This window comes from Delphinus delphis, chromosome 1, assembly GCF_949987515.2.
Source record: "Delphinus delphis chromosome 1, mDelDel1.2, whole genome shotgun sequence".
Lineage (NCBI taxonomy): Eukaryota > Metazoa > Chordata > Mammalia > Artiodactyla > Delphinidae > Delphinus > Delphinus delphis.
In genome coordinates this window covers 31851677-31922133 of record NC_082683.1, presented here as the reverse complement: position 1 = coordinate 31922133, position 70457 = coordinate 31851677, and the positions used below count along the sequence as shown (strand labels likewise).

Sequence of the window (70457 nt, the reverse complement as noted above, 5' to 3'; positions counted from 1 at the left end):
ATGCACAGCCTGGAACGCCTGCCTGACTGTCTGGGATGGGCGTCCCAGAGGGAGGCCTTCATCTCACCGCATTCCCAGCCAGGGGCTCTGCTGGGCTGCTGGATCTCCTGTTACTGCCATCCCCCGCCCCCCTCAAGGGTCTTCACAGGGCAGGTGGCTTCACGGCTCTAGGGCCTGGCATTCCTCCCAGCCAGGAGGTCCGTCTCAACAGCCATGGCTGCTCAGACCGGACAGACGTGAGTCTGTGGTAAAGAACCAATGGCCCTGCAGAGGAATTTGGACATGCCACCAGGCATCTGGGAGAGTAAGTCTGGACTAGGGGCCCAGGAGAGTGAAAAGTGGAAAAGACTCTGGACCCCCGAGGGCAGTGGTATGGTTCGTGTTAGACATATCTTTTTTTTTTTTTTTTGCGGTACGCGGGCCTCTCACTGTTGTGGCCTCTCCCGTTGCGGAGCACAGGCTCCAGACACGCAGACTCAGCGGCCATGGCTCACGGGCCCAGCCGCTCCGCGGCATGTGGGATCTTCCCGGACCGGCGCACGAACCCGTGTCCCCTGCATCGGCAGGCAGACTCTCAACCACTGCGCCACCAGGGAAGCCCCTGTGTTAGACATATCTTGAGCAATGCACTAGAAGCTCCTCAAAGGGGAGGTGCAGCCTCCGGAGGGGGTGGCCAGCCTGTTCCTTCTCCTTCCTTCCTTCCTTCTTGTGAGCAAAACTTCGGGAGCACAAATCTGGGCAAGAGACCACCACACTGCAGCTCTTTCATTCAAACAGGGCCCAGCCCAGAGCCCCAGGCCCAGCTCCCAGCCCTGGCCGACATCAAGGCATACCCCACGACCGTGCTCTAGTGACCCCTGACATCAGGGCCACTGCCAGCCTGTGTGGTGCTTAATGATGATTCAGAAAAGGAAATTCTTTACTCCAGGTGGACACAGCCTTCCTCCAGGGCCCCCAGCTGTGCTAAGCGGAGCAGGGCATGGAGCTGGCCTTCAACCCCCGTTTGCTTCTCATTTATGTGAGCGTGCGCAAATCCAAGCTGTGTTGTCTTATGCAGGGGCAACAATGCCTGGGAGGATAATCCCCGAACCATGACCCTGGGCCCCTGATTCCCAGGCCAAACCCTGTTCCCCTGACCTGGATATTCCCTGGGCTGGACAAAAGGAGGCCATTTCAGAGGTGGTCCCTCTTCACTGGCCCAAACCAACTCCAGACAGCAGGGCAAGGACTCAGGAGGGGTCTCTTAGAAAAAGCTCCCAACACCGTTGGGAGGAGACTTCTTCCCAGGCAGCACTCCCTGGCCCCGGAGTAGCCCCTGAGTGAGGAGCTCCCAGCTCTGTTGGTAGCCTCGAGGCTCTTCTGGGGGCAGAACGCTACCCAGGAGATGCTCGGACCTGCAATGTGTCAGTCTGTGTGGAAGATCAGGCATGGGTGGCATGGAGCCCGCCCACTCAGGCTTGGCTTTCTGGCCCCTGGGCTCACTGCTCAGTGCCCAGACCAGGGAACCCGTAGGCTCGGGGCCTGCAAGCGTGTTTCTGCTCATTTCAGTCCCCATCATTCACCACAGGGCCCAGGGCATGGCACCCTGTACCCACGACAGGGCCAGCTCGGGGTGAGTCCTGCACAAATGAATGAGTGAAAGAATCATCCAGAGGAACAGGCCCCTCCTGGGGCAGGTGTAGCTGCCCGGGCCCGGGGTGCCAGGACCCCGCCCCTTGCTGCCGCGGGACTCCCTGAGCCTCACCTCCTTTTCTGCAGAACGGGCCTAAATGATGCCCGTCTCCCTTGGCTGCTGGAGAACTTCCTATTAATAATAAAAACAGCAACAGCAACAATAATATAGCCACCACTTCTCGAGAACTTCCTCTGTGTTAGTGCTTTGCATGAATCCTCACACCAGCGCTGTGAGCGAGGCGCTCTCCCCGTTTTACAAAGAGCTGGGTAATGACTTAGTGAGGATGAGCCTTGTTCAGGAGATGCAGCTGGATCCCTTCTGTGTGTAGGGCAGTGTGGGTTGTGCATGGGGCCACGGGTGTCTGTGGAGTTCACAGCTAGGGGAGGAGCCCTGATCACAGACCAGAATCCATGCCCACACCGTCTCCCCTCCAGGGGCTGAGTGTCACCTGAGTCTAGGGACAAGGTCATAGCTGCTGGGAGGCTGGAGTCCTGGGCTCTGGTCCCACTTCTGCTTCTGATCGGCTGTGCCACCTGGGTCGGTCACTATACCTCCCTGGCCTTGGTTTATCCTATTGTAGAGTGAGAAACAGAGGTCAGATCCCTGATCACCAAGATCTCTCACCACAAAGAAAGGCCAAGAGGAAGTTCAGGCAAACTTGGAGCCCGAGTCTGAATGCCTGGCTTCTCTCTGCTCCCTGGTGGACATCAGCAGCCTAGCACCCGGGGGAAGTGGCCGCCGGAAAACAGTAACTCCCAAGGACTTGGGCACTAGCTATGTGTCCTCCACCAAGGATCCTATCCCTTGGAGCCCCAGTCCCCATCTGTTAAATGGGGATAATAACAGTACCAACATCATCAGGATGTTGTGAGGATTAAGTATAACAGTGAATATAAAACACTTGCTACTGGGTCACACACAGGATGTGCCCAATACCTGCCCATCATTATCATTACCCCTTCTTCTCCTCCACCTCCACGTCCTACTAGTCACCAAGGCCTGCTGGTTCTGGTTCCTCTTGTATCCCCTGTACATCTTAGACCAGGCCTCATGATCTGGATTTCTCCAAAAGCCTCAACCCTGCTCCATCTGCCAATGCCCCATCTTGGACGGCTGTCCAAGTTGCTCAGCCAAGCCCTCTGGGACCCCGCCTGCCTCTGCAGCCTCAGTCACCCTGCACCTTTCTGCTCCTCGTATTCTGACCACACCCAGCTCCCAGCATCCCTTCACTTAGGTGAGTTCATTGAAAGGTTACTTCAACTGTCTTTGCTTCCCCCTTCCCCACCTCTGCTGTAGCCCCGAACCCTCACTAGGTCTCAGTTTCCTTATCTGCCAAACTGAACTGTTGTGAGGATGCAAAAAGGTAGTATACAGAAGTACGTAGCCCACAGTGGCCACCAGACAGAAGCCAGGTGCCTACAGTTGGGAAGGAGGGTTCCAACATCAGTGCAGTGGGGAGTCACATTTGTGGGCAGGGAGGGAACAGAGGCATGCAATGCGGTGAGAGCTCCAAGACCCCACCACGGCCCTCAACCCCAGCAGGGGCACCATCTGAGCAGGTGAGCACAGACTTGGCTTCTAGGTAAAGCACAGAGCTTGGTTGGCCCCTCAGTGTGATCCTGCTGGCCCCATCCCACTGGAGGACCAAATGGAGAACTGTCCCTCTGGCTCAGTGGCCCCAGGCAGCAGCACTGGGACTGAAGCGCTGACAACCTTGAGCCTGACTTAAGAGGAGGGAGGCACCTGACGCGAGGCAGATCCCTTCCGACCCTCTATCAGGCCTGGGGCCAGAGCAGTAGACCAGAGTCCTAGAGCCTGTACGCAAAGTAGGGGCACCAGTGATGGGAAGGCCCTCAGTGGTCCTCCAGGCCACGTGGGGAAACTGAGATTTCGATTAGGGAAAAGAAGTTCCTTAGGGTCATATGGAACATTCATTAATTCAACACATTTTTATTCTATTTAATATTTTGGTTAAGTAATATAGTCACAACATCCAAGAAACCCCATATAGAACGATATACTTCACAAGGGCTTTCTGCTACCTCTATCTGCGTTCATTCACTTACCTCAGCCATGCCCTAAAAGTAATCCACTTTATTAGTTTCTTATGCATCCTTTTCAGGTGAATAAATACAATCAAATAGGAATATGCATTCTTATTCATTCACACCCTTGTTTTACTCAAAGGAGGGCATACCATGCTCTGTATCTTACCTTTTTCACTTGAAAAGGTGCTTTGTAGTTTAATTAGTCCATAGAGAGCTTTCTTCTATGAGCTTTCTAGTACATGATGGGATGTAGCAGAGTTGATTAGCTAGCTCCTTCCTTAATTACACTTGGGTTGTTTCCAGACTTTTGCTATCACAAACAATACTGCAGTGAATAAACTTGCCTACCCAGGGCTGATAATTAAGCAAGAGTATCATGGGAAGGCTGTACCAGTTGTTAAAATATTGAAATACTCTTGTAGTGTTTGGTAAATAGTACAATTGTAGCTGTAACAATCAATAACTTAATACAATTCTTCTATAACTCTTTAGTTCAAGCTATGGTTGTAGGATGTCAGGACTTGCCCAATGGGCCTTCTGGACGATGAGAAATGTCAGGACTGGGATTTCCCTGGTGGCACAGTGGTTAAGAATCTGCCTGTCAATCCCTGGTCCGGGAAGATCCCACATGCCGTGGAGCACCTAAGCCTGTGTGCCGCAACTCCTGAGCCTGTGCTCTAGAGCCCGTGAGCCACAACTACTGAGTCGACATGCCACAACTACTGAAACCTGCACGCCTAGAGCCTGTGCTCTGCAACAAGAGAAGCCACCTCAATGAGAAGCACACGCACAGCAACATAGAGTAGCCCCTGCTCACCACAACTAGAGAAAGCCCGCGCACAGCAATGAAGACCTAACGCAGCCAAAAATAAATTAATTAATAAAAATTAAAAAAAAAAAAAGAAATGCCAGGACCAGTTAGGACTATAGCCCATGCTGCAGGGTGACTGTGTTGATGTATTGAGAAGTCTTTACAGAACACTCTGTATTTTAGAACCATCACCGGTTTATCATTCTCTTCTAATTATCTAGCTGCTACTGCTTGTAAATATTTTAGTTTTCACTGAGCTTCTACTGGTTCATTTTCATTCTTGTTCAGTAGGATGAATGCACTGCTTTGATATTTGTAAATTTAAGATTTATAGTAAAATTTTAAAAGCAAACACCAAAATGAAGAGACAAGAAATGTTGGATGTTTCTTAACATTTCTTTTAAATATTTTATTTTTTTAATTAATTAATTTATTTTTTGATTGCATTGGGTCTTCATTGCTGCGTACAGGCTTTCTCTAGTTGTGTCAAGCAGGGGCTAGTCTTAGTCACGGTGCACGGGCTTCTCACTGTGGTGGCTTCTCTTGTTGTGGAGCATGGGCTCTAGATGCACGGGCTTCAGTACTTGTGGCATGCGGGCTTCAGTAGTTGCAGCACGCAGGCTCAGTAGTTGTGGCACACGGGCTTATTACTCCACAGCATGTAGGATCTTCCCGGACCAGGAACTTGTGTCTCCTGCATTGGCAGGTGGATTCTTAACCACTGCGTCACCAGGAAAGTCCCTCTTTTAAATATTTTAAATGTGAATCTTCCTTTCCGGGGAGAAAGAAGAAAGAAGAAATAGCAATAATAATCCATCACAGCCTGGGATATCGTTTATTGCTGTGTCCAAATCTGAAGAGTCTAGAATATTTATTAACATGCAAGAATCAGTACAAAACAAGACTAATAATTTGCATTTCTAGAATAAAAAGCAAATTGATAGTCTTGTGCTTCAGGTTATTATGGACGGGGTAATTCTGATCAATCCTCTTTTTGAGGAATAGAAAAGTTGGACAAAAGTTGGACAAAGTAGAATCATTTAAAAATCATTCTACTTAACAAGTGAATGGGTTTAAAATGTGTCCAATTATTGATGACATGCCTCTTTTCAAGAAGTAGAGCCCTATTCCCCCTCCTTTGAGTGTGGATTGGACTTTGTGGCTTGTTTCTAATGAATAAAATAGAGTGTAAGTGACCGTGAACAGCTGGGCCATTAAAGAGATTGCAGTCTCCTCCTGCTCTCACTCTGGGAGAAGTCAACTGCCATGTTATGAGGACACTCAAGCATCCCTAGGGAGAGGTGTACGAGGTGAAGAAACTGAGGCTTCCTGTCAACAACCAGCACCATCTCACCAGGTGTGAGTACACCATTTGGAAGTGGGTCCTCCAGTCCCAGTCAAGCTTTCAGATGACTGCAGCCCTGGCTACCAGCTTTACCGCAACCTCATGAGAAACCCTGAGCCAGAACCGCTCAGCTAAGCCAATCCTGGATCCTGACTCTCAGAACCTGTGTAAGATAATAAATGTTTATTATTTTAAGCTGCTAAGTTTAGCAATTATTTGTTATTTGGCAATCAATAACTAGCACAAAGGCAGTGGAGTGGTAATAAGTTAGTGAAGAGTTACCAAGACTGGGCCAAGACTCTCGGGAGTGTAGAGGCTCAGGGAGGTGAGCTTACATTTGGGGCTGCTTTTCCCCTGAGGGGGAGGCTTAGAAGCTGAGTAGTACTTCCACAAATTTGCAGGGTAAGAGGGACAGGATTTGGAGTCAAGGACCATCAAGGAGGGCTCCTTGGTGAACACCCCTCCCTTTGAGTTAGGACACTAAAAGGCTAACCTCTGGGAGTATGTAAGGACAAATGGGAAGTAGATAGATCTTAATAAAGAATGCACCTCAGGAACTTCCCGGGCGGTCCAGTGGGTAAGACTCCATGTTCCCAATGCAGGGGGCCCGGGTTCGATTCCTGGTCAGAGAACTAAGATCCCGCATGTCACAGGGCGCAGCCAAAAAAAAAAAAAAAAAAAAAAAATTCACCTCCACTCCGTACCATCACAATCCCTGAAATTGTACTCAGGCGACCCCGGATTGCAAATTTCTCCAGGTGCTGGGCAAAAACAAAAAAGTAAGTCCTCTCTGGATTTACTCTCTGGAGGAAGCTAACACTACCCTCAGCCTGAAATCCCTACAAGGAATTTTCCAAATACAGTGACTGTCCAGCACATGCATGAGTGCACACACAAACACACAACAAACACATGAGGAGTTAACTTTCTACATTCAAAGATATAAAAGGCAAGCTTGAATTTCAGCAGAGAACCGGAAACTAGAAAGAATGATAAGGAAAGTGTTATGGGTTGCATTGTGTCCCCCCCAAAAGATGTGTTGAAGTCCTAACCCCCAATACCTCAGAATGTGACCTGATTTGGAAATAGGGTCAGTGTAGATGTAATTAGAAGTTTAGATGAGGTCGTACTGGAGTAGGGCGGGTCCCTAATCCAAGATGACTGGTGTCCTTACAAAAAGATGATGTGAAAACACACAGGGAGAGAATCCATGTGATGATGGAGGCAGAGATTGGAGCGATGCAGCCACAAGCCAAGGAACACCAAGGAGAGCCGGCAATGACCCGAATGGAGGTGTGGACCAGATTCTCCCCCAGAGCCTCCAGAAGGAACCAACCCTGCTGACACCTTGATTTCAGACTTTTAGCCTCTAGAACTATGAGCAAATTCGTTGCTGTTGTTTTAAGCCACCCAGTTTGTGGACCTCTGTTCCTGCAGCCCTAAGAAATGAATACAGAGAATCAAGTTGAAAGATACAATGACTCAAAGTAAAAACTCAGTGGATGACAGTTAATGAGCTAGAAGACTGGTCAGAAAAAAGTACCCAGAATCAGGCACAGAGAGACAAAGGGATGGGAAATACAAAACAGAGAGTAAAAGACCGTCAGGGAAGAACTCTAACCTCATAGTGGACGGCAGGTAACAACGCTGCCACAACTCCACAGAGGCTGATCAAGGCGAGCTATTACTCATAGCACAGCAATGGCAGGACTATCAGTATAATGGTGCCCGTTCCCTTGCCTCCAAGTCCCACACGGGTGATGTGATGCGCCCGGATAGAGGCTGCACACAAAATATGGGTTGTGCCACAGCTACACCGGAGGAAACCAGAGCCAAGGGGCCCAGCCTTTTTTTTTTTTTTTTTCTTTGCGCTACGCGGGCCTCTCACTGTTGTGGCCTCTCCCGTTGCAGAGCACAGGCTCCAGAAACACAGGCTCAGCGGCCATGGCTCATGGGCCCAGCCGCTCCGCGGCATGTGGGATCTTCCCGGACCGGAGCACGAACCCGTGTGCCCTGCATCTGCAGGTGGACACTCAACCACTGCGCCACTAGGGAAGCCTCCTTTTTTTTTTTAAAGATTTTTTTGATGTGGACCATTTCTAAAGTCTTTATTGAATTTGTTACAATATTGCTTCTGTTTTATGTTTTGTTGTTTTGGCCACAAGGCATGTGGGATCCTAGCTCCCTGACCAGGGGTTGAACCAGCAGCCCCTGCACTGGAAGGTGAAGTCTTAACCACCGGACTGCCAGGGAAGTCACTCGAGTCTTTTTTTTTTTTTTAATTGAAGTGAAGTTGCTGTACAATATTATATAAGTTACAGGTGTACAATATAGTGATTCTCAATTTTTAAAGTTATGCTCCATTTATAGTTATTATAAAACATTGGCTATATTCCCCATTTTGTACAATATATCCTTGTAGCTTATTTTATACCTAATAGTTATATACTTTAATTCCCAATCCCTATCTTGCCCCTCTCCTCACCCCTCTCCTGACTGGTAATCACTAGTTTGTTCTCTGTATCTGTGAGTCTGCATCTTTTTTGTTATATTCACTAGTTTGTTGTATTTTTTAGATTCCACATATAAGTGATAACATACAGTATTTGTCTCTCTCTCTTTTTTTTTTTTTGGCCACGCTGTGTAGATCTTACTTTTCTGACCAGGCATCGAACCCATGCCCCCTGCAATGGAAGCACGGAGCCCTAACCACTGGACTGCCAGGGAAGTCCCCCAGTATTTGTCTTCCTCTGTCTGACTTATTTCACTTAGCATAATGTCCTCCAAGTCCATCCATGTTGCTATAAATGGCAAAATTTTGTTCTTTTTAATGGCTGAGTAGTATTCCATTGTATATACGTACCACATCTTCTTTATCCATTGCTCTGTTGATGGACACTTAGGTTGTTTCCATATCTAGGCAATTGTAAATAATACTGCTATAACATTGGGGTGCATGTATCTTTTCGAATTCGTGTTTTTGTTTATCTTCAGATTTATACCCAGGATTGAATTGCTGGGTCATATGGTAGTTCTATTTTTAGTTTTCTGAGAAGCCTCCATACTGTTTTCCACAGTGCCTGCAAGGGCCCAGAACATTTTGAAGCGAGAAACAAACCAGTCTCATCCTCCAGAGAGTGAATGGGTGCAACCACACAAGAGAGCTTAGACTGATCTGTTGACCTGGGACTTGTGTCATCTCTGTGGCTTGGTGGCTAAAGTAAAAGGTGGGTCTTTGATTTTTTTTTTTTTTTTGGCCACGCCATGCGGCTTGTGGGATCCTAGCCCCCCTGCAGTGGAAGTGTGGAGTCCTAACCACTGGACTGCCAGGGAATTCCCGGTGGGTCTTTGATTATGGTCTTTGGAGCATGGTCTCTGTGGACAAGGTACAAAACTCATACTGCTTATATAGAACCAGGAGTCAGTGTATGCTCCCGGTTCCTAGAACTATCCTCTTTATCGGGGACCCAACAAAAGGAATGTGGCCCAAGGGGAGGGCAATTGTCAATAACTACAGAGGATGATAGGGAAGCCAGAAAGCAAACCCATCCTTAATGGAAAGACTTTAATGGCTCGCTCTCCCCCACGTACAAACATACGCCTCCAAGACCTTTGTGGTGATACAGTGGGGCCAGTTTGGAACCTATACAGGCAGTGGGTTGCACCATAGCTGAGGAACTCAGGGCCAAGGGCTCAGCACGTTTCGTTGTAGCAAGCCAAAGTGGTTATTTGAACAAAAGTAAAATATACAATGAACTTTAAATTCTCCTAACTTCTTACTGAATCCTGAAACTTGGTCAAAGATGCTTGCAAAGTTATGTGAGTTGAAGGTAAAAAAAAAGATCAACAACCTTAAGCCAACTATTTAAATATGACATTCAAATTAATGACCTTCATGATTTGATTGGTAATAGAGATATTGTATGATACACACAAATCTCACATATCTGAACTGGAGAATATCAGTAGTAAAACTTCTAAAGTGATGCTCAATTTCATTCACTGTATATATATTTTTCTATACAATTTCAATGATTTGATATACAAATGTAAGACTTTTCATGTTACCGACTCCAGTAAACAACCCTGAAATATTTTTTAAAAATCTCACTCAGTATTATAATTGTTAGAAGGACTTTGAATATAATCGCTGTTACTTCAGAAGACCTAAGAGCAATTATAACAGAAGAAAAGTTTCAGCCCTATGAATAATATGACTGCTTTTAAGAATAAATTCTCTATTGATTGAGAGGACACGTCACCTACAGATGATCAATTTAGCGGAGAAAGCGTTAGAAGAGTTTAATGTCAAATCATGGCTCAGACAAGAATATCACTTAGCTAGTGACAGCTGCATTATACGAACAATATGCCCGCAACTTCTAAAAACCAATTTATGATTTGGAAATCATTAGAAGAATTTGATGAATAGGTTGGCACCTACAATTTGTATCACTTGTTAGACAGTCATATAAGATATAGTTTAGATAAATTAGACAATAAGAGGGACTATTTTTAAATTATTGTTATACATATATATAGACACATATATGTATACATTTTAATGATCATATCCACTTATTAAATATATTGAATATCACCTTTTTACATGTCATTTCTCAGTGCAGAGATATGTCTATAAAATAAATTCTCAGAAGAGGGATTGCTGGGTCTAAGTGTAAATGTGTTTGAAATTTTGAAGGATACTGTCAAATTGCCCTCTGTAGAGATCGTACTATTTTTGTACTCCCATCAGGAATTTACGAGTACCTATTTCCTCACAGCCTCATCATGTCTGTGTTGATAAACTTTTTGATTTTTTTGTTCTTTTGATAGGTGAGAAATTTTAGCTCAATGTAACTTAAATTTGTACTTTTCTTATTATGCGTGAAGTTGGCATATTTCAATATATTTAAAAGTTGCTTGCATCTCTTTTCTTGTGAACTATGTATCGATGACAGCCATGTCAAGCATTTTTTTAAAATCCTGAGAGCAATAGGAAGGTGCTGTAGGGTTACCTGTTGGGAATGAACATACCCAGATTTGCATTTTATAAAGTATTTTTTTAATTAATTAATTTATTTTTGGCTGTGTTGGGTCGTCATTTCCGTGCGAGGGCTTTCTCTAGTTGCGGCAAGCGGGAGCCACTCTTCATCGCGGTGCACGGGCCTCTCACTATCGCAGCCTCTCTTTTTGCGGAGCACAGGCTCCAGACGTGAAGGCTCAGTAGTTGTGGCTCACGGGCCCAGTTGCTCCATGGCATGTGGGATCTTCCCAGATCAGGGTTCGAGCCCATGTCCCCTGCATTGGCAGGCAGATTCTCAACCGCTGAGCCACCAGGGAAGCCCCAGATTTGCATTTTAAAACAAGCACCTCTGCAGCTCTCTCCTAATTCTTCTCCCTTCACACTATATCACTTCCCTCCAAAGAACAGTGCAAAGTTCCCAGGAATCTGGAGGGATGGAATTCTGTGCACAAAAGGAGTCCTTGGATAGGAGGGAAGGAAGGGAGGAGAAGGCAGCTGTGTGATAGCTTCTATTTTCTCTGTCAAGTAGAACATTAGGTCATCTGCTGAGCATGAGCAGGGTAGAAGGGAAGACAGAAGTCTGAGAACAGTGTATCTAAACAGCAAAACATAATAGAAGTGTTTAGCAGCCTTGAGGCTGGTGACTATGAATTTAGAGTGTCACTTATATGGCCGGTTGTTTGTGTTCTTCAGCAGTGCTGAGCAGCCTGGATGCAGGCACAAAGGAGATGGGCAGTTAGGTTCATCTAGAGTTTGGAGTTTTGTTAGGTAAGTGCTGAGGGCAATTGTGCTCAGGATGTTTGCAGGAAGTGATTAAAACAATAGAACGTGATTCCAAAAAAAACAATGGAACATGAAACTTAAGTTGGGTAAAGAGCAAAATAAAAGGCAGATAAGAGTTGATGGATAGGGAGAAATTGGAAGGTTCAGTGGACTGGATATCTTTTTTTTTTTTAATTTTTTTGGGGTTGCTTTTTTGTTTAAAGTTTGTTTATTTATTTTTGGCTGCGTTGGGTCTTCGTTGCTGCACACAGGCTTTCTCTAGTTGCGGCGAGCGGGAGCTACTCTTCGTTGCGGTGCGCAGGCTTCTCATCACTGTGGCTTCTCTTGTTGCGAAGCACGGGCCCTAGGTGCACAGGCTTCAGTAGTTGTGGTGCATGGGCTTCAGTAGTTGTGGCACACGGCCTCAGTAGTTGTGGCTTGTGGGCTCTAGAGCACAGGCTCAGTAGTTGTGGTGCACGGGCTTAGTTGTTCTGTGGCATATGGGATCTTCCTGGACCAGGGCTCAAACCTGTATCCCCTGCATTGGCAGATGGATTCCCAACCACTGCGCCACCAAGGAAGTCCCAAAAGATACCATTTAAACCATTTTTAGGTATACGGTTCAGTGGCATTAAGTGTATTCATAACGTTTTCCAACCATCACTGCCAACCATCTCCAGAACTTTTTCAGCATCCCACAGTGAAACTCCATACCCATTAAAAAAAATAACTCCTGGGACTTCCCTGGTGGCACAGTGGTTAAGAATCCGCCTGCCAATGCAGGGGACACGGGTTCGAGCCCTGGCCCAGGAAGATCCCACATGCCGCGGAGAAACTAAACCCATGTATCACAACGACTGAGCCTGTGCTCTAGAGCCCACAAGCCACAACTACTGAGCCTGCGAGCCACAACTACTGAAGCCCACGCACCTAGAGCCCGTGCTCAGCAACAAGAGAAGCCACCGTGATGAGAAGCCCACACACTGCAACAAAGAGTAGCCCCTGCTCGCTGCAACTAGAGAAAGCCTGTGTGCAGCAAGAAAGACCCAACGCAGCCAAAAATAAATTAATTAATTAACTTAAAAAAAACAGAAGAACTCCCCTCTCCCCCACCTCCTGGAAACCACTATTTTACTTTCTGTCTCTGTGAGTTTGACTACTCTAGATATCTCGTATAAGTGGAATCATAATATCTGTCCTTTTGTGTCTAGCTTTAATTAAGCATAAGGTCTTCAAGGTTTGTCCGTGTTGTAGCATGTGTCAGAATTTCCTTCCCACACAAAAGGGAAGAGATATGGGAACATATGCATATGTATAACTGATTCACTTTGTTATAAAGCAGAAACTAACACACCATTGTAAAGCAATTATAATCCAATAAAGATGTAAAAAAAATAATGTAAACATTACTATTAAAAATAATAATGTTTACATTATCGTTATTATAATGTAATATAATATATTACACTATAATAATACTGTCTCTGTCTCAACAGAGACACCCTGACAAGATTCAAAGTTTTCAAACATCATACAACTTAAACATGTGTATCTCATTGCCAGACCACACCATCTATAGTATACTGTCAGTTAATGTATTTATCTTACTATGTTTTCACCTTTTCCTTTTATAATTTTGAGACTAAACTATAGAAATGCTATAAACTGACCATTAAATTATTTTTGTTATACTTAAAAAAAAAAAGAATTTCCTTCCCTTTAAAGGCTGAATAATAGTCTATTGTATGTATACTCCACAGTTTGTCTATTCATCTGTTGATGGGCATTTGAATTGTTTCCACATTTTGGTTACTGTGAATAACGTGAACATTGGTGTACAAATATTTATTCAACTCACGACTTTCGATTTTTGGGATATATATCCAGTAGTGAAACTGCTGGATCATATGGTATTTCTATGTTTAGTTTTTTGAGAAACTTCCTTACTGTCTTCTGCATTGGCTGCACCATTTAACATTCTTGCTGGCGATACACAAGGGTTCCAATTTCTCCACATCCTCACCAACAGTTGTTATTTTCTGTTTTTTTGATAATAGCCATTCTAATGGATGTAAGGTGGTATCTCATTGTGGTTTTGATTTTCATTTCCCTAATGATTAGTAATGTTGAACATCTTCTCATGTGCTTATTGGCCATCTATACATCTTCTTTGGAAAAATGTCTATTTAAGTCCCTTGCCCATTTCTAAATTGGTTTTTTGTTTTATTGTTGCTGAGTTTTAGGAGTTCTTTATTATTCTGGATATTAATTCCTTGTCAGATACATGATTTGCAAATATTTTTTTACATTCTGTGGGTTGCCTTTTATCCCTTTACTCTATTGATAGTGTCCTTTGATGCACAAAAGTTTTAAATTTTGTTAATGTCCAAAAGTCCAATTAATCTATTTTTTCTTTTGTTGTCTGTGGGTTTGTTGTTATCTTGATAACTTGCTGCACAGCTTGCAGGATCTTAGTTCCCCAAGCAGGGATGGAACCCGGGCCACTGCAGTGAAAGCTCCGAGTCCTATCCACTGGACCGCCAGGGAATTCCCATCGTCTTGATAACTTTTAACTGCATTTCTAACCATTCTAACCTCCAATATGGAGGTCCTTCTCTATATAGGGTTCAATCAATATTCCCCTTCAGTTGGGCTATTCATAAAAAAGAGATCCCCTGAATTGGGAAGGTTTGTATGCTTTTCTCAGGCAGCCCAAGTTGATGGAGGTCCTGCTGTTTTCAGGCCAGTTTATGGACACTTTGCTGGCCGTGGTCAACTGGTTGTACAAGGTGGAGCCGAAGCTGGCTTGAGGACCAGCCTGTGCACGGGGATCTCAACCTCATCATGAACCTCACAGATGCCCATAAGGTGAGGGATGAGATCTGGGCTGCGTGGAGGGCAAAGCTGTTGGGTCCTCCCCCTGTATGTGCCTTCGGCTCAGGGTACCCTCCTAGGGGAGAAAGGAAGTCTCAAAGTGTCTGTATCTCTGCTTGTCAGAGAGGCAGTCCTTGCTCTGTGTGTTTAAACAAACTGTTGCCAGGATTCTGCATCAGCCACAAAGAATTTACCAAAGTTGGTTTGATTCAGATTTGGCAATATGTAAACGTCACTTCGAGAGGTTTCCCCCACCTCCACCCCCATCCCCAATCCAATCATCCATTGGTGTCATTTGGGTCACAAAATGGATTTAATTTCAGGTGGAAAGACACCCATTTCCACTGACTCCCAAAATAAACGTGAGGACTTTTTAACCACTTTGGAACCATACTCATCAATATTTAGTGTAGCCTGAGCCTGTCATGTTCAGGTGCATAATACCCTCCTGTTTCAGTAGGATGGATTCTGATGAAGTGACACTTTTATCATTATCTCTGCTAACATTCTTTATCTTGAAGTCTAGTGTCTACTTGATATTAATACAGTCCCTCTAGCCTTCTTACTTTTTTATTTGCATGATATATTTCTTCCATCCACTTACTTCCAACCTGTGTTTTGTATTTACAGAGCATCTTTCATAGACAGCTTATCATTTGTTCTTGCTTTTTTTTCTCCCTTAACTCATCTGACAATCTCTGACTTTTAATTGGAGCATTTAGTCCATTAACGGGAGGTGACCTTACCCACTGGCTGGAGATTCCCCATGAAGACAAGACTGTCTCCTTATGTCTATATGTTTATTCTTGCCATGTAATCACACCTTCGGAGCATGATGAACTGGATTTTCCCAGCATCCTGGATGCAGTCAGGAAGGTGAGTGACGCACCTCTGAAGCCTATCATTGGTCATTTAATGAGGCATTATAGTGCGCCTACACCAAGGCAGCCAGTGGGTCTGACATGATCATGAGATAGGAGCTCAGGACAGGACCCTGTGATCGTATTCTTATCTGTGATAGGTCCTCAGATCACAAAATGCAAAGATTACATGTATTGGTGATAACATCGGATAATCTCCACTCCTGTAGTATCTCTCATGGGAAACTTGTCCCTGCTCTTTTATTATTTATTTATTTAGGTTGCCTGGCACAGCTTGCAGGATCTCAGTTCTCTGACCAGGGATTGAACCTAGGCCATGGCAGTGAAAGCCAGGAATCCTAATCACTAGGCCACCAAGCTACTCCCTCTGCTTTTTTTTTTTTTTAAATTTAATTAATTAATTTATTTTTGGCTCCGTCGGGTCTTCGTTGCTGTGTGCCGGCTTTCTCTAGTTGCGGCGAGCAGGGGCTACTCTTCATTGGGCTGCGTGGGCTTCTCATCGCGGTGGTTTCTCTTGTTGCGAGTACGGGCTCTAGGTGCGCAGGCTTCTGTAGTTGTGACATGTGGGCTCAGTAGTTGTGGCTCACGGGCTCTAGAGCATAGGCTCAGTAGTTGTGGCTCCCGGGCTTAGTTGCTCCGTGGCATGTGGGATCTTCTTGGGCCAGGGCTCGAACCCGTGTCCCCTGCATTGGCAGGCGATTCTTAACCACTGCGCCACCAGGGAAGCCCCTCCCCCTGCTCTTTTAAATTGCTGTCTCTTTTTCATATTCTATATAGAGTAGGTCTTGGCGATCATGAATTTAACCTTGTGGTTTCAGTAATGAAAGTTCATTGATTTGCATTTGTGGTTGGCGTGCAAGAAAGCCAGGCACACAGCAAGAGAGGAAGGCTTCCTGGACACTGACACCCACATTCCAACACAGCTTTGTTCTGTTCATTGCTCCCATGCGATAGTGAGCAAGTCTTAGTGGAAGGATTCATGAAGGTTGGAGGCTACTCTTTTGTCAGAGACTAGTAAGTTCACAGATATTTATTGAAATCTTAAATATGAGCCTGGGACTTCCCTGGTGGCGCAGTGGTTAAGAATCCGCCTGCCAGTGCAGGAGACACTGGTTCGAGCCCTGGTCCCGGAGGATCCCACATGCCGCGGAGCAACTAATCCCGTGCGCCACAACTACTGAACCTGCGCTCTAGAGCCCAACAAGCCACAACTACTGAGCCCACGTGCCACAACCACTGAAGCCCGCACACCCAGAGCCCGTGCTCTGCAACAAGAGAAGCCACTGCAATGAGAAGCCCGTGCACTGCAACGAACGGTAGACCCCGCTCACCACAACTAGAGAAAGCCCCCGTGCTGCAACGAAGACCCAATGCAGCTAAAAATAAAATAAATAAATAAGTTTTTTTTTTTAAAAAAAGAAGAAGTATGTAGGACGGAGTAGTCGGGAGAAAGGGGAGAGGCAGGAGAGTGGGGGTCCTGGAAGCCGAGGGAGGAGAGTGTTTCAAGAAGAAAACAGTCAGTAATTCCCCTACGTGCAAATGATAGCGGTAGAGATGTGTTTTTACCTGTCAAATTGGCAGAGACTTACTTATTTACATATTTAACAATAACACCTAGTGTTGGCAAGGGTGAAAGAAAATGGGCACCCTCATACTATTTGGGCAGCAGATAATACGTAGCAAAAACCTTAAAAACTGTGTATGCTCTTTGACCCAAATATTCCGTTTCTAGAAATTTATCCTAAAGAAATCACCATGGGTGAGCACAGATTATTCGACAAGATTGTAACAGCAATGTGCATAATATTAAAAAAACATATTATATTATTCAATCATGTATACTTGGTTAAATGTTATGATAGCCATATGATGAAAAAATACCATGAAGCCAAAAAAAAAAAACATATGAGAAATAATCAACGGCATGGTGAAATATTGCAATATATTGTAAGTCAATAGAGCAAGTGTGATCCTGTTTGTTTTTTTTTTTGCATTAAAAATGTACAGATGGGACTTCCCTGGTGGCGCAGTGGTTGAGAGTCCGCCTGCCGATGCAGGAGACACGGGTTCGTGCCCCAGTCCGGGAAGATCCCACATGCCGCGGAGCGGCTGGGCCCATGAGCCACAGTCGCTGAGCCTGCGCGTCCGGAGCCTGTGCTCCGCAATGGGAGAGGCCACAACGGTGAGAGGCCTCGTGCCACAAAACAAACAAACAAACAAAAAAATGTACAGATGTGTTTAAGAAAAATACACCAAATATTACCAGTGATTATCTCTTGAACATGGGTTTGGTGATTTTTGTTATTTTTTTAATCTTTCTGTATTTTCAAAAGTTTCTGCAATAAGCAACCTGTTTTCGCAATCAGGAAAAAAAGTTTTTTTAGTGCTTTGAATAGTGTAATAATAATACGTTAATAATAGTGACAATAACAATAGCTAACATGTATTGAGTGCTTCCCGTGTGCCAGTCACTGTGCTAAGTGCTCTGTGTACATTCTCATGTAATTCCCATCACAGTCCTACAATCGTGAGCCTCACTGGTAGGTGAGAGACAACCTGAGAGAGGTTCAGTAACTTGCCCAAGGTCACAGAGTTGCCAGGTGGCTGGGGAAGCCCTTGTTTGACACTACTTTCTCCAAGAAACCTTCCTCATTTCAGTTCTCCTCCAGTTCAGGAGTTCCAGGATCACCTGTCCCCACTTCCTCTGTCTTTCCAGGCACTTTGCCGGCCCCTCTGTCAGAGCACATTCTGCTTTTGGAAAAGATTGTATGTTCACCTGATGGCCACCCCTGTTAGAGTGGGGGCCTCTTGGGGGCGGGGAGCTGATCCGCTTCATCTCTGGCTTGGAGCACAGCACAGAGCGCCCCCTGTGGTTGTTGCTAAACTGAATTGTGGGGTGATGCCCTTTGGACTGGCTATAACCTGCTGTTTAGGTTTATGGGAATGTGAGCCTATTGTTTAAAGATCACAGTTATTTCCACTCATCTGAAATTGAGATAAATGATCTCAGCTATTACAAGAATACTGGTACTGGGCTGCTTGCAGTCTTGCTGGGAGGCCAGCATTGTACAGTACACAACCAGAGAATTACAGGCTCGATCTGAGACCCCCCAGTGATGTGGTGTGGACTCAAAGGGGAATGCAGAGGGATGCCCAGGGACATAGACAGGGACAGTGAAAGGGGCAGGAGATTCAGAGACCCTGACAAAGTGTGACAAGGGGACACCCCTTTGACTCGGTCCCCTGCCTCTGCATGCAGTCACCAAGCCCTGTGGATTCAGCCTCCTAAACAGCCTTCTCCTCTGCCTTCCACCCATTGCTACTGTCTTCCTTCCTGCCCTCCTATTACTGTACCTGCCCTGGGTCCTGACTCCAGTCTCCCTCCTTCCTACCTGGAGTCCCTTCTGCATCCAGGCTCTGGTCTTGGGCACTTTCAATGGCTTATCTCCATTATCCTTATGATAAAGTTCAGCATTCTTATCTCGCCTTACACGTGGTGTGTGTGGAAATCTATCTGTTGGGTAAGACAGACTAGGCGTTGTTGCTAAGGCAACAGCAGATGATTATTTAAGGATTTATTTGATACTTAAATTTATAAGTGATCTTGGAAAAACGTGAATTTTATTGGACATAATTTTAAAGTTTAATCTTGAATTTACATTAGAGCACCATTATGGTCAGGGGCCAAGAGCCCGCTTCTAGCCTTCCAAGGCCCTTTGTAGTCTGTCCCTTTTCAGTGCCTCCAGCCTCACCCTCACCTGGCCATTTGCCCCCCAGGCTCTCCAGCCTCCACTGAACAGCTCACCTGCATGTGCCCACCTGCTGCAGCCCAGCTCCAGTGTTGTGTGACCTGAGGAAAGTCCCTTAACCCTTGTGTGCCTCAGGCTCCTCATCTGTTAAATGAGGTGGGGGAGGGGCGGCTAGGTATTTACCCTATGACAACGTGTGAGCATGAAGAAATGGTACAGAACACGGATGGCACATGGACAGTGCTCACTGTCACCTGCCACTGTTACGCTCCTTGGAGTCTCGGCCTTCGCACAAGCTATTTCCTCTGCCTGGAGCATTCTCCTCCCACTGACCTTTCCTTCAACCCAACCAATTCCTTCCGGCCTTCAGAGCTCAGTCTAAGTGTCTCTTCCAATCAGCGCGGCGCCTTAACCATCAACGAATAAATGCGGTGAGAAGGTGCCTAGGGAAGAGCAGGGTGTGCAGAACGGGACTAGTCAATGGAGGAGTTTCCGTGAGGAGCCTTCTCTCGCAAGCCGCTGAGGGCCGTGACAATTCAGATGCGCAAAGGCTCAGGAAGGGCACCAGAGCTCCTTGACCGGCGGGAGGCGGGAAGCGGGTGCGCGTATCCCGCGCGCGGCTGGACCGGCACCGGGGTCCGAAGGGCGCCCAGCCAGACCTAGTGGTGGCAGTACGGCTGCTGGAGCTACCGGGGCGGCCCGCCGGAGGCGCCAGCCGGGAGCGCGCGGAAGCCAGGCGGGTGGGCGCGCCGGGAGCAGTGACGGAGCCGGCGTCAGGTGTCCGGGAAAGAGCTCCCAAAGGCGCACGCAAGGGGACTGCGGAGAAGGCACCAAGAGGCCGGCGAGGAGCTGCGGTGGCCGGGAACCCGGGCCCGGCTGCTGGCAGAGGGATGCGCCCCACTCTCGGGCCTGGCTGTCACCCACCTGAGGCGTTTCGGGTCCTCGGGCGGCACTCCGCGCACCAGGTGAGGCTGCAAGGTCACTCTGCGGGCCGGACGGAGAGTTGGGATCCAGCTCTGGAAGGGCGATCAAGGACACGCCCCGCTGGAGCGCAGGGTCTGGTCTCCCCGAACCGCACCGCTACCCTGGATCCCCCGGCTGAGTCCCCGCGGCCGCCCGACAGCGTGGCCAGCGGCGGGAAGGGAGCCCAGGACGACCGCGAGGCCCCCGACGGCGGGACTGCGGACTCCTCGCCAGTCCCGCCCGCCACCCACAAGTGGGTAGTATCTCGGGGGCATGAGCGCCCGCCCCCCAGCGCCCCTTCCTGGGGCTTATGTTCCCCGGCCTTGGCCCCGCCCCTGTACCCCATTGGTCGGGTCCGGAGGGGGCGGGACCCGACGGCTGCAAGTTGGACTGAGAGAGGCCACCTCGGCCCGAGGCTCGCAGCACAGACTAAGGGTCCGCGCCTCCCGGAACCCGGCGGGAGCTCGCCCTCCGCCTCCGAGCTGAGCTGCCTCGGCAGCAGCCGGACTGTCTGGCGCGGCGGCACAGACAGACTAGCCGACGGTCCCCGGTCCCTGGAGGAGCCCTTGCCCGAGGAGGTGCTGCCGCATCCGACTACTCGGAGCCGCGACAGGCATCACGGGCCGGGCGCTCTAGGGACCGCGTTGCGTTCGCGGGCGACGCCCGCCCCGTCCCGCCGGCCCCAAGCCCGGCCCGCCGCTCGCCGTCGGGGCGGCCCCAGCCCCGAGCCCGGCCGGGAGCGGATGCGCGCGCGGTGAGGCCGCCCGGGTCCCGCCATGGCCGCGCGCCCCGGGCCGCTCTGGCTGCTAGGCCTGGCGCTGTGCGCGCTGAGCGGCGGCGGCGCCTCTGGCCCGCGCCCCTCGCCCGGCTGCCCGCAACGGCGCCTGGGCCCGCGTGAGCGCCGCTACCTGCAGCGCGAGATCCTGGCGGTGCTCGGGCTGCCCGGGCGGCCCCGGCCCCGCGCGCCACCCGCCGCCGCCCGGCTGCCCGCGTCCGCGCCGCTCTTCATGCTGGACATGTATCGCGCCATGGCCAGCGACGACGACGAGGACGGCGGGACCCCCGAGCGGCGCCTGGGCCGCACCGACCTGGTCATGAGCTTCGTCAACATGGGTGAGAGCGGGCCCGGGGTGGGTGGCGGCGACCCCGCGAGAAGGCGCGTGGGGGACGGCGGGCCGAGGGGCCCCTCGGGGGCTGAGCGCGGGCTGCAGGGGCGTGTGCGCCACCTCGGGCAGGGCGAGCGCCCTGCTGGGAACGGGGAATCCCCTTGTCGTGGACAAGGAAAGGCGGGAGGGAAAACCGCCCGAGTCAGGGCAGCGAAGTCTCAGGGGGTTGGGGGTCGGTGAGCTGCCGATCCGTCAGGGACAGATGAGGGATGTGAGTCCCAGAGGCGTACATTCACCCGCAGCCAAACACATCTGATGGTAAGATTCATGTAGTGTCGAATGGACGCGGGCAGTGCCAGGAAGACAGTCTGGTCCTGGGAAGGGAGGCAGATGAGTAAACAGAGGCTGTGATGCTGTCACGTTGATAAGGGCGGTACTGAAGAGAGGGACAAAGTTCAGCGTGGAAAACCCTGGTCACATCATCAAAGCACCAGAGTAGAGATGAGGACCCAGCTGTTCTGAGTCCACAGCAGCCTCTTCCCTGGGCCACGTGGGGGTGGGGTGCTGCTGCGGGGTGGGACGGTGGAGAAGGAGTAGACTCTGAGCTCAGCGGGGCAGGGACTGTGGTCTTGTCACCCTGGGCTCACACCCGGGACTTGGCTTGTCATGGAATGAGTGTCCAGGCCATTGAATGACCTGATGGGCAGCTTGGACCCTCTTTGTTCTCCCACGTAAAGCCCAGCTTTTCCTCTCTGCAGAAATTATACTCCAAATCGTGGAGCCATTTACCCTTAAAGTTCTCAAAGATAAGTTTTCCATTACTAAACTCTCTTTAATCTACATTCATGAACATATGTCCCCCACCTGCTTTGCCTCCTGTCTGTGGCCAGTGAGGGGCAGGAGTCTGAGCTGAGGCAGACACTAGGCTGGACCTGGGGACCCAAGGACTACAGCTCAGCCCCAGGTGGGGAGAGCTGTGGGACCCAGAGCAGGGAGAGGATCCTTGCCATGGTCACCAGCCTCCCTTCACCTACAGCACCGCTCTTAACCCTCCCAACAACCCTGTTAGCGACATGATATTCATCCCCATCTCCCAGATGAGGACAGTGAGGTTCAGAGAGGCAGTGTCTTGCTCAGGACAATGTGGCCTCTATGTGGCCAAGCCAGGACAGGCCCAGGTTGTTTGGCCCTCCATCCAGTGCTCAAGGAGGTGACCTTTCTGTGTCAGGAGGGCAGGCTTTCAAGGTGGAGAGAGCTTTCAGAGGGATTTCGGCAGAGGAACCCAGGGGTCAGAGTGACAGTAAGTTTTGTGGGTCTTCAGCCATTTGCCTCAAGGAGGCCCGTCCCCCCCAAACCAGAGCTCGTGGTGGGCTCAGGTGGGGGAGCGAGCAGCAGGAGGCAGCCGTTAACCTCTGCGGAGAGCCCAGTGCCAGGCACAGGACTTGGGCTGGCGGGTTCTAGATGCCACCTTCCTGGTTAGAGGGCAGGGGTGGGGACTTGGGACAGAGGCGACCACATGTGGAACTGAGGCTGGAGCTCCGTGCTGGGGGCAAGCTGACCCCGGGCTCAGGACCAAGAAGAGCTGTGGATGCAGTCACCCTGAGAATGCCTCCAGGGGAGCCGTCCATCTGAGTGAGTCACCGCCTAGCCCATGTCCCTCTTCCCCCAGCATCCCCTGGGGCAAGGGGTGCACAGCCCTGGTGGGAGCTGCTGCTGTGAGTCGAGCAGCACCCTGAGCTCAGGAGGAGCTGGTTGCCCTCCAGCTTCTGCTCTGTGATCTTAGGGAAGTCCCTTGCCCTCTCTGAGCCTCAGATCTCTGCTTGTAAAATGGGGCTCCTCAGAGTTGTTGTGTGATAGGTTGATAGAGGGGGAGGGGCAGAAAGTCAGCCCCCTTTTTAGGGTGAACCTGGCCCTGGTCAGTGCTGATACCAGACCCTCCCAGCTGCCGCTCAGCCTTGGTGTGGATGTGATGGAAATGTCCCCACATGTCTTATAGACATGTGAAACCCAGAAACAGATTTTTAAAGTCAGCCAAAGGTGTTTCTATCTGTTTTTGAATAAAAACTAGCATTTGAAGTTCCATAGTCCTATAAATACTCATTTCACCCATGCAGCAACTTGGGAAGCTGTTTTACCAGCCTCATTTCATGGGCTCAGAGAGGTTAAATAACCAACCCAGGGTCACACAGCACATCCATGGCATCATCCAGGCTGTGGATTCCAAATCCCAGTTTCTTCCCACACCACCTCTGTGTGTTTCATGAAGATCTAAAGCCTCTGACACTGTGGATTAACAAGCAGATCTTTGTTCAGTGGAAGCCTGGCCTGTGGGCAGTCCAGCCAGCTGTCTGAGGGCCTTCTTTATTCTCGTGTACTAATCGCACTAGTAAAACTCCTTCAGTTCGAGTAGTTTTAACTGGTAATTACCTAGGCTGATGTGGGGGATTAGAACCTACCAGGATTGTTTCCTCCTTTGGAGGCCCCGGCTCCAGGCCCCTGAAGGTCAGCGGCCCCTGAACCACCGTGGAGTCTAACAGCAGTCGCTGTGGCATCAGCGCCCACGCCGAGGCTCCCACACCTGTTGGCTCCAGCTCCACCTCTGCTATTGGCCTCATCAGCTCCTGAGAAGCCAGCTGGGCCTGGTGCTTGCCGGGCCCCTGACCGTCAGTGGCACCTGTAGGACCCAGAGGCCTGGGCCTGCCGTCCAGGGGTCAGGCCTCTGCTTTTGAGCAGATGCTTTAGGAGCCGTGTCGTGACTGACAGGGCCTGTGTTGGGGGCCAGGGCTGCGGTCAGAGCTGGGCCCTGCCTGGCCTGCCTGTCGATCTCTGCCTGTGGACTCTTGGCTCCCCTTGGCCAGGACACAGTGACGGGGCCAGTGCCCTCGAGGAGCAGACGGAGCCTGTCCCTGGTGCCGCCTGAGCTCAGGGGAGGAGGCCCTGATCTGGGAGGCAGCGCCCAGGTTCTTGTCCCTCCTGGGCCTGCCGTGGACTCCTGCACGTCCCGAGCCACATCCCTTCCCTTCTCTGGGCCTCTGCTTTCCTGTCCAGTCCACAGCGATGGTGTCAGAAAAACGAGGTGCCTCCCAGCCCCGGCCCTGTGGCTCCTCGGAGGCAGCTTCTCACACCACCACCCATCCCGCCGCCCAGCTCGGTGTGACTGGCTGGACCCCCGAGGGCCTCAGCCGGCCCAGCCAGCCCTGAGGGAGGAATGAGGCAGCAGAGACCACCTCTGCATGTTCTTGCTGAGCCCTTCTCCGCCTCCTCTCCTTGGAGCACCAGGTGCCCATGCTCTAGAGTGAGAAACTGAGGCACAAAGAGCACTGCAGGCAGAAGTGTAGCCAGAACTGGATGGGCCGTCTTCACTTTGGTCCTGACCCTTCCCTGGACTGGACTGATTCACTCCCGTGATCCTGGGTGGCTGAGGACAGGGGTGGGGATGAGCTGAGGCTGTTGGATTCGGGAGACGCAGGGCTCAGTGCGAGCGAGGGACCTGGCCCGGGTCCTGCTCAGCCCCCTGACCTTCCCCTCCGTGAGCCCCAGGGTCACTTTCTTTGGTCCTTTAATAGGCAATTCTTGCATATTTTCCTGAATTCACTCCACAAATTGTCATGTAGTACCTGCTCTGTGCCAGGCTCCCTTCTAGTTCCTGGAATATAACAGGGAATGAAACTAAGTCTCCCCTTGTGGAGCTGACCTTCCAGTGAGAGAGAGAGACAGATAACTGTACATCAGCCACAAGGTGATTTTCACGTGGTCTTGACAGTGACGCCTCTCTCTGGAAACCGGGAGCGGATGGACAGTGGAAGGGCAGGCAGGACTGGGCTGGGGGTTCTGGGCTGGGGGTTCTGGCCTGGGACTCAACAGAATTTGCATCTTGACTCCACCCACTACTCTCAGTGTGATCTGGATTTTCAGTCCACCTCTAGGAACCTCAGTCTTCTCCTCTGTAAAATGGAGATACTCATGGTACCCACCCTAGGGGCTGTTCAGGGATTGTGTGAGATGACACCCAGTGATGACCACATGCCCAGAACCTCCATGTCTGTCCTTTCATTTCATCTCACATTTACTGTCACATCTTTCTTTAAAAAGAGGACAGTGAGGGGGCTTCCCTGGTGGCACAGTGATTGAGAGTCCGCCTGCCAATGCAGGAGACGCGGGTTCATGGCCCGGTCCGGGAAGATCCCACATGCCGCAGAGCTGCTGGGTCCGTGAGCCATGGCCGCTGGGCCTGCGCGTCCGGAGCCTGTGCTCTGCAACGGGAGAGGCCACAGCAGTGAGAGGCCCGCATACCGCAAAAAAAAATAAAAATAAAAAGAGGACAGTGAGGTTCAGGGTAGTTTGGTGGTTTTCCCAAGGTACACAGCAGGTTGTCTCCCTGCCTGCACACCCTTTGCTCTTGTCCTACACAGAAGCTGCTTTTCCCCCTGGCCCAGGGCCCATCATTAGGTGCAGTACGTGCTGCTAAATTGGACTGTATTAAATGTGAGCATGTGTTGTAAACTAGGAACGTGATTATCTTTGTTTTGGGATTTATAGAACTGATGCATATTCATTGTAGAAAATTCATACCATATAGATTCATTATAGAATTTCATGATAGAAAATTCAGACCATATGTCTAGAAACATATAATATGGAAGCTCCTAGTAATCCTCTGTCTACCTCAGGGAGAACCAATGTTTAGTCCTTTAGCTTAGCCCTTCCCCAGCAACCAGCCCTGATATTTTATCAATTTGTGTTATTCTTTTTTACAAAGTGGAATCTAAATGCCCACTGTTTTGCCATTTTGTCTTTCACTTAACAATAAATCCTTTATCCGTCTTGAAAGTGACTATTAAGTGACCACATTATTTTTCTTTTTATCTGTCTACCTTTTATTCATTTATTTTTATTTCAACTTTATTGAAGTATAATTGACATATAAAATTGTAAGTTATTTAAAGTGTACATCAGGATGATTTACTATACATATACATGTAACATTCCCCCCATCTAGTTAATTAACACATTCATCACTTCACATATGTATTCTTTTTTGTGTGTGAGAACATTTAATTTCTACTCTTTTAGCAAATTTCAAAATTATATAATAATGTTATCAACTATAGTTGCCACGTTTGACATTAGCTCCTCAGACCTTATTCAACTTACGGCTGAAAGTTTGTACCCTGTTACCAACCTCTCCCTATTTCCCCCACCCCCAGCTCCTGGCAACCACTTTTCTACTCTTCTGACTTTTTAACTTTTTAAAATCCACATATAAGTGATATCATGAAGTATTTGTCTTTCTCTGGCTTACTTCACTTAGCGTAATACCTGCAAGTTTCATCCACGTTGTCGTAAATGGAAGGATTTCCTTCTTTCTCATAGTTGAATAGCATTCCCTTGTGTGTGTGTGTGTGTGTGTGTGCGCACGCGCGCGCACGTGCCTTATCTTCTTTATCTATTCATCTGTAGATGGACACTGAGGTTATTTCCACGTCTCAGCTGTTGTGAATAATGCTGCAGTGAACATGGTGCAGATATCTTTTTTTAAATTAACATATAATTGACATATAATATTATATCAGTTTCAGGTGTGCAACGTAATGATTCAATACTTGTACATATTGCAAAGTGACCACTACCATACCTACACTTTTTTCTCTTTGATATCCTGTTTTTATTTCCTTTGGATATATATCCAGAAGTGGGATTGCCGGATCCTATGGTGGTTCTATTTTTAGTTTTTTGAGGAACCTCCATATTATTTTCCATAGTGGCTGCACCAATTTACATTTCCACTAACAGTGCACAAGAGTTCCCGTTTTCCCACATTCTCACAAATACTTGTTATCACTTGTCTTTTTTTTTTTTTTTTTTTGCAGTACGCGGGCCTCTCACTGTTGTGGCCTCTCCCGTTGCGGAGCACAGGCTCCGGATGCGCAGGCCCAGCGGCCATGGCTCACAGGCCCAGCCGCTCCGCGGCATGTGGGATCTTCCCGGACCGGGGCACGAACCCGCGTCCCCCACATCGGCAGGCGGACTCTCAACCACTGCGCCACCAGGGAAGCCCCGCTTGTCTTTTTGATAATAGCCATTCTAACAAGTGTGAGGTGATAGCTCATTGTGGTTTTGGTTTGCATTTCCCTGATGATTAGTGATGTTGAGCACCTTTTCACGTACCTGTTGGACATTTGTATGTCTTCTTCGGAAAAATGTCTATTCAGTTCCTCTGCTCATTTAAAAAATTGGATTGTTTGTTTTTTTGCTATTGAGTTGTGTGTGTTCTTTATATATTTTGGATATTAACCCCTTATCAGAAATGTGGTTTGCAAATATTTTCTCCCATTCAGTAGGTTGCCTTTTCATTTTGTTGATGGTTTCCAAAGGTACTTCTCTGTCCAAGAGTTGAAGGTGGGTCTCTTTTCTCCAAAACTCTGTTTGGCCACCAGAATGGTGTGCCCTATGAACCCCTGATGCCTGGCTACTCCTCCCCGCCCCCATCTTCTCAGTCTTTTCTCACCCTTCTGAGATAAATGACTACTATTGCCCCTAGGTGACAAGGGAGAAGTCTAGTCTCAAAGAGTATAAGTGACTGGCCCAAGGTCCTGGGTGCCCAGATCCAAAGGAGCAGATATGAAAACTGGGTCACAGCAGTGAGGAAGGTTGGCCTTGGAGGTGGGAGAGCGCAGTGGGGAAGACCAGGTTTTAATTCAGGGTCTGCTACTTGAGATCTGTGAGATTTTGAACAGGTTACTTGAAGTCTCAGCATCTCAGTTTCCTCATCTTTAAAATCAGGATAATAATACCTGTACCATAGTGCAATGGTTATACAGGTTAAGGCATTGAAAAACTTAGCAAGTGCCTGGCACCGCTCAGTAAACAGTAGCCAGAATTATGCGGAAGAGCCTGCTGTGTTTGTCTACCCTCCCGCCCCCATCATTTACTTGGGGACCTGGAGCCGAGTGGTAAGAACACGGTTCCAGGATCAGATCCCCATTCTACCACTTGTTTTTAGTGGATGCTGCGGTGCTCCCCAGATATTCTCTTTGGGACTGCGTCACTTGTTGCACCAGCTGCTTGGAGGGTGGGCTGCTGACGGCTGGGTCCTTCTCTCGACATCAGTCCACCAGCTTCTTGCTCAAGGTTGGGCACCCCACATCCTGGCTTATTGGGGTATAAATGCCCAGCCCCCTTGCCTCAAGGAGGGACAACTGTGAAGGGCCATCAGCCCAGAGCTCCCCGTGCAGATGGGATGGGATGGCCCTTTTGTGATCGCGTCAGCTGTTCAACTGTGCCCACTCCTGCTTGTTCCCTGCAAGAACACTCTCCACTAAACCTACCCACTCAGCCTGTTTGCCCAGGAAGTCTGACCTAAGACATATTTATATGACTTTTGTGTAAGTTATTTACTGCTGTGTGCCTCAGGTTCCTCATCTGTAAAATGGGAGCGATAATAGTTCCTGCCTCCTAGGATGGCTATGAGCATTAAATGACTTCCTCTATGTAAAGGGCTCAAACAGTGCCTGGTAAATGCTCAGTAAATGTTAGCCTGGTTTGATTGTTTGTTTGTTTTTAGCCCAAGTCCAGGTGGTCAGTGACAAGACCAGAAGTAAAACCCAGTTATTTCCTTTAACTGCTGGCTCTGCCCCCTGAGCCGCAGCCGTTCCTTCAGAACAGTCTAGGGCTCTGAATCCAGGAAGGGTTCTGGGGAAGCCAAAGGCTGCAAGACCCAGGTATGGAGAAGGTTGGATCCTTCAGTCTGAGGTCATTGCTTCACAAACACTCCTGGGAACCTACTGTGTGCTGTTGCCCTCCCTGGTTATCTTGGTGCCCACTCCAAAGCACGAGCCCCAGCCTAAGATCCGCTCATTACAGTGGGAAAGATAGGCCCACAGACAAGTCAATGTAAATGACTGCAAAGTGGGAGAAATGGCCATTCCCCCACGCAGATACGAGCATGAAGGTTCAGTGCTGCAGAAGACAGACCAGGTCGCTCTCTCATTTGTGGGGGATGAACAAGGCCAGAAGAGGGGGAGGAATGAATGGCCTCCTGGCTGGGGGACAGAGAAGGCTTTGAAGGAGGTGGCATTGTGCTGGACCTTGAAAGAAGGGTAGAACTTAGTCAGAAGCGGGTGAAAGGAGAAGGTGTCCAGGCAGAGGGGAGGCATGGAGGTGAAAAAGCTCTCAGCCTGTTCTTGGAACTCCAGTTCCTCAAGTGAAAATCCACTCATGGCTTCTCCTGATTGGGCTCCTTCTGCGTGTTCCTTCTTGCCAGCCTGGCACTCGGCGTTTGACATTCTAGTCCAGCAGGACCCTGCGGTGTTCCCTTGACATGTCCCCAACCTGATGAGGCTGTGGATGGGGAGAAAGAATGTAGACTTTGGAGACAGACACACCTAGACTCTCATCCCACCTTGGGGGCTTCTGGGTGTGGTCTTGTGCAAATCAGTTAACTTCCTTGATCTTCGGTGTTCTCAGCTATAAAATGGGGTGAAGAATGCCTCTTTCACAGGGTTGCTGTGGTTGCCAGCCTCCAGTATAGTTCTCAATGATCCCTGCCTCCTGGTTTTCACACCCTTATGTCCTCCCACACTGGGCCAGCGCTGGTCTATGTGACCAATAGGATGTGACAATAGGGATGCTGTGTCACTTCCAAGATTAGGTTATAAAAACATTGCAGCTTCCGTCTTGGGCTCTACCTGCCACCCCCAAGATGACTCATTCTGAGGAAAGGTCATGTCGTGAGAGGTCCACATGAGGAGTCTTCTACCCTCAGCCACAAGTGTGAGCTTAGAAGTGGGTCTGTTCATCCCAGTCAAGTCTCCAGAGACCACAGCCCCACCTGACAGCTTGACTGTCACCTCATGAGAGACCCTGAGACAGAGCCACCCAGCTAAGCACCTGGATTCCTGACCCTCAGAAACCATGTGAAATAATAAGTGTTGGTTGTTTTCAGCTGCTATATTTGGGGTAATTTGTTACACAGCAATAGATAACTAACACAGTTAGGTAAACATTAACAAAAATGGCCTGTGTAACATGCCCAGGGTGGTGCCTGGCATACAGTTCAGTGCTCAAAAAATGGGAGCTGACACATTATTTCCCACCTCCGTGCTTTGCCTCGGATACTTTACTCCATTTCTGCTTGTCAGAATTCTTCCACCACTCTCAACTATGTTTCCTAGAAAAGTGTTCTCTGACCACTCCTCCCCAAGGCACCTCCACGAGCGCCCTCCACCTCGATCATCTGTATTCCTCTTAGGAATGGAGTTGCTTTCTGCCTGTCTGATTCGGGGGCACGTCTAGTCCCTTTTTCTCCTACCCACCCCCCGGCCCTACTAAGAAACTATGAACAACCTCAGAACAGCGACCAAATCTGACTCTGGGCCTGGACGGGTGGCACATAAGCAGGGCCAGCCTCCCATCTTTTTTTTTTATTATTGCTTTTTTTTTTATAATTTGACCATGCCACACGGCATGTGGGATCTTAGTTCCCTGACCAGGGATGGAACCGACGCCCTCTGCATTGGAAGCACAGAGTCTTAACCACTGGGCCGCCAGGGAGGTCCCTCCAGCCTCCCCATCTTTGCAGATCACCCTGTCCCTCCCCTGGGACCCGAGTCCCTGCAGGGCCCTGCCTGGAGAACAGTGGCCTCAGCAGGCCACCTCTCAGGCGCCTGTTGATGGAAGAATCTTGTGGAGAGGTGATTCCCCCATACCAGTATCGCCACCCAGAAAGTCCAGGGCCACTCATTTTATATGGGCTCCAAGTCTGCAAGTCCACGTGAAGGGCCCCTAACTTGACACGTGACCCCAGCAAGTCTGTGCCCCTCTGGGCCTCAGTTTCCCATCTAGGCAGGGTTGCCACGAAGGCCTTTCCAGCTCCCACAGAAGAATGTGTCCCCCACCCTCCCTGCCCACTGATGGGGCTCCTCCAGGGCTGAGGCACAGGGCGGGAGGACACCCGCCACTCCTCACGGGCACCCATTCCCCACGGGAGAGAGGGGATGTGTCACCGTGACCACGTCTTTCTGGAAAGCCCCACAGTTCAGGTCTTTCCTGGGTTTGAACTGGAGGAACCGCATCCTTCTTGCTCACATCTCCTTGGATCTATTTTTGGCCTTGGCGGGCTTGATGTGGTGCAGTGGGCAGGTTGTTCCCTTTTAATTTGGGCTCTGAAGCCGGCCGAGGCCTGGACCAGTAATTATAAGCACAGAGCCATTTATGGAAACAGCTCTTGAAAAAGTCAGTAATGAGAACTGACTAAAAATACCCCCAGAAGTGAAGCGGGGGGCCTGCTCTGGGCAGCGCTGAGATTCCTGGGCGGGAGGAAGCCCTGAAGGGGCAGAACCGGGGGGTGATGGATTCTGCAGCTCACTCGGGACCCGCACAGGCCGCGGAGACCCGGGTGTTTCCTTAGGTCTGAGGGGCCCCTCGGCCTTGTTACCGGCAGGACCAGCCAGACGGGCCCAGCCCATCCGCCTCCGGGGCCCCGAGGGAGCCTGTCCTCCACCTCGGGGGCCGGGCCGTGAACGGAGGCGAGTCCCACAGTAAAGTGAGAACATGGGTGGCTTGGGTTGGAAACCCTCGGTGACGTGGAAGCCACTCCCAGACCAGCAGGACGCCCCAGCCCAGGGGCTGTGCTGCTGGACGCTGAGCCGCTGTCCTGGGGACCAGGAGCCCTTGGGATGAGGGGCCAGGTCTCCCCTCTCTGGGCCCCCGGGACACGAGGGGCTGGATGAGCAGACTGCTGAGGCCTCCCGTTTCCACCCCACGTTGTTCAGTCTGTGTCCTCAAAGTGGTCACCGTCCAGAGGGCAGATGAACCAGGGACGGGGACCCCCGGGACGGGGACAGGGAGAGCCCGGCAGGCTGATGTGTGTGGGCTCAGAGGCGGGCAAGGGGGCTTTCACAGCTGGACCAAGAAGAAAGTAGCCTTTATCCTTGGTGGGATGGGGCAACCCCAGAGAGAGCGGCTTCGGGGAGGGACTCCAGGGGGAGGGTGTTTGCACCAGAGGGCCCAGGAGGCTGTGAGGATGGGCAGAGCCAGCCTGTGTGGGTGAGGGGCGGAGGCTGGACAGCAGAGCCCAGCGTAAGACCCTCCCATGGGCCCTGAGGGGCTGGGGAAGGGTTTGAGGGCAGGAAGGACTGTCAGGTCAGAAGATGCCATTCTCTTAATAGCCACACTGGACTGGAGGAAGGGGGTGTCTTTTGAAGTCTTACTTTCTGGTCAGGAACAAGACAGATTTAGGTTGTCCGGGTGACTCTGCATTTTGTCAAGGCACAAAAATAGCCAAAGCCGATGAGGGTGTTGGGCGGGTGGCATCTGGAGCCTGAGCTGTGGGTGCAGGGCCTCAGACATGGTGGTGGACGCCGCCTCCTCCTGTGGGCCCTCCCCTCAGCCGCGGGGTCTGGAGCTGGTTTATCGGGCTGGAGGCGAAGGCCGAGGGTCCAGTGAGCACTCACTGGTGAATCGTGACTGTTTATTGTTCTGGGGGCTGCATTAAGGCGATCCAGAAAGTAAATTAATTTGCTGCTGCTTCTCCAGACAGAAAAGCTGGTTCAGTGATTGAACACTTTGGGCAGCTTTTTATAATTTTGTGGAAAATAAACATGGCAAGGTGCCTATGGAGCCAGACATACCTTTGTCTGCTCCCTGTGCCCAATGAAGTGCATTGTGCCTGTCTTTTCATATCTTTGCCAGTGTGTCTTTGGGAATCTTGGGTCAAAGGATAAATTCATAGGTAATTTTGCCAGGGTATTGCAAAAGGATGTTGCCAAATTCCTCTCCATGGTATCCCTACCAGCACCATGTGAGAATACGCACATCTGCGCTTACCTATTTCCTTCTCACAGGCCATACTGAGCACCCAAGGACAAGCCCCCCTACCCCTTCCAGTCCTCTTGAAACCATAATGCTCTGTATTTTACTTACAATAGAAATGGCATCCCCTATTTTATTTGTCTTGTTTGTTTCTCTTCTGTCTCCCCCATTAGACTGTAAACACTGTGAATGCGCTGTCTTGTTCTGTCTGTTCACTGCTGTGCTCCCAGTCAGAACAGACGCTTACATACCGTAAGAACCTGATAAATTCGTTTATAAATTGAACTTGATAAATTAATGAATAAATAAATGAATGATGAGTACACTCATTTAGAAAACAATCACTCAAAATCTCCCCTTCCCCTCCACCCCATGGCCTTGCAGTTGCTGACATGGCCTTCGAGGGTATCTCATCTTGGCTCAAAGTTGGGAGATTGCAAGTCAGGCTCATCCCAAACTCCTGTTGAACAGCCATCCCTCCCAGTCCATTGCCTGACTATTTACAAAGTCCTTTCATGGACTTGTGAGGAAAGCTGGGTGTCTCCTCATTCCCAGTTCACACAGAAGACCAGGCCCAGAGGGGATTTCCATACCTGGTTAGTGCAGGGACAGGCCTGCAGTGAGGCCCTGACCACTGGCCAGAACCCTCCAGGATGCCCTAAGCTGCCTCTCTGGCTAAAACAGGCTCGGTCTGCACAGTTAACAAGGGGGAAATAGAGGTGCCAGAAAATGCTTTCGCAGAACACCAGCTTTTGGGAACTCTCTCTCCTAACTCAAAGCCACAGGCACTGAAAAACCTGCAACTCCACAGGGGGCCTCGCCCTCCGCTCCCCACTGACTGTCAGATAAAGGAGTCACTCTCTTTACCCAGTTCCACACTCAGCATATTTCACCAATTTCTGATGAAAATCATTTTCCTAAAACTGTCCCGCCTCTAGTGCTTGCCTGGACCTGCTGGGGTGGGCAGTTTCCTGTGCTGGATCTGTTGCGGGGGTGAGGGGGTGGTGGGCTTCGATTTCACAAACCCACCGGATGGAAGTTTGGAACTGGGGTCAACCCAGGTGAACAGGGCTCTCTTGACCCAGCACACGCGGGCCCCCAGCTCAGCAAGGGAGGGAGGCCACAGAGTCTGGTGCCCGCGGGAGCTGGCAGGTTTGTGGTTGTTCCCTCAGTCCTGGATACAACATGAATGAGTCAGTGTCAGGCCTGCAGGCAGAGGTTCCCAGTGACCCACCAAGGGTCACCCACTGTGCCTTGGGGGCAGATATATAAGAATGCTTTGAGAGGGGTCAGGTTCAGGGCATGGCTGAGTGACCCCTCCTATTCTCAGGGCCACACCCTGTGACAGCCAACAGCCTGGACCTATTTCATCCAGTAGATCAGGGATGCTTACACAGTCACGTAACCGAGGTGGTCTCTGCAGTTACCGAATCCACAGAAATTGTCCCCAAAGCTCTGTGTGGGAGTCTGTAGGGAGGAGGGGACTCGTGTGGTGATATTCGTGGCGAGCATCACTCGGCAAAGGTCCAGAACACTGCCCTCCGTGCCCTGCCTGTATGGGAGGACCCGGATCCTCCTATGACACGCTGCCCCGGAACAGCCTGGCTCGTAGGTGGGCATCTACTGCGGGTCCAGCACCCTGTCAGACAATGGAGGTTCTATTTCCTCTCCTCCCTGGTCAGGGGATGAAACGCCCATCTCCTGCCCAAACATGTGTCCACTGGCCCCGCCCAGCACAGCTGTTTGCCCATCCATCACCGGACCAGGTCTCCACCGCAAGGACAGGAAGTGCTCCCACATCCGCCTCTGCCACCAGCCTGGTGACTTGTGGTCTCTGAGTCCAGTAGCCAGAGAGAGAATTTTTAAAAAGACTCACAGACATGTAATTAAAATCTCAGTGTTGGTTTTGGGGGGAAGGCTCTGGGAGGCTCCCGCCCCTGCTTTGCGGAAACACAGATTTTTAGTGTTTGAAAGTGACAGGAGGCTAAAGTGAGACGCTCTAAATATACTGTCCTGGGCATTTCCGGGCAGCTGGGGAAATATGGGGTCTATTCTGCTCCTGCGGTCTCTTGCCCAGACTGTTAGAGCAGCCCTACCACTGGCCTGCATCGAGTCCCCTCCAGCCTGGGCTTTACCCTCGCCTCCACACATAGCTTCCACTCTACCCTTAAACCACACTCCCTTGCTGCCCAGAGCCCTGACGCCCCATTGGCCAGAGCACAGCCCACGCTCTGAGGCCAGAATTCCAGCTCTCCGCAGTCAGGCCACAGCCAGACTTATGCCCTGAGCCGCACATTGCGGGATGGTGGGCGGCCCCAGCACCTCACACCTGTGCAGGACCTCTGCCTAGAATGTCTTCTCCCCCACCTTATCCACCTACCAAGAGTCAGTCCCATCCTTCAAGGCCAGTTCAGGTGTCACCTCCTCCGGGAAGCCTGCTCAGATCATGCCATGGGATCCTCCAGCTTCCCCAGCACTTGACCCAGCATCTCCAGGAGCTGTCATCCTACCTCGCCTCCTCCTGGTTCTTTCCGTGTCTCCCTCCGGCCCCGCTTCCTGCTTCCCCTTGTTCCAAAGAGGGTCCTGCCGTCCTTCCACCCTTTGCTGGGCTTTATGGCTGTTGTTTTCCCTGCCGGTGCTGTCGTTCCGCGGCTCTAGGCCTTTGCTCAGGCTGGACCCTGCCTCTGCAGCGTCCTTCTCCCTTGACATCGTGGCAAATTCACTCTCACCCCTCAAGGCCCAGCTCCAAAGCCCTCTCTCCCCTCAACTCCCATCCACATACCGGCTGACTCCGGGAGCCCCGTCCTGCCCAGGTGCACTCAGCTATGTCCCTGCTGCCACCGTGGCCCTTTTCTGCCTTGGGTCTGATGTCCATCTCCCCAGAGGAGGGACCTGTCCTGTGCCCCATCTGTGGGTCCCAGAGCCAGCAGGGTACTGAGCAGGGCAGGCTGGGTTTGGGGCTTGCGGACCAGACATGGACACTGCCCTTGTGGCACCACCGTGTGCCAGGTGCCATGCCAGGCGCCTCACGACACGGTACCCCGAGCCCTCTCGGCACCCGGGAGGCAGAGCTGGGACAAGCCTGTTCTCGAGCAGGGAGCGGTCCCACCCAGACTGCCCAGGCCCCCAGATCCCACCCGGCCCTGCCCACCCCAGAGCCTGAGCTGGAACCACAAGTGACCACCAGTCCCACTTTGTCTTGCAGTGGAACGGGACCACACCCTGGGCCACCAGGAGCCCCAGTGGAAGGAGTTCCGCTTTGACCTGACCCAGATCCCGGCGGGGGAGGCCGTCACGGCCGCGGAGTTCCGGATTTACAAGCTGCCCAGTACCCACCTGCTCAATTGGACCCTCCACATCAGCATGTTCGAGGTGGTCCTGGAGCAGTCCAACAGGTGCCTGCCCTGCGCCCCGCGGGCCCACTCAAGCCTCTGTCGGAGGGTCCGGCCCAACCCTGGGTGCCGGGGGGAACATTTCCCAGAGGACAGAAGGGGAGCTTCCTGGGCAGCCCACCCTCAAAGGACAAAGATGGTTGGCCCGAGGCCTCGTGTCACCGTGGGGAGAGGCCCAGCATCAGTCCTGGATTCAAGTCCCCATCCTACTGTCCTAGCGGTGGGACATGGGCAGGTCACTGAGCTCCTGAGCCTGCTTCCGCATCTGTACACGGGCACAGTAACACCTTTGTACGGTAGACGCAGTGAGAAAAGGCATGTAAGGCACCAGAGCCAGGCGGGGTAGATGCCCCACTAATGGTCCCCCAGGAGGGCACTGGAAACACAAAGGCAGCTGTGCCGGCCCTCGGTTAATTGTTCTTTCGTGTCCACAGGGAGTCTGACTTGTTCTTTTTGGATCTTCAGACGCTCCGATCTGGGGACGAGGGCTGGCTGGTGTTGGACGTGACAGCAGCCAGTGACCGCTGGCTCTTGAACCGTAACAAGGACCTGGGACTCCGCCTCTATGTGGAAACAGATGATGGTAAGACTCGGGTCAGCAGCGAACCTTCCCCTGGGGGCTCCTCCGAAGAAGCTGCTGGCGGCAGGCGCAGCTCGAGCCCAACACGTGGCCCTGGAGGCCTGGCCTTTTCCACCTGTGCCGCTGGGGGATACCTCCACCCCTCCGCGGGGGCTCAGTGGGTAGAGAGTGAGGTTCCCGCAGTGCAGGACAGCAGGAGACCCCCTACCAGCCGAGAGTCCCTCCTCTCCTTCTGCAGGACCAACAGTTGTGTTGCTCAGAGTGAGTCCACGTTTTCCCTCCCCAAGAAATGGGAGATTCTTTCTACTCTACGGAGCTGCCTTCTGCACCAGGAGTTTCCGTCCTGGGCTGGGCGAGGGGAAGCGCTCACACCCTCAGGCTCTGAGGCAGAGGCCTGGGTGTGAATCTCCGCTCTGCAGCCTTCTAACTCGGTGACCTTGGCAGGTTACTTACCTTCCTAAGCCTCGGTTTCCTCATCTGTAGAATGAGGATTCACACCTTCATTCATTTAGCAGGTGTTTGGGGGAGAGCCTCCTGGTGGGCCCAGGGTTGGTGTGTCTGTGGTACAGCGGGGGCCACAGGGGGCTGGGCAACGGCTGTGAGGAGGCTGAGAGAAGTGGGCAAAACAGTAACTCTGAAATAAATGTCATCTTATTTAATAGCAGTGGAGGGGGACAGGATCTGATTCAGCGTTCTATAAAACAACCCTCTGAGACACTCCCCTTCAAGGGAGTGTAGCATCTCTCCCCCTTCTTCAGTGTGGGCTGCGCTTACAGACTTGCTTCCCAAAGTATGCCGTGGGCTGGGGCAGTACCTTTGCAGGGGCAACCTAAGTGGCACCCCTCAGCCGGGTGCTCAGGCTCCCATGAACACGTCATGCAGCTCCCAGACACCCTTGATCTGACGGAGTGGGAACAGCACTTCACCTCCATGGTCTTCGTCCCCAAAACCCAGAACCCCAGTCTCACCATGAGAAAAACATCAGACAACCTGAAACTGAAGGACATTCTACAGAACACCTGCCTGACCAGTACTTCTCAAAACTGTCAAGGTCATCAAAAAACACGGGAGGTCTGAGAAATTGTAACAGCCCAGAGGTGCCTAAGGAGTTGTGATGACTATATGCCAATGTGGGATTCTGGAAAAAAGACGCTGGAGAAAACTAATGAAATCTGAGTAGATCGTGATGTTTAGTAAATAATAAGATACCAGTATTGGTTGATTAGTTGTGACAAATGTGGTTCCAGGACAGTACGCGCTGGGGACACAGGTGTGGGAACCGCTGACGTGCAGGTGGACATGGGGGCGGGGGGGACGGGAGTAGCGCGCCGGGGAGGAAGGGTGACGATGGAGAGGAAGGAGACGGCGCCCAGGCTTCCCCGGAGGGACGTCGCCTCGGGGCCTCCGTGCGCCCGTCCCCGGATCCCTCCAGTCCCGCCTGACGGTCCGGACCGGTCCCGCCTCCCGCCTTCGCGGCCCGGGAAGCTCGGCGCCTCGGGCCCTCGGAGCGCGGAGACGGAGCGGGGCGGCGGAGGAGCCAGCCGGGCGGCCGCATCACCGCCGGGGGCCCCCTGCCCTGTGACGCGCGGGCGGGACGCGCACGGCCGCCGCCTGTCCCCGCTGGGCCCGGGGCCGGAGCCCCAGCCGGAGCGGAGCGGACGATGGCAACCCTGCGGCTCCTGGAGTCTGCGCTCGGGCGCCGGGTCCCCGCCGGCCGCTCGGTGCCCGCGCTGGCGACGGGCGGTGTGTGCGGCTTCGCCAGCAGCGCCCGCGCGCGTGCCAAGTCCTACGCGGACGCCGTAGAGGCCGTGAGAGACATCTCAGACGGCGCGAGGATCATGGTCCGGGGCTTCGGCCTCTGCGCGATCCCGGAGAACCTGATAGGGGCGCTGCTCAAGACCCGCGTGAAGGACTTGACCGTGGTCAGCAGCAATGTGGGGGAGGAGAACTTCGGGCTCGACCTTTTCCTGGGGACCAAGCAGACCACCCACATCGTCTGCTCGTACTTGGTGGAGAACTCGCTCTGCGAGCACCGGTACCTGGCGGGCGAGCTGGAGCTGGAGATCACACCCCAGGGCACCCTGGCCGAGCGCATCCGCGCGGGGGGAGCCGGCGTGCCCGCCTTCCACATCCCCACGGCCTGCGGGACCCTGGCCCAGGAGGGAGGCACACCCAGCAAGTCCTTAGAGGACGGCCACATCGCCATCCTGAGTCAGCCCAGGGAGGTGAGGGAGTTCCACGGACAGCACTACCTTCTGGAGCACGACGTCACGGCCGGTTTTGCTTTGGTGAAAGGGTGGAAGGCCGACCGGGCAGGAAACGTCATCTTCAGGGCCAGCGCCAGGAACTTCAACGTGCCCATGTGCAAAGCTGCGAGAACCTCAGTGGTGGAGATTGAAGAAATTGTGGACCTGGGGCCGTTTGCCCCAGAGGACATCCATGTTCCTAACATTTACTTAGAGGACATCCATGTTCCTAACATTTACTTAGATCGAGGAATACAGGGGGGAAAATATGAGAAAAGAAATGAGCGTTTAACGATGCGGAAAGAGGATGATGAAATATGCAAGTCTGCAGATAGTATAAGGACACAGATCCTCAAGCAGGCAGCTCTTGACTTTGAGGACGGCCTGTGTGCCAGTTTGGGCATAGGAATCCCTCTTCTGGCCACCAGCTACATCAGCCCCACTATAACCGTTCATCTTCACAGTGAAAATGGAATCTTGGGCTTGGGTCCGTTCCCACTGAAAGAGGAGGTGGACGCAGATCTCAACAACGCGGGCAAGCACACAGTGATCCTTCTTCCTGGGGGCTGTTTTTTCTCCAGCGATGAATCATTTGCCATGATTCGAGGGGGACACATCGACCTAACCTTGCTGGGAGCCATGCAGGTTTCCAAATACGGTGACCTGGCTAACTGGATGATACCCGGCAAGAAGGTGAAAGGAATGGGGGGTGCGATGGATCTGGTGTCCAGTACCGAGACCAGAGTGATGGTCACCATGGAGCACTCCACCAAGGCCAGTGAACCCAGAATTTTGGAGAAATGTACCATGCCGCTGAATGGAAAGCGGTGTGTGGACTGAATCATCACCGAGAAGGCCGTGTTTGACATGCACAGGAAGGGAGGACTGGGCTTCCCTGGTGGCGCAGTGGTTGAGAATGCACCTGCCAATGCAGGGGACACGCGTTTGAGCCCTGGTCCGGGAAGGTCCCACTTGCAACAGAGCAAGTAAGCCCGTGCGCCACAACTGCTGAGCCTGCACTCTAGAGCCCGTGCGCCACAACTACTGAGCCCGCGCGCCACAACGAAGAGTAGTCCCCACTTGCCGCAACTAGAGAAATGCCCGCCCCAACGTAGCCAAAAATTAATTAATTAATTTAAAAAAAAAGAGAGGACTGACCCTGATCGAGCTCTGGGACGGCCTGATGGTGGAGGACATCGAAAAGAGCACGGGGAGCACCTTTGCCATCTCCCCGAATCTCAGACCCATGCAGCACGTCTAAACCTAGCCGGAAAGTGAACCTTGGTCCCAGAGCGTGTGCTTCTCCCTTTAACCTCCTGGATTGCATCCTGAGAAAGCCTCAGTCACATTTCTGCATCTCACCAGCATCTGGCCGGCTTTCTCCTGCCATCCCAGACGGGCTGCCACTGGATAGGCTTTGTTCTCTCGAGAGGGACATGCCTTTAATTAAAAACAAAAGGAAAACAGAGGCACTGACCTTATATGTCCCGTGAGTTCTGAGAAAGCTCTGCTCCAATCACCCTCCTCCCTGTCTGTGGTATTTACATTAAATTCTGTGCAGCTTGAGATGATCCCATGGGAAAGGTTTCACTGAAGTTCCTGCTCTTGTGAATGAATCATGAAACGTAGGGAAAAGTGATGGGGGAGGAACAACTCCACCCAGAGTCTGCGGAAGGCACCGTTTTAGTGTACTGGAACTATGAAAACATACACACATAAATGTGAATTCGTAACCAGGAGAAACGCTGTCTAAATGAAAGATTTTTTTCCTTTGACCCTATTGACTTTCCTTCTGGGGACTTTCATTTTGTCACTAAGTTTTGTTTCCTTGTAGCCTCACCTCCTCTGCCTCTCACATTTCTCCTCCTCGTAGCTAAATAGATGTCTCTAGAAGGGAAGCAAGACCGTCTAGGTGGCCACTAAACTGGTAATAGGGGCAACTGAAGGGGGAGAGACTGTTTGGTGCCGACATTCCACCAGGAAGTCTCCTCTGTGAATAAACAGCTCGCCTGTGTGTGGCCAAAGGCTGCGGCTTAGGATGGGAGGAGTTCTACAAACCCGGGCGGTGGACTTAGATGGGTTTTCTCTTCTTAAATCATAGCGTTCCTGTGTCGTCCAGATCAGACACTTAGACCCTTCTTCTCTGTTACGGAGCCTAAACCAGCCTCCTGTTCATATTCCCTTGAAACCCATGAGGGGCAGTGACGTACTTCATCCTGAATCCACAGTCTCACAAACTAGACAGAAAAAAATGAGTTTCCGTTTGCGTGTGTGTGTGCGTGCGTGCGTGTGTGGGGTTCAAACCCAGGCCTGCCATGGAGGCTGCGCTTTCTCAATGCGGCTCTAGGGCTGCACAAAATGGATGGGAGCCCGTGGGTAAGAACAGGAAGCTCCAGCTGGTCAAGGAAGGCCTTTCAGAGAGGCTCCCTGCGGCCTCACCCTGACGGGAGGCCCGGATCCTGGAGTGGAGAGACAGTGCCCCTGAGGGGACAGCCACAGAGTGTCAGGGGACCGTGACCAGGCGGGCAGTGGATGGACGTCACTGAGTGGACTGTGCAGCACCTTCTGGGGAGGAGGACTGATCTGCCCTGCGTGGTGGGAGACGTCTTCCAGCGTCAGCCTGGGACAGGCAGAGGTTTCCAGAAGCAGACGAGTTACAGGGTTGTTAAACAGTAGAAAGAAGGAAAAGCATTGAGTTCCTAGTTCTCATGCGGTGAGGAAATAAATAACCTGTGGGACAAAAGCACACCTGGTCACAGCTGGATCCCCTCCAAGGGTTTCAGCCAGGCGTCCTGATTGTCCTTCAATGTGGCACTAGGGTCACATCCATGACCGCAGGCTGAGGCGGGGCAGGGGCTGCAGGGAAGGGGCAGGTGGCACCCAGAGGAGAAAGAGGCCTTGGGGAGAGATGGGAGCAATCTTGGCCTGGCCCAGGGGAGGGGGCATGAATCCCCAGGGCTGTGATAGGGCAGGGGAGCTGCCAAGACACCCGGGCCCTGACGGGGTAGACTCAGAAATGGGGGGAGGCTGGAGGTGTCAGGGGCCTTCCTGGCCCAGAGGAGCAGCATCTTCATCTGGGTCTGCGTGCTGGGGGAGGCCACAGTGTGGCCCCCATCTCGAGGTGTGGCCACACATCCCACGTCTCTCACAAAGGGGACAGCATGCCTGCCAGCACCCTCACAGTTCAGGTCTAGAGGCAGGAACCCTGGGCCTCAGAGGTTCCTGAAGTTCCTGCCTCTGCTTTCTGGAAAGGGTCCCGCCAGAGCCAGGCAGCCTGGGGGCCACCACCTGGACAGCCGGGGCCTGCCCTGTGACCCAATCTCTCTGCGCCCAGAGGACCCCAGTACGATCCTTGACCAGACAGTCGCACAAGAAAAGCCTACAGTGAGCACAGCCTCGGGAGCACCGAAGGTCTCCCTGGCCTCTCAGTGGACAGCGCTCTCCAGGGACTCACAGGACAGGGCGGCTGCACACACAGGCCTGGAGGGCTGCCGGGCCAAGGCCGCCGCATGCGTCCACCAGGTGTGGAGCTCCGCTCCAGTGCCGCGTGGACGACAGCCGCCCGCCTGCCCCGTCGCTCCACGGCCTCCTCCTGGTGCCCTCACGGGCCTTCCCTCTGTGGAAGGGCTGCTGTGTGTCTTGTGGCTCTGCATCCTCACGGGCCTGCTGTTCTTCCTCGTGACCCTAACCTGCCATGACCCAAACTGCCCGAACGGCTTCTCCCTGGGCCCCTTCCAGTGTCAGCTCCTGTCTCAGCAGGGTCATCCCTGAGTGGCACCTCTGATGGGCCCAGTGCATGTTTGTGGCAGGTGATGTCATAGGTCAAAGGTTAGTCTCTGGTCGATTAGTTGTTTAGTCAACTCTGGCCCATGGACTCAGGGCTAAAGCACAGCTGTGTAAGGGCCGGCGATGTCCCTGACCTGTAATGTGCAGTGGAGGATCATGAGACCCACTAATAGAACACACATGTTTATGTATGTGCACATGTGTACAGTAGCTGTGTAAATGCACACGTGTGTGCACACACACATATATGGGCTTGTGTGTCTATGCCTGTGCATCACTGCTGCAACACTGGGGTGAAATGTACCTGGAAGTGGGATGTTCAGCCCTGGGCTTTAAGAAACATTAACAGTGAGCTTGTAGTCATGCCCTGTTGTTTAGTGTGTGAAAATTCCACAGGGAAAGGACATGAAGAGGTTCTATCACGTTCTCATCTTTATGATGAAAGCCAGGAAATAAATGTCTAAAGATGAACTAATATCTAAATATTCAGATGTATCTACTCAAAGGAATTTTATACATTTGAAATGTTCATAGTTGAGACTTAACAACCAAGAAAATGTTTACGTGGAAAAATTGGGAAAAGTACAGACTTCTTTCTTACACTCACAATGTAAATTAACATATGAAAATATCCCAGAAAAATGAAAATGATGCGTTGTAGCAGGGGAGGGGTTTATGGGAGATATTTTTTCTAAGGTTCTTTACAGCTGTTGTTACAATCACTGTGACAATGAAAACACAAGAGGCCATTGGCACTGCAAAGAGGCACAGGAAGGTAGCGCCACTGGTGGAGGTGGCTTTGCCGGGGATGAGCAGCGTGTTTCTCCGGCCTCCTCAGGCTTCAGCAGCTGCGGGTAAAACCCCAGCTTTACCAGCATCGCTGCTCCTAGGCTGAGGCCCCATCATGTCTCTGCCCACAGCCTTTTCTCTCTTTCTTCCTTTTCAAAGCACAAACCCGCTGGTTGAGAACTTAAATGGGTAAGAAGGGCTCTGGAATTAGATGCACGTGTCTGAACGTGGACTTGGGGTAAATGTCTCTGCCCGCGGAGCCTGGGGTCTCGTTTGGGGGCGTCGGTGAGTGGCCTGCTCTTGGGCGCTGCTCAGCAGAGCAAGCACTGAGTCCTGGCAGCCGCTCCCGCCAGCCGGGTGTTGTGAATCCTACACTGATCCCCAGAAAGGATGGGGTGGAAGGTAGAACTCGGGCCTCGGGGCCCCGAGATGGATGGGAACCCTGGTTCTGAGAGTCCCCGGTAGTGGTGCTCTGAGCCGTCACCGAGGGGCTCTGATGCTTCTCAGGGAAATGATGGGTCTGGCGTCACCATGAAGACTGGCTGAGATCATCACGTGAACTGACTGAAAGCTGTAAAGCGCTGTCACAACGGGCGGTGCCCTGGACCATCACTAATCCCGAACCTGTGATCCCGAGGACCCTCCCCCGCTCCTGCAGACCTGCCCGCTGGGGGCTGGGGCTGGACTTTGGACCCGGGTCTTCAGAGGAGGAAACCGAGGCCCAGTGGGTCCCCTGCAGCCTCAGGCTCCGTGCTCCTGGCCCGCCCACAGAGAGGTCCCTGCTGTGTCCCCGTGCAGGGCCCCACCCTCGAGTGACCGCCCTCTCTGCTCTTTCCGTCTCAGGGCACAGCGTGGATCCTGGCCTGGCCGGTCTGCTGGGGCAACAGGCACCGCGCTCCCAACAGCCTTTCGTGGTCACCTTTTTCAGGGCGAGCCCCGGCCCCGTCCGAGCCCCTCGGGCGGTGAGGCCCCTGAGGAGGAAGCTGCCGAAAAGAACCAACGAGCTGCCGCCCCCAAACAAACTGCCGGGGATCTTCGGTGAGGTTGGGGACCAGGTGGTGGGGACAGAACCCTCCTGGCTTCAGTGGGGTCAGGCTCATGGTCAGTCACCCAGCCACCTTTCCTGACACCACTTTGCCCCTGCACCCTGGGGACCAGCCACTGCACGGTCTCCAGGGCTCTGAGCATCTGCCCTCACTGCCCCTGCTGCCCTGAAGTCCCTTCCTGCCCTCCCTGGCTCACCAGGCCCCCCCCACCCCCCCGTCAAAATCAGGTGCCCCTGGTGGCCCTCGGTGCTGCCCCGGGCGCCCTGCAGGATCCAAGCGTTTCTGTGAAGGTGTCCCTACCAGGCCAAGCCCCTGGGGACCAGAGCCCCCTGGTGCCCTCCTTTCCTTCACGGGGAGCCACGCTTTGCTTGGCCTCAGTGGGAGCCACTTGTCCTCTGGAATGGGCGTGGCTGGAGAGGCGTATGAGGTCAGGGGTGTCTCGGGAGGAAAGGAGGAGGGGCTGCTGGGCGGCAGAGGGTCCCCGGGCTGCTGAGTGGACCATGGGGAGTCACAGGCTGAAAGTCAGGGGAGGCTGGGCTGAGCGTGGGGTGACTGTAACCACGGGGAATCATCTGGAGCCGTCGAAGGTTCTTGACCAGGGTCACGGCGCCAGCAGAGCTGCAGAGATGGGCTTTATGAGACCAAATGGGTTAGTTTCCCATCGTTCATTTACTCAACAAATGAGCCCATCAGGGCGTCCCCCACCTCAGGAGCTCCCCGTGGTAGGTGCACAAAGCAGGAACCCCAGCAAAGACCTCGCCCCTTCTGTCCCCCGCAGACGACGTCCACGGCTCCCACGGCCGACAGGTGTGCCGTCGGCATGAGCTCTATGTCAGCTTCCAGGACCTTGGCTGGCTGGTAATTCCTGACTCTCCTTCTTTCCTAAATGACAGTCCCCACCTTGAAGATGGCAAGTGTATGTCCAAGAGGAGGTAGAAACATGGGGGATTTGCATTTTCTTGTTTTATTTTCCTCTGTTTTTCCAAGTCCTCTAAAGGGAGAATGTGTTGCTTTTGTAGTGAAAAGTGCTTTTTTGTGAAAACCATGAAAATGGAGACTGTCTGAATCCTTAGCCATAAAATGTCAGAGCTGCAGCAGGAAAACTGAGGCCAGGGTGGGCAGTGCCTCTGGCCTTTGCTGTGACTGAGGGTGGGCTGGGGAGGACGAAGCGGAGCGCTGATGGCGCATGAAGGGGACGGAGATCGTGCCCAGCCCTGTCTGCTGAGGGTCTTCTGGTGGATGTCAGGCTTCTGGGGGAAACTGCCCTGGGAGGGGCCCGAGGGTGGGCTGGTGGGCCCTGAGGCTGAGGGAGGGTAAGGGGCAGCCCTGAGTTGTGCTGTGACAGGTGCTGGACTGGGGGGCTCGGGAGGGGCACATGGATGGGACTCACCTTCTCCCATTACCTGCCCCCAGGACTGGGTCATCGCCCCCCAAGGCTACTCAGCCTATTACTGTGAAGGGGAGTGCTCCTTCCCACTGGACTCCTGCATGAACGCCACCAACCACGCCATCCTGCAGTCCCTGGTCAGTACCGCGTCCCTCTGCCTGGACGCCCAGGGGAGGGGTTTGTGGAGGAGAGGGGCGCGTGCAGCCAGCAGGTGATGGCAGCACTGCTGTGTCAGGGAGCTTTTTCTACATGGAAACCTTTCTGCATGCACGTGCAGTGAAATCCCACAGCCGTGCAGAAACTGGTCCCCGTGTGGGCCACCCCCAACCCGTGCACCCGAACACACACGCACATGGGGGACTTGCACGTCCATGCGGTGGGTACCAGACTTACAAAGGCCCGCCTGCTGGTGGTCAGAGGCACAGCCCGTGCATGATAGGCGGACATCCCACACGGCTACTTGTGCCCTCGGAACACACACGTGCACCATGTTCACTGGCACGTTCGGCCTCCTGTGTGTCACACACTCCCTCAGGGTCGGGGTGGGTGACACACGTGTGTGTTCTGCTCCCTCTTCCTGTGCAGGAGTCACCAGGTACCCCGTGCCCCTCTGGTTTCCCCTCCTGTTCCTTTCCCGTTGGCTCTTTTTTCTGGGTCCCTCTGGGCTCTTTGTGTCTCTACAGGCTTTTGATGCCCCGGTGTCTGGGGAAACTTTAAATGCTGAAAAAGTTTCTAATAGGAACACTGTCGCTGCTGCTTATCGCTAAGTGTTTTTTATTTTTTGCGGTACACGGGCCTCTCATTGCTGCGGCCTCTCCCGTTGCGGGGCACCGGCTCCAGACACGCAGGCCCAGCGGCCACAGCTCACGGGCCCAGCCACTCCGCGCAGCATGTGGGATCTTCCCGGACTGGGGCACGAACCCATGTCCCCTGCATCGTCAGGCGGACTCTCAACCACTGCGCCACCAGAGAAGCCCTTGCTAAGTGTTTTAAATGTTTTTTAGTGCTGAGGCTTCTTTCTAGAACATTGACCTGGACACTGCAGTTACAGGTTGTTCAAGGTGATGCCCTAGAGCAAATGAGTTAAGGCAGCATGGACCCCAGGATAATGCCTCCTTTCCCAATGGTCACATGGGATTTGCTGGACCCCTGGGGAGCTGCCTTCCTTGAAGAAGGTCAGGGGTGATGGAGCCTGTCCTGGCAGCAGGCTGCTCAGAGCTGGGGCTTCTGGGGTAAGGCTGGGCTCTGGGGACCGGGGGCCAGGCTGCCGGACAGGGCCCCCCATGAGACGGCTTCGCCCAGGTCCTGCTCAGCGGCCTCCTTGAGGCCTGGGAGGTCCCGGTGGATGGAAGCAGGTTCCCTTTTCTCTCCAGCCCCTGACAGGCTGGGGGGCTGCCTTCCGGGCCCTTCCATGTGGGGCCCCGATGAAGAGTCCAGGGTGAACGGCAGCTCATCCTGCCGAGTCTCCAGATAAATATTTTTGTAGAGGCTGCAAGAGCTCACTCAGTCGGGCTGTCTTTAGGGGTAGAGCTGTTTGGAGGAGGGTAGCGGGATCCCTGTGCCAGGTCCCCGTCGTGCCGCGGCCTCGGCCTCAGCCATGGAACTGGGCAGGTGACTCGGTCCCTGTGCCCTCAGTGGCCATCTGCCCAGAACAATCTCTGCCTAGAAATCGTTAGGAGGGGTGGAGGTGCTTTGAGAAACAACAGTGTCGGACACCCCAAGGGTGAGTCTAGAAGTCTGGCCGCCAGCAGGTGTAACACGGACCTTCACCGGCTCCCAGTCTGGAAGGGGAGCCGGACCAGGAACAGCTCATGTGGACAAGACACCATCAGGGACGTTGCAGAAGCGCAGGGAGGAGAGAGGAGCAGAGGGGACCCCGGGGGCGGCGCTGCAGGGGCGCAGGCAGGACCTGGGACACGTGCCGGGGGCCAGCAGGGTCTGGGTCGTCCTGTCTGACGGGAGGGGCTGTGACAGAAGCCACAGGTGCCCTGGCTGGGTCTGAGGGCAGCGGCAGGGTCTGACGGGAGGGGTGGGTGTGGCCAGGGGGGCGGGGCCGGGGCAGAGTTCGCGCCAGCACCTGCCGGGCTGCGGGGCGAGATGGCGCCGGGGAGGGGCGAGCGGCTGCAGCCCGGGCGGCAGGAGCTGGGCGCTGGGACGGGGTACCCGCGGTTCTCACGCCTCTGCCTGCCGCCCCCTCCCCGCCAGGTGCACCTGATGAAGCCTGACGCGGTGCCCAAGGCGTGCTGCGCGCCCACCAAGCTGAGCGCCACCTCCGTGCTCTACTACGACAGCAGCAACAATGTCATCCTGCGCAAGCACCGCAACATGGTGGTCCGCGCCTGCGGCTGCCACTGAGGCCCCGCCCCGCCTGCTGCGCCGCCCCTACCGGGTCAGGTCAGCCCTCTTCAGGGGGCACCCCCTAACGCCTTCACAGCTCAGGCAGGGCGGCAGCGAGGGCGCCCCTCGGCTGCCCACATCCTGCCAGGGGCTGGTCCTCCCCAGGCCCCTCTGCCCCGCCCCCGCCCGGCGCCTGAGGCGGTGGCGGAACTCCGGCCTGGTGGTCTGCGTCCGCAGCAGGGTCCTACCCCGCCCCCTCCCCAGAGGCACGGGCTGACCGTTCTTTGGGGCTGGCAGAGAGTCCTGTCTGAGGACCTGCCCTTGTCCACTGCTGGCCTAGCTGTGGGTGGATGTGGGACGAACTCAGAGGCACCTGCAGCCCAGGATGGCCACCTCAGGCCCTTCACCGTCCACGACAGGGTCTAGGGATGTGTAGACAGGTCCTGGTCCATCTGCAGTTGCCTGCCCTACCCAGGTGCAAAACTGGGCATTTCTGGGCACTTCTGTTAGAGTGTGGAGTTGCCCTCGGTGGGCTATATTTGTGGATCTGAATTACCAAACCGCTGGTCACAAGGAGGCATGTGGGTCGCCTCCAGAAAGAGCTAAATGGACAGCATGATTTAGGGCCAAGGCCGATGGCATTCATCTTCCCTGTCTTCCTCCCTTGACCTGCCTCTGCTGTCTGGGAAAGACGTGCAGGGCACGGACACTTTAGGGAAACAAAAAATCCTGGGGGCTTTATTGACCCCGTCTGTCTGTCACCATGTTGAACCATCAGGAGTTCAGGTCTGTGGAAGTTATCTTTCTGCTGAGCCAAGTATGGTGGATACATCGGGTGGCCCAGGGTGACAATGCCCAGCACGGGTGACATAGTTTCCCTTAACCTTCTGCACAGCAGTCATCAATAATCAACCTTGATATTTTTTCTTTCAAATCTGGATAGAATTTCAAAATGACCAGCACAGAACTCCAGGTGGCCACCACCAACAGGTTAGAGTTGGCATGTGGAGTGAAAACTCTCTGCCATCTCCTGCCTCCAGTGCTCTGGGACACGGGGCAGCCTGGGGCCAGGCGTGGGGCGAGGGCAAGGCTTGTCACCACCTGCCCGTGTCCAGAAGCTGTCAGAAACAGACTGTTCAGCCAAGCCTGCGTCACCCTGTGTGCCCAGGAGCCCCGTCCTGTCTCTCGGGGCCTGTGAGCCAGAGAAAAGGCCCCAGTCCCAGGGGAGTGACAGGAGCAATTAAGCTGAGCTGGGTGGGGCGGTTCCCGGAAACCACTGTTCTCCTTGGAGCGGCCGCCGGCAGCTGGAGTGTTTATTTGATTTCTGACTTGGTAAGCCTGTAATTTACCTGGTGGAGCAGACTGCGTCCAGCTGCCCGAACCCTGAAATACTGTGTCATTAAAAGCACAGCCTGGGCCCACCCCAACCCACGGGCACAGCCCAGGATGTGCAGCCCTGGAATTCACTCTGCGCCCCAAGGAGGGGCTCCGGGAGCGCAGGTCTGGCAGCCAGGGGTGAAGGCTGGGGCCTTGCTGCAGGACAGCAGCCCCTCCGCCTGGACCTGGGAGGGCCTCTGGGAGCCAGTGCACAGGAAGAGACCCTCCCCATGGACACAGGAGACTGGAAAATGGTGAGCTCCCCATCAGTGTAGGGATCTAAGCTCTGGCCTACATGTTAGGGAACATGACTTGGTGGCTTCCTCCTCTGGGCCTATTTCCCATCTGTAACATGAAGCATGGACTTTTTGATTTGAAAAGGGCCTTCAGCCAGGGAATCTGTCTGCCAACCCTGTCTCACACTGAGCCCAGAGGCAGCCTGGTAACCCTGAACACGGAGCTCAGGTGGCCATCACGAATCAGAGCTGGCACGTAACATGGAACCTGTTTGTTATTCTAGTACTTACCTAACAGTTCTCTCTTCCCAACATGGAGGATTGTCTCTTAGGTAAATATAAATCTTAAATTAGCAGATTATTTTGAGAACTAACTTTTTTCACTTGAAAATTTTTACTGGTAATTTTCTGAATTTCAAATTGTTTTTTATTGCGGAAGTGGAAAAATCAAAACATGTTAGCTCACCAGCTACAAATTACTGAAAAAAATGGTAGTCTTAATGGTAGTTTCATCAATGACTACCATTAAAATGGAATTGACAACTAATTTTTTATTTTTTTTGACAATTTTTTTTTTTTTTTTGGCGGTACGCGGGCCTCTCACTGTTGTGGCCTCTCCCGTTGCGGAGCACAGGCTCCGGACACGCAGGCTCAGCGGCCATGGCTCACGGGCCCAGCCGCTCCGCGGCATGTGGGATCTTCCCGGACCGGGGCACGAACCCGCGTCCCCTGCATCGGCAGGCGGACTCTCAACCACTGCGCCACCAGGGAAGCCCCGACAATTTTTTAATTTGGTATTTTTAGGCCCAGCCAGTGATTAGCTTGGTCGGGTACACCAAGAATGTCTGTCATATTATCCAAAGGTTGGTAGATGTGGAGTACACCTCATCTACCAATCAAGCTGTGCACAGCAGGAGTGGAGTTACAACACTTTTTCAAGCAGAACAACTGAAAAACAGTAAGTTATTGCTTATGTACCTGGCCGTCAGACTTCCAGCAACTTTTGCCATCCAGTTACCAAATGAAATCAAATAGGAAAAGCCCCGAGGAGTGGAACAGTTGTGAATGGACACAAAGCCCATGTATGTTATCCCGAGAGTTATCTGTTTGCTTAGCCAAGCATTGCAGCTGCAGTACCCTTGCTCAGGGCCTGGCTTGTTTACCTGGCCAGACTAGAATAAATAAGGGTGGTCAATTCAGACCCACTGACAGCAGTAAGAAATCAGTGACAGTTGATAGGCAGGGAGGACACGTAGGAAAAAAGGCTAAGGTGAAATGCACAACAGTTTTGGTGTTTGCAGTGCAATCCCAGCCTCAAGATCAAGTCATCATAATGTGAGGTTCACTGTCTTCAAACTAAGATAGGTAGTAACATGTTCTGGAAAAATCCCTAAGAAATAGGAAAAGAGGCAGCACAGCAGGAGTACAGATTTTTGGAGCCAAATGGATTTGAATCCTGGTTCTTCTTCCTCTGTAGAGTAGGATACTGGCTTTCCTTCCAAGCTATTTAAAAAAAGATCATATGTGGACACAAACATTTAGGACAACATCTGACATGTAAATGCTTAACAGCTGGTACCTGTTGGTATTATTACAAATGAATTTGCTAGTTTTGAGCCCCTTCCGTGCTTGTCCACTAAACCTCTCCTCCTCCCGGAATGTATCCTGTGGTGTTTTATTTCAGAGCTGTGCTTTTCCCACCGCAATCCTTTGAGGGCAGGACTTGTGTTCTCACCTGCTTTAAAGGCCTGGGACAAGTGCCCAGTTATGCAGGCCAGGGCTGTGACACTGTGCTCTGTGTTCCCAGAGACAAGGGGATCCCAGTGGCCTGCTGAGGGCACTCAGCACCACCAGGTGCCCTTTTGGCAGTTTAAACAGGGGTTGTCCATCCCAAGTGTTATTCCTTATGAGGAGGCCTTTTGTGAGCATTTGACCCACTTTTTTAAAAAATGTGCTTTTCATTTATTACAAAAGTAATGCAGTTTTGGAGAAAAGTTTGGAAAAAAACAAAAAATAAAACAATTCAAATCACTATAATCCTCTAAGTCAGATAAACATGCTAGAAAAAATTTGAATTTATTTCTAGGCTTTTTTCTTAGAATACATATAAAATATAGATGTTTACATATTACAGATAGGTATTTGTACAAAATTGGGATCATACTGTATTATATAAACTGCTTTAGATGTGCTTTTCCCATTTTATTATATGGTGTAATTTTCCCTGTTAATAAATATTTTTTGAAAATATGGCTGTCTAGTTTTCTATCACCTAACTCCGTAAGACTCAGTTTTCACCACTAAAAAGTAGGTCCCACAACCTCTTTCTTGTGCTGGCAGCATCTGGAGCAGACACGCTGTGAGAAAGTCCAGCAGTCACAGGACTGGTCCCAGGGCTACAGCCCCAGGTCTGTTCCTCCATGCAGCCGTCACAGGGCCTGCACAGATGGGGCCCGGCCCTGGAGGAGCTAGTGAGGAGATGCATGAGCAAAGCCAAGCCCCGTGTTCTCAGTCCTGGTGCTGGAGCAACAGGGCAATGGAAACGTGGACGGGGAGGCCAGGCAGTCCCAGGAAGGCAGCTTTGACCTTCAGCCTGCAGCAAAGGCCCCACAGCGCCCCGGGTCCACTTCCCACAAGCCAGAGCCCTCCTGATCAACAGAGGGTCAGTGCTGTGCTGTGACTGGTTGAGCGAGGTGGCTGGGCCACTGCTCCCCAGACTCTGGGCTCCCTGTCCTGCCTGGCAGAGTAGAGCCCAGACCAACCATGGAGACCATGACTCTGTCTCCCCACAGGCCTGGGGTTGCCGGGCTGTAGACTGAGGCTAGAGCTCAGGAAACACCCCAGGACTCCATTATGACTGATGGGGAGATGGCCACGCTTCCGACCCCAGCTCTGCCATGTCATCCTGGGGGACCTGGACAGTCATGTCACCTGAGCCTTGGTTGACCTCTGCACGGGGTTCTGGTGTGGAAACAGTGAGTTAACACCTGTGGACACCCAGAGGGGCACTGGGAAGGCCACTGTAGCTCCAAACCCACTGAGCTTCGCAATCTGCTGGCTGGTCTCAACCTCGCTAGGCTATCAGGTGTCAGTCCTCTCTTGGGGGGCTGGCTGTACTAAGCTCTTCATACATACCTTTCTTGGCTCTTATAAAAGCCCTGAAGTTGCTGTCATCACCCTGCTTCACTAAAGCCTGCCCTAACGCTGTGGGCAGTCAGGTAGACAGACCTGTGACGGCCACAGTCTGCACTCAGAGGGGGCACCTGGGCCTTGAGGTGGGGGGGTCTCTTTTGGCAGCTCCATAAGGATCAGGGGTAACTGTGGCACATCTGAGGTCCGAGGAGACCGAAACCTGGTCAGCTGCAGCCAAGGGGGCTCAGCTGAGGCCAGGAGTCCATTCGGCACATGGGAGCCAGAGGTAGAGCCAGAGCGCCATCATGCCTCGACAGGAGCTCTCCTGGGGCCACCAGGGCCAGGGGACAACAGGCCCCACCCCTGCCTCGTCCAGATTTCTACTCAACATGTAAAAGCCCAGCCGGGTAGACTCTGAATGGTCTGAGTAACCCCACGCCACAGGGAGGTATCTCGTGGCTACAGGGCTCAGTCTCTGCTCAGTGCCTTCAGCAGGTCAGGGTTCCTTTAAAGCCACTTGGCTGACCAGTCCATGGAGGGGGAGCGGAGAGAAGCCAGCCTGACTTGAGCTCCAGGAAGTGGCTGCACACAGGGACCAGACTGTGAGCTCAGCATGGGTGAGACCACTTGCCTCATCAGTGGTCAGCAAACTTTCTGCAAAGGTTCAGATAGTAAATATTTTAGGCTTTGGGATGGCATTGGTTAATTTTGTGTCTATAGCTAAGCCATGGTATCAACTTTTTAGCCAAACACCAGTCTGGATGTTTCTGTGAAGGTATTTTTCAGATGTGATTGACATTTACATCAGTAGACTTGGAGTAAAGCAGATGACCCCTCCATAACGGGGGTGGTCCTCATCCAACGAATTGAAGGCCTTAAGACAGAAAGACTGGAATCACCTGAGGAGGAATTCTGCCTCCAGACGACCTTTGGACTCAAGCTTCAACATCAACTATTTCCTGGGGCTCCAGCCTGCTGGCCTGCCCTGCAGCTATCAGACTTCTCAGCCCGCACGACTGCAGAGCCAATTCCGTGAACTAAATCTCTTTCTCTATGAACATATACGCACACCCTACTGGTTCTGTTTCTCTGGGAACTCTAATACAGGGACCATACAGTATCTGTCACCAATTACTCAACTCTGTCACTGCAGTGAGCAAGCAGCCACAGACAATATGTAAACAAATGGGTGTGGCTGTGTTCCAATAAAACTTTATTCACAAAAACAGGCAGTGGGCTGGATTAGACCCAATGGGTTTGCTGACCTCCTGTCTCCTGACAAATAGGTACAGTACCTGGCATGGAGAAGGCATTTTGAGTAATAAAATATCATTTAAAAAACCTGTAGAATGAAAGTGAGCAAATGAGCAAATGAATCACGGAGACTGAGCAGTACACCCACTGGCTACAAGACTGGCAGCACGATTTGGGAGTGGAGGCACTGTAGATAGGAACTTTTTCACTGTCTTTGATTCCCATGGTCTTGACAATGGTCTGACAAGGGTATCTGGCTTGAAGATACAGCACCCGACATCTCAGGGAATTGCCCGAGGGAAGAAAGAAAAGCCGTGGGGAAGACGCTATTTCCTATTCCTTCACCAACCTGTCTCAGGGGGCAGTTTAGCTTTAGATGCAACCTCTGACAACTCCCAGGAACTAGCTGGAGGCAGCAGTACAAAAAATAGAATTTATTTTACCAGAAGAAAACGTCTAGGATCCACACAGGTGGGCCCAGGAGAGGCCCTGGCCTGGAAAGGGCACGCACAGCCGTCCACGGTGGGGAGGGCAGCACCCTAGCCCACGGCCCCACTTGGGAAAGAGCCAGAGGCGGCCCAGGCCGTGCCTGCAGAGGAGCTGCCCCACGCTGACCCCAAGGAAGGGCCAGGACACAAAGCCTTGCTTGCTGCAAACGGGACACCTTGCCTGCCGGTTCCCCGGGCTGACAGCTGCCCTCTCACACGTACTCCCCACAGTCGGAGATGATGACCTTCTGCTTGGGTTTCCCGTCCTTGCTGCCCTGGGCCTTTGCAGGCAAAACAGAAGAGGAGGAATCAGGGGAGGGAGGGAGGGTGGAGAGGAAAGGGCAGCTCAGGATACCTGCCCCACCCCGCCCCCTGCCCCCTGCCCCCACCCCCTCCAGCAGCAGCAGCCGTGGCCTCTCTCTCCAGGCCCCGGAGCCCCCACTCCTGCCCTCCCACATGGCTGTGCACCAGGGGCCCGGGCGGCTGCCCACCTCAATCTGCCGCAAGACATCCAGGCCTTCCGTGATCTCCCCAAATACCACGTGCTTGCCATCCAGCCAATCCGTCTTGTCACATGTCAGGAAGAACTGGGAACCGTTGGTGTTTGGGCCAGAGTTGGCCATGGAGAGCAGGCCTGGGCGAGAGAACGACCACATCGACCCCCTCCACCCTGCTCCCGGCCCTCAGGACGTCTGGTAGTAGAGGGAGGAGCGTAAATGCTGCTGGGAGGGGAATGGAATGAGGACCAGGAACTGACTATTGGCAAGATGGAGGCTGCTAGCATCTTTGAGAAGAGTGGTTTCAGTGGACAGGTGGCACTAGAAGTCTGTCTAGAGGGTGACAGAGAGAATGGAAGGCAGGGAGTCTACATAACCTCTTCAAGAAGTTTTGCTTACAATAGGGACCAGAGGCATGGGTGATAGCTGAGGGGTACATGAGTCAAAGATTTTTTTGAAAGATTGACGCTGCGCACTTTTGCTCTGATGGACTGATCTAGCAGAGCAGGGGAAATGCATTACACAAGGCTGCAGGGGCACATCCACAGAAGCCAGGTTCCGAAGTAGGGGAGAGGAGTAGGGGTCCAGGCCACGAGCAGAGGGAAGACAGCCCAACCCCTGTACTTGGAGGGAAGTCAGAGCGGGCATGTGTGGACAGACGCAGGAGGCCAAGCATCAGCTGAGGCAGACGGTGACGTGGAGGCTTCGGGATGAAGGAAGGGATGGAATTGTTATCTCTGACCAGGACTGAGTGTTAACTAGGGAGCTGTATCTAGTACAGCTGCCGAGGGCCTCCTGCAGAGCTTCGGTCATAAATTTCAGTACAGTTCTGTGTTTTTTCTAGTTGCTGGGGGACCAAGCACTGAAATTTTTTACTGGATGAGCCTGACAGAGCGAGGCGGGTAGTGGGGCTGAGGGAAGACAAGGGCTTACACTGGCCGACCACAGAATGTAAGCTAGGCCAACAGGGAGTGCGGATGTGGTGGGGGGACGGGCAGTACATGAATGGAAACAAGCTCACTCTGCTTAGCCAGGCCCAACGCCTCTCCTCTGTTCACTGGGTGGGTCCCCTCCAGACCCCCAACCTGTCAGCCAGAACCACAGCCCATCACTCCCCCCACACAGTCATCCTGTCCCAGCCCAGCCCACCGATCACCAGCCACTGATCGGGTCCCACCTGTTCCCGTGTGTTTGAGAATAAAGTTTTCATCGTCAAACTTCTTCCCGTAGATGGACTTGCCCCCAGTGCCATTGTGGTTGGTGAAATCGCCGCCCTGGCACATGAACTGGGGGATGATGCGGTGGAAGCTGCTGCCCTTGAAGCCAAAGCCCTTCTCATGGGTGCACAGGCAGCGGAAATTCTCTAGCGCCGAGAAAGGAAAAGGTACCCGGGTTAAAAAACAAGCCAATGAAACCTCTAACTAGGCTCTGAAAAACTGTTGTATTTGTTTAATGTTCATATTTTCATTTCAAAATATGACATGCTCATTATAAACCTTTGAGATACTGACATCTTGAAGGACTAGAGGGGATTCTAGTTAAAGAAGGAGTGAACACATGCATTCTAGCTCTGTTCCACACTAAACTGGCAGTAAAGCAATTTTTTAAAAGAAAAACCAAACAGGATCTGAGAAAAAAAACACAGGGGCAACTCTTTGTGACTCTGGATTTGGCAATGGTTTCTTAATTGTGATACTGAAAGTGTAGGTAACAAAAGAAAAAATAGGCAGATTAGACTTCATCAAAATGAAAACTTCTGTGCATCAAAGGACACTCTCAATAAAGTAAAAAGGCAACTCAGGGAAAGGGAGAAAATATTTGCAAATCATTATCTCTTAAGCATTTAACATCCAGAATATATAATGAACTCCTACAACTCAACAACAAAAAGACAAACAACCCAGTAAATAAATAGGCAAAAGACTTGAATAGACATTCCTCCAAAGAAGATACACAAACGGCTCCTTCCCCTAAGCACAGGAAAAGATGCTCCACATCATTAGTCATTAAGGAAATGCAAATCAAAATCACAATGAGATCCTCCTTCACATCTAGTAGGATGGCTATAATAAACAGGAAACAAGTTTTGGTGAGGATGTGGAGAAATGAGAACCCTAATACGTTGCTGGTGGGAATGTAAAATGGTGCAGCCACTGTAGAAAACAGTTTGGCAGTTCCTCAAAAAGTCAAACTAGAATTACCATATGACACAGCATTTCCACTCTTAGGTAGGCACCCAAAACAATTGAAAACAGGGATTTAAACACATATTTGGGGACTTCCCTGGTGGCGCAGTGGTTAAGAATCCACCTGCCAATGCAGGGCACACGGGTTCGAGTCTTGGTCCGGGAAGATCCCACATGCCGCGGAACAACTAAACCCGTGCGCCACAACTACTGAGCCTGTGCTCTAGAGTCCACGAGCCACAACTACTGAGCCCGCGTGCCACAACTACTGAGCCTACATGCCACAACTACTGAAGCCCACAGCCTAGAGCCCATGCTCTGCAACAAGAGAAGCTACTGCAATGAGAAGCCCACGCACCGCAATGAAGAGCAGCCCCCACTCGCTGCAACTAGAAAAAGCCCACGCACAGCAACGAAGACCCAACGCAGCCAAAATAAATAAATAAATAAATTTATATTTTTAAAAACACACACACATATTTGTACATAAACGTTCACAGCAGCATTATTCACAATAACCAGAAAGTGGAAACAACACTCAAGTGTCCATCAACACATGAATGGATAAACAAAATGTGGACTATCCAGACAATGGAATATTATTCAGTCATAAAAATGAACAAAACATGGATACACAGATGACCCTTGAAAACACGATGCTAAGTGAAATAAGCCAGACACAAAAGGACAACTACTGTATGATTCCATTTATATGAAATGTCTAGAATAGCAAATTCTGAGAGACAGAAAATAGAATAAATGTTCCAGGGCGGAGGGGAGAGGAGAATGGGGAGTTGCTGTTTAATGGGTACTGACTGAGTTTCTCTTTGGAGTGGTGAAAAAGTTTTGAAAATAGATAGTGGTGATAGTTGTACAACATTGTGAATGCAATTAATGCCAGTAAATTGTACACTTAAAGAATGGATAAAATGACCAAAAAAAAAAAAATAGGAGCAAGAGAAAAGACAACAGCAACAAAAATCTTTGAAACGTAGAAGACAAACAGATGAGCCATAACTGATATAGCAGACCTAACAAACCTGAAGCTTAAGCTGGTAAAGCCGAGAGCAATTCGATTTATGCTGCAGAAATGCCAAAAGCTCAGAGCCAAGAATGAAGATGGCTCTAAAAACAGTAAGTGTGGTTGAAAGCCTGTTTAAAAAAGTAGCTAGCCCCCAGATCCTCTCCCTTCCCTGGCCCTGGCTGCCGGCTGGAGGTCTACCCTCTGGTATGTCAGCGCAGAGGGTCTATGCTCTGGGATGCACTACACATAGCCGAGGGTTGAGGTACCATAATGACAAACGGAGATCAAGTGAAGTTTATATACTGTTCCCACCCCCCCAACCATGATGGCAAAGAGCTGTAAACAGGACCACTAGCAAGAGACTAGAGTCTTCTCTGTGGACTCTGCTTTGTCCAAGAGACTACAACTCAGGAATACTGACCATCCAGGGTCCAAGAGAGAGAGAGAACCACCTTGCAGTGCAGGTCTCAGTCAGCAAGCCTTACCAATATCCAGGGAGTTTCCAAGCAGATTTTTAGGGCCCTAGTCTTAAAGGCATCTAATGTGAAAAGCAAAGATCAAAACAAGCAAACAGACCAATAACAAACAAAGCAAAACAAAATTTAAAAACTCAGACAAAAGTAACCTGAAACATCAGCTGCATAGGAAAAAGAAGCTTTAGTAATCTCCCAAGATGAAATGGCAGTACATGCATGAAATAAGCACAGGATGCTATGAAAAAGGACATTTAGGAAGGTTCCAGAATGAGAGAAGAGAGATATCAGAAGGGACAAATGCAAAGAAATAATCCAAGGAAATTTTCCCAAACCAAAAGATAGGACTGTCCTGATTGATCAGTGTGGTATGCGGAATAATGGCTCCCCAAAGATATCTATGTCCCAATCCCTGGAACATGAGACTATGTTATGCTGTACACAGCAAAAGTTACTTTGCAGATGTGATTAAGATTATGGATGTTGAGATGGGGAGAGTAGCCTAGATTATCCAGGTGGGCCTAATACAATCACAACCTTTCCCATCTATAGTCAGAAAGAGAGTTAGAAGTGGATGGAAGAGGAGGCAGGAGAGAATAGAAACATGAGAGGGACTGGATCTACCACTGTTGGCTGCGATGATAGCAGAAGGGGACCACAAGCCTCTAGAAGCTGGGAACAGCCCTCAGCTGGCAGCCCACACGGAAATGGGTACCTCAGTCTACAGATTCAGGAAATTGAATTCTGCCAACAACCTCACTGTCTCTGGAAACAGACCCATCCACCCCTAGAGCTTCCGGTAAGGAACGCAGCAACCCAGCCATCATCTTCATTTTAGCCTGCTGAGACCTGTGTTGGCCTTCTGGCCTTCCTAACAGTTAAGATAATAAATTTATGTTCTTGTAAGCTGCTAAGTCTGTGATAATTTGTTACAGCAGGAAGAGAAAACCAACATAATAGGGCCCACTGAATATCCAGCATGACGAATGGAAGGAGATCTACTCCAAAGGCACACTGTTTCAGAACACAGGACAAAGAGACACTCCAGGCCTCCAGACCAGTGTTATCTAACAGCTATTAAGCATTTGGATAGTGTAACTGAGGAAGTGAATTTTAATTTTATTTAACTTGAATTAATTTAAACTTAAATAGTCACATGTGGCTAGTGGCTACCATACTGAACAGCTGAGCTCTAGGCAGAAAATTTTAAAAAGGTTTTGTATAAAGGACCAAGAATCAGAATATTAGACTTCTCTACAATTTTACAACCAAACCATCAAGTGGGAAAGTAGATATTTTCACACATCAGTCTCAAAAAACTTACTCTCCAAGCTCTTTTCTCCAGAAGCTACAGAAGTATGTCTTCTACCGAAACAAGAGAATAGACCAAAAAAGACAACAGAGGTTCCAATATAAGCGAAAATAGGAGATCCCATGACAATAGCTATGCAGTGGTGTCTGGAAAGCAACTGGTCCAGGCCAGAGGAGGTCAGAAGGCTCCAAGGAAGAACAGTGAAATTGACAGAATATCTGATGTATTTGAACATGATGAGAGATTTATAGAAGCAAGAGAATTTCGGAGAGACTCAGGAATATATGCACAGAAGACTAAGCAAATGTGAAAACAAGACAATTATGAATTCCAGGGAAAACAAAGTGCTATGTATGAAAGGAAGTTATCACAGTATGATGCTTACATAGTTAGAATAACCTATGACCTAAACAAAATTATGGTAACAATGTAAGGAGGATGAAGGATCAGGGAAGGTGATTTAGAAAGCTAATTCCTTATCTTCTGAAGTGGGAAGCCAATAGATGTCTAAAATGAAAAAAAACCAGAAAGTAGCAACATAAATCTGTTATCTACCAACATGGAGGTAAAAACCAAAAGAATCAGCTAAGAGGGGAAATTGCCTGCCTCTGAGAAGCAGCAAAGTGGAGGATGGGGCAGGATGGGAGGACAACATGGGGGCACTGCTGTTTTTCAAAACAAGCTTTGTGGAATTAACATTCTAAACTCTATGTCTATATAATAAAATTTAGATTAAAAGAAGAATAAATAGAAGTCAATATTTAGCAAATGAAAAATACTCAAAAAACTGTTAGTTAACAGTAGTTACTTCTGGAGAGTAGGACTAGATGTGGAGAAGAAAGAAAGACCTAGGTTTTCAATTCATTGCCTTCAATATTGTTGGAATATACTTATGTGTGTATACTTTTTTTTTAAAACCATGAATACACATTTACTTGTATTAAATAAAAAACTATTATTAAAAAGTAGTAAACCAGGGACTTCCCTGGTGGCGCAGTGGTTAAGAATCCACCTGCCAACGCAGGGGACATGGTTTCGAGCCCTGGTCTGGGAAGATCTCACATGCTGTGCAGCAACTAAGCCCGTGAACCACAACTACCGAGCCCACGTGCCACAACTACTGAAGCCCGCGTGCCTAGAGCCCGTGCTCCGCAACAAGAGAAGCCACCGCAATGAGAAGCCCAGGCACCGCAACGAAGAGTAGCCCCCGCTTGCCGCAACTAGAGAAAGCCCGTGTGCAGCAATGAAGACCCAATGCAGCCAAAAATAAATAAATTAATAAATTAAATAAATTTATATTAAAAAAAGTAGTAAACCAGCACTTCTAAAGCTTCAAAAATGCCTGCTCTGACTCATCTGTTAATAGATCCCAGGATCTGAGATGCCGCAAATCAACTCAGGTCAGAAACAACGTCAAGGACACAAGAACTAAGGCACTGAGAACCTTGGAAAGGCTCACTGCTCAGCTCCCAGCTTCCCGGCCATCCTGACCGGAGTCCTGCTCACCTGCTGTCATGGGAACGATGTCTGAACGTAGGAGCATCTGGATGCGGCCTGCTGGCTTGTTCCCAATCTTGATGTCCATGTACACCTGAGGGTTTGACCGGGCCTTTTTTACAGCGGGCTCTCCCTAGACGCAGGAGAAATGGCCAGGTTAGAGAGAACAGCCTGACTCCCCGACTAGGAGAGCGAGTGTTCTTCTGAAGACACCCCAGAACCCACTGCAGCAAGCGGGCTGAGCAAGGCACCGACAGGAAAGGCCTTGGGCCCTGATGGGGCTGCAGAAGGCGGAGGCCATGGCCACGGCCCCCAGCCGGACACCCAGTGACAGGAGACCTCAGCACCGTCTACCCGGAGCCCCACCCCTCAGGCATTTTATCTCATCTCACTCCCTCAGACACGTCAGCTCGCTTCGCCTTCACTCTCCCCTGCAGTCACAGAACATTGCTTTTCTGGCTCAAAACACACAACTCTCAACAACTTCAACTTCCAGTTCAAGTCCACCCACCTTAGTCAGTTAAACAGACCCACTTCTGCAACACCACCCCCTTCCTCTATGCTTAGCCCTGCATATCCACAGGCTGGCTGCAGTGGAAGCAAGGAGGGCCTAAGTGCTCAGAATGGAGGTGGTTGGGACCTTGCTTTATACTCCAAGTAGACAAGGCTGGACAGAGGAGATATTTATTACAGCTGTCACATTTGCTCCAAAGAGAAAACTCAAGTGTTCTTGTTTGTGCTTCAGTTTAACAAACTCGCTGAGGCATCACGCTGGGCACTGAGGACACTGTGACTATTATTTGCTGTTAACAACAGCAGTAGCATAGTTGTAACAGCAAATACTCACATAGTACTTGCCATGTACAGGGTACTATTCTGAACGTTTTAGGTAATCAGCTCATTTAATCTTTACAACCACCTGTAAGATCAGTGCTACCATCATTCCCATTTCATAGATGGGGAAACTGAGGTACAATGAAGTTCAGTAACTTGCCCAAGGTCACAGAGGTGCTAAATGGTGAGGCTGGAATTCACACCTAAGCCCCCCCACCCCCCAACCAAGTCCATGTTCTTAATCACATTACCCCACCTCACATTCCACATTTTTATTAACAAGGCCTTTATTAATACGAGGCCCCTATCCTCACAGAATTTACTGACTAGAAAGGGAAAGGCAATAAGCACTTGCGTAGTCTTTACAAAAGCAAAGACATACAGGGAAATACAAAGACTGGTTTTACCAAGAGTGTAAAGTGGGGACTACAAGGTGAGAGGTGGGCAGGGTCAAGGCTGGGAGAGTTCCCCCGTGACTTTATCTCACGGGACAGGTGATGGGCAGCCACTGAAAAGTTCTCAGCAGGAGAGTCAGATGATCCATGGTATGCTTTAAAAAGATCATTCTAGCTGCCTTTATAAAAGACGGGAGGAGAGCAAGACTGCAGCCAGAAGGCTAGTTAGGAAGCTATTGCAATTATCCAAATGAGACGAGAAGTTACATTGGGACGATGGAGTAATCAGGGGAGGATGGATTCAAGGAAGATTTAAGAGAAAAACTTGGCAGAGTACGATGTTCTGGCTCTATTTTAAAGAGGGGTCCAGAGTGACCTAGGGTTACTCCACTGACTGAGGGCCATTTATGTGCTCTGCTTTGCATCTGGATTTCTGGCTTGGGTCAATGTGGATGGATGGTGGCAAGGTGGTGAGTTTGAGAACACAGGAAGAACGGGATTAGAGAAGGGAGGGCGAGACTTGCAGCAGAAACGTCTGAAGCTCAGGTCTAGAAACAGAGGCCAGGAAAGTCAACAGCACAGGAGAGGCTGTGCAAAATCAGAGTGACTGCCACTGTTCTGGCAGAGAGGGGAGAGGGCTGCTGTGAGTCAAGAAATTCAGAAGAACAACGTTTAGAAGAAGGGGAGAGGCAGCCTGAGAGGCAATGGTTAGAGAGGCACGCCGAGAATCAGGAGGAAGTGCCAAGGCGGGTTGTCTGGAAGGGAGAACCTCAAACCTGTGCCCAGGCTGCCGGGAAGGTACCCCCACCCAGCCCTGCCTCCCCTGCGTCAGGACAGGAAGCTCCAGTGGCGGGGGGGACTGATGAGGAGGGCTGCAGTGGTGCGCTCACCACCCCTCCCCAACTCAGGCTTCCTCCTCGTCGGCGGCAACCACAGAACAGAACCCGGGCAGAGCTGAGAAGCTCCACACGCAGAGCACAAGGACAAGAGGCCTAAAGCTTCCCTTTAGTTCACTCATTAGCACCTCCACCAAAACACTAAAAGCTCATTTTTCATTCTCTCTGCTTTTGTATATATGTTTGCAAATTTCCATAAAAACCTAAGAAACGAAGTCTCCTGTGGGAAGTGCCAGCCTTCAGTCTCACCTCCTGGGCTTCCACTTTGGGAGGCTCTGACCCTTCTTCCTCTTTATTTTCCTCAAGAGTCTTCCCAGAAAACTTCTTCAACCAGTCGTCATCGGACCAAACTGAAAGGAAAGAGGCAGGCAAATGAGAACAAATTCAAGCTATCAGCCAGCTGCTAAGTAGCTGCTCTGGTCAGCAAAGCAGAACATGCTCTATGGCCCTCTCGGCCAGAGGACTCCACTTTGGGAACTCCCACGGTAAGGAAAGTTCCCACCTTTCAGGGACTGCCAGCCCTGAAGCCCGGCTCTTAGCAGGACTAAGTGAAAAAGCTATGCCCCAGGGAAAGATGCAGCCTTTGCCAGTCCCAGCCCTTGACGGAACCCGCCAGGAGTGTTCAGAAAATGGGGACACGTAAGAGATCAGGCTGCGTTTCTCTCATAAAGCAAACAATTACCCTGGCTTGGCTGAGAAGCTCAAACTCTTTTTATTTCCCCACAAAGGTGGCGCATGTCCTTCGCCAATGTAAACCATGCTCTACTCCTGTCCACCAGAGTAGCATTCAGCTCCCACTTCCAAGAAAATCGGGACAGAAAGGCAACCAAGGCCAAACTGGAGGATGTGATGGGGAATCTGTATTGCTCCCACTCACCTGGTCTGGAAGAGCCTTCCTTAATCCTCATGGGTTTTGCCAAATTGACACGAATTGTCCGTCCAAAGAGCTCAGACTCATTCTGAAAAGATTGAAAATCCAGCTGCTTAAACTCTGTTAGGTTAAAACAAAGTCAGACAGCTTTCCATTTCCTTCTGAAAAATCTGAGACAAGCTCATGACTTGTTCTCCCTCAACCCCTGAGCCCCTAGCACCCAAGCTATGCACCTACTGCAAAGCAGTCTGTAGGTTGCAGGGAATTTCCTCCCTGGAGCCATCACATACCTCCTTTCTTTCTTTTCTTTTTTTTTTTTTTAAAGTTGAAGCATAGTTGATTTACAATGTTTCAGGTGTACAGCAAAGTGATTCAGTTATACTTTACATATATATATGTGTGTGTATATATACACATATATATACACACACACACACACATATATATATACATGTATATATATTCTTTTTCAGACTTCTTTTCCATTGTAGGTTATTATAAGATATTGAATATGGTTCCTTGTGGTATATAGTAGGTCCTTGTTGTACATCTATTTTATATATAGTAGCATGTATCTGACCTTTCTTTCAATACCACCAACGACCTGTGCTTCCAAAGGTGACTCTGGGTTCAGAGCACTCTGAAATTACAAGGATAAATGCAGTTTCCAAGTACCCGAGTTCACCTTCAAAAGTCAAGATCAGCTTTAAGTGGTGAGAAATGATCTCTCTCTCTTTCTCTGAGAGCTGAGGAATATGTTTGGTGAATGGGAAACAGAGAACAGGAATAAAGGAAAACCTTATTATCCTAAGATAACTGGTACCAGGAAAGGTCACTTAATGTGAATTCACTTAAGGCAATGAAGAAAATTTCATGGTAAAAAGTGAAGGGAAAAAAGATTGATTGGGAATTTACTGTGATGAAACTAAAAATAATGAAAATAAATTTCTTATAGTTAAAATTCAGGTTTAATTCGATTTATGTGCTAATTTATAGGACAAAGATGTAATGGATGCTGATTAATCTGTAGTATTTTTCCAACAAAATACTATCAAAATATCAGTATGATATTTTTGCATTTCTTATCTGATGTGAAAATCATAAGCATCTTGAAGAGGGAATACATACTCAAGAGCTACATCATTTTCCCCAAGGAGCTCTCCAGGCTATTCCAATCACTTGCATCAGTAGCATAACCTATCTTTATTCTTGTCGAATTTCTCTTCTCAATTGTTAACTGGTCTAACACTTCATGAAATCCTGCCTCTTTTGTAAAATATGCAATTTCATTGTGCAATCAATTTGCATTGTGTTTGCAATTTCCTATCCTAGACTCGGGCAGCCAGTGAGAGGCTGGTCAACAAGGATGGTCAGCATTTACATTATTATCAAATTGATCAAAAGCGATCAATTCACAGTGAATATTTTCATATGATGATAATCTGTACTTCCCCATGCAACCTTGTAACTTTGGAGGTTCAGCAAACTCATGTATGAATAAGTGCCCTCTGTACAACCAAAAAGCAACTTCTGTAAGAAGGAGGATTCCTAGCCATACCATGTTGTCGATAGCTGCTGCAGCATCCTGCCAAGGAAAGACAAGGGACAAGTTTAGGCTTGCAATATATGTGGAACCTAGAAAATGGTACAGATGAACCGGTTTGCAGGGCAGAAATTGAGACACAGAAGTAGAGAAACAATGTATGGACACCAAGGGGGGAAAGCGGCGGGGTGGTGGTGGTGGGATGAATTGGGAGATTGGGATGGACATGTATACACTGATGTGTATAAAATGGATGACTAATAAGAACCTGCTGTATAGAAAATAATAATAATAATAATAATAATTTATTAAAAAAAAAGTTTAGGCTTGCAGTCAAATGCTTCTTGTGGTGTCTAAACATACTCAGTAGCCAAAAAAAAACCCAACCTCACAGGAAAAGGTCTATTTATACTCCTTGCCCAGGTTGTATGTGTCTAACAAAGTGCACTTCCTGGGTGACTTCAGCTATTGGCTATTTAGTGGAAGACAAAGAAATAATCACCAGTGCCACAAGAGCTCTGCAGAGCAAGAGGCGTAGGACCTGTCTGCGATGTTAACCACAGCCTACAGTTTGATTAAGTGAGGGAAACTTTCCTTCAAATAGCACTTCTTATCTCTCTGGAAGCATCAGCACCCCAAAACCCAACCAAATGGAGAACAGCTCCCTTTGTAATCAGTAACAATAATAACACAAGCCAAAGACTTAACATAGGTAACAGAATTTTCTCACCTCTGCCAACTCAAATTCAACAAAAGCAAATCCTCGGTGCTTTTCTGAAAAAAGGGAAACAAAGCCAAGCAATTATCATGTGGGGCAATGGGAGGAAGCAGGCGGTCACAAGGAAGGTGAAGTCACTTGCATGCCTTATCCATTCATTCGAAATTCTACACAATCACTCTTTAGGAAGAAGGAATCTTATTCTTTGATTCTTTCTAGTTTAAATAACATTTCAAGCAATATTAAACTGTTCTGTAGTGAACATAGCTGAATAATCAACTACAGTTTTAATCTCTAAAAGCAGCATTCAATTCTTTTACCAAAGCCAAATTAAAACCTTAACCTTTGCATGCAGGAGCTAGAAAAATGAAGTCATTTAACCTATCAATTATTCATTCCAACCATACATTTTGAACATCAACTGTGCATAAAGCATGAATCCTAAAACCTGGGTAAGGACACTGTCTTTACCCTCAGCAAAACACTAATCTAAGTAGAAAGGCCAAGTGCACAACAGCACTAGTTTAATTAACCAATTAACCTTAGAGAGTCAATATAACCTTATCATTTTTATAACATATAAAGATCCCAGGGAGGTTAAAATTATATGCAAGGTTGATGACAGAGCTGAAACACACAACTCGACTCGGGACTCAGTAGAGCATAGGTTGCTAAAACCTCAAAACACATCTTAGGACTTAATGAAGCTCACGTTCTTTTGTCTTGGCCCAGAAAGAATTCAGTGAGAAGCAAAGTGACAGGCAAGAAGTGATTTATTAGTATAAGACGCTTGTGAGAGATACAAGGGGGCAGGAAAGGAGAGTGCCCCACAGAGAACTCAGTGGGCTACATACAGTTTTATAATTAAAGGAAAAGTGGAGAGGGGCAGAAGACCACCTTCTTCCTCATTCTTCAAGTCTTCCATAATTAACTCCCCCTACAGGTTGGGCAAGGGAGTTTTTGACCCTATCTGGTCCAACCTGGACTGTCATGGCGCTATGGAAATGAGCAAAAAGGCGGTAATATACACTAAAATATGGTAAATCACCTCAGGTTTCAGCATAATGTCACCTTTCCCCTATGTTTTTTGTTTTTAGTGTGTGCAGAGAAGCATGTCCTAGGGATCATTAACTTACTGACCTCAACCAGCAGGATGCAGGCATCACTGACTTGATGTATAGTTTTGTTGTTAAGCAGGCCTGCTTTCTTGAGTGATCCTTAACTTACAGGAGTCTGCCAAAGTTCCCTCTCTATCTATGATCCCCTAGTGGGATTTCTAAACTAGCTGTGTACTCTATCCCTATCAGAGCTGGGCCTAAAACTCCAATCTTAAAAATGACAACAAAGGTTAAAATAGAAAACTGAACTACAAATGTGATACTAATTGATGGAAAGGTTACCCCCAGGTACACAGAGGCTAAGGCCCCACTGTTGAAGCTGGGCTTTCCTGCTACCCTGTTTAATAGCACAGCCGCCAAGAAAGGAGCAGGTGCGCTAGAGCGCCTGGCAGGTAGTTCAAAACAACAGATCTCCACGTAGCTCAAAACCTATCTTCCTACTGGCTAACTGAAAAGTTTGTCTTTGCTCAAATGCAACAGATGGGACTCTCTGCAAAGCATGTTACAGCTCACAATCACAAGCCTCGGAACAGTCCTTCTGCACCAAGACCACTGTCATGCTGCCCAATGCATATTTAGAATGCACTGTGATATGACTTAAAAAAATTTTTTTAAGTTCCTTTCCTTGCAGGAGGATTCTGAGCAGGCGAGACACTAAAAAGACTTACCTGTTTCATAATCCAGAGGAATCTGGATATCTGTGATGTCTCCAAAAGGGATAAAAGCAGCATGAAGAACTTTGTCATCCACCTCCTCTGCAAGTCCACCTGCAAAGAAGCCAAGGGCCTTCTGAGACACTGTCCTCTATTCTCTCAAGACTCCGCCCATCTTGAGAAGTCCCCGCTGTAAAGTTAGCATGCTACCACCAAGGGGAGGGGTCTTTCCATCCAGTCCTTTGGGTTCATAAACATCCCTCTCATATGCTCCCTCACACCTACTTATGATGCACACCCCTCTCTTCACCCTTCTTTCAGACCCTCATCTAGCCCCAGGATTACTGCAATAGCTTCATAACTGACCTTCCTCTCCTCCACAAAGCCAACTAGAAAGATCCCGGGAATGTGCAGATTTTAACCCATCACTTCCCTGGTTAAACTACTTCAAAGGTTTCCCACTGTCCTAAGGATAAAGTATAAACTTAGCAGTATACGCAAGGCTCTTCATAAGCCCCTGCCCACCTCTTCCGCCTCTTTCCCTTTGATTCCCCGCAAAATGATACACTTGCCTCCAAGTGTCAGGCTATTTCACACCTTTGGGATTTTGCTCCCTTTCAGTAAACACACTTGCTTCTACTTCAGCTACCTGGCTAACTCCGGCTCATCTGCGGCGTCACCGCATCCTCAAAGGTTGCTCTCACCTCTCCAGATGGAGGGGTCACTTCTCCCCGCACCCAGGCCCATATCACCAGTGTCCGTCCCCACCAAAGCGCTCATCAAACTGTGCTACTGAGGTTATTCCCATTTTTAGCCGGCTAGTCTGGGAACACTTGCTTAGGGCAACAGCGGGGGCTGAGCCCTCACTGCTGTGAACATAAAGTGAATGGGCGCGAGGATTCAGAGGTCCCTAATATTCCTCCACCACTGCCCCAGGCCCAGGAGGTGAAGAGATTCCTGTCAGAGCTTGGCGGACTTGGAAGAGCTGAAAAGATCGTTACGTCTCAGGCTCACACGCTGAGGCCAAGCAAAACTGCCAAAGATACGGCCTAGACAGCTGCTCGCCGCCCTCCGCGCCCGGAGACCTGTCCAGCTCCACACCACGACCCACTAGCTGCCGGGTTCGCCCAGACTCCACCCAGAGCCCGCGCCTGCTCACCCACGTACAGCACTCGCTTGGTAGTAGCCATCTTGCTCCCGCACTCTTCCGCCGGAAGCCTACGCTCAGCCCGCCCCCTTTTCCAAGGCCCCGCCCCCGGGTACCGCTCTCGCAGACCCCGCCCACTCCCGCTTAGGCCCAGCCCGCCTCCGCCTCCCTTTGAGCGGCGGGCGCTGTACA

At 50.8% G+C, this 70457-nt stretch overlaps 3 protein-coding genes across 3 annotated transcripts; 2 read left to right on the top strand and 1 right to left on the bottom strand.

Annotated features, from left to right (window-relative positions):
• Window positions 1-20910: 20910 nt before the first annotated feature.
• On the top strand, window positions 20911-48632 carry BMP8B (bone morphogenetic protein 8b). Its single transcript, XM_060019971.1, has 7 exons — window positions 20911-21247; window positions 36257-36446; window positions 36878-37026; window positions 44688-44882; window positions 45669-45748; window positions 46304-46414; window positions 48483-48632. The coding sequence occupies exons 1-7, from the start codon at window positions 20911-20913 to the stop codon at window positions 48630-48632; spliced, it is 1212 nt and encodes a 403-aa protein (XP_059875954.1).
• On the top strand, window positions 38685-40530 carry OXCT2 (3-oxoacid CoA-transferase 2). Its single transcript, XM_060011581.1, is given in 2 exon segments — window positions 38685-40137; window positions 40406-40530. Coding segments are annotated over 2 exon segments (1578 nt in total).
• Window positions 48633-55032: 6400 nt separating the features above from the next.
• On the bottom strand, window positions 55033-70323 carry PPIE (peptidylprolyl isomerase E). The gene is made up of 10 exons (XM_060019980.1): window positions 70278-70323; window positions 69134-69232; window positions 67360-67403; window positions 66645-66671; window positions 65093-65174; window positions 64465-64565; window positions 62100-62223; window positions 56776-56961; window positions 55593-55735; window positions 55033-55382 (listed from the first exon to the last, which is right to left on the bottom strand). The coding sequence occupies exons 1-10, from the start codon at window positions 70306-70308 to the stop codon at window positions 55314-55316; spliced, it is 906 nt and encodes a 301-aa protein (XP_059875963.1). The 5' UTR covers window positions 70309-70323; the 3' UTR covers window positions 55033-55313.
• Between the last annotated feature and the right edge of the window lie 134 nt (window positions 70324-70457).

Coding starts and splice junctions, on each gene's coding strand:
- PPIE (XM_060019980.1), bottom strand. CDS start 70,308: ATGGCTACTACCAAGCGAGTGCTGTACGTGG. Junction 67,404..69,133: donor TCCTCTGGATTATGAAACAG/GTAAGTCTTTTT, acceptor CCCTTTTTTCAG/AAAAGCACCGAGGATTTGCT. Junction 65,175..66,644: donor CAGCAGCTATCGACAACATG/GTATGGCTAGGA, acceptor CAATCTTTTCAG/AATGAGTCTGAGCTCTTTGG.
- BMP8B (XM_060019971.1), top strand. CDS start 20,911: ATGGCCGCGCGCCCCGGGCCGCTCTGGCTGCTAGGCCTGGCGCTGTGC. Junction 36,447..36,877: donor GTCCTGGAGCAGTCCAACAG/GTGCCTGCCCTG, acceptor TCGTGTCCACAG/GGAGTCTGACTTGTTCTTTT. Junction 44,883..45,668: donor CAAACTGCCGGGGATCTTCG/GTGAGGTTGGGG, acceptor TGTCCCCCGCAG/ACGACGTCCACGGCTCCCAC.